Source organism: Magnolia sinica, chromosome 19 (assembly GCF_029962835.1).
Source record: "Magnolia sinica isolate HGM2019 chromosome 19, MsV1, whole genome shotgun sequence".
NCBI classification, from domain to species: Eukaryota; Viridiplantae; Streptophyta; class Magnoliopsida; order Magnoliales; family Magnoliaceae; genus Magnolia; species Magnolia sinica.
This window is the reverse complement of record NC_080591.1, coordinates 33,553,039-33,625,127: the sequence shown is the minus strand read 5'-3', so window position 1 is coordinate 33,625,127 and position 72,089 is coordinate 33,553,039. Positions and strand designations below refer to the sequence as shown.

The 72,089-nt window shown below is 37.9% G+C and overlaps 4 protein-coding genes and 1 long non-coding RNA gene across 7 annotated transcripts; all 5 read right to left on the bottom strand.

Annotated features, from left to right (window-relative positions):
* Positions 1 to 911: 911 nt before the first annotated feature.
* On the bottom strand, positions 912 to 23,272 carry LOC131235701 (uncharacterized). Of its 3 annotated transcripts, none has more exons than XR_009166249.1 (3): positions 22,390 to 23,272; positions 2,151 to 3,178; positions 912 to 1,312 (listed from the first exon to the last, which is right to left on the bottom strand). XR_009166249.1 is itself a non-coding variant. In XM_058233001.1 (2 exons), the coding sequence occupies exons 1-2, from the start codon at positions 23,009 to 23,011 to the stop codon at positions 2,307 to 2,309; spliced, it is 1,497 nt and encodes a 498-aa protein (XP_058088984.1). In that variant the 5' UTR covers positions 23,012 to 23,271; the 3' UTR covers positions 1,696 to 2,306. The 3 variants fall into 3 exon arrangements, 1 of the variants encoding a protein (XP_058088984.1); XR_009166248.1 differs by having other exon boundaries at positions 2,151 to 3,181; positions 22,390 to 23,271; XM_058233001.1 differs by lacking the exon at positions 912 to 1,312 and having other exon boundaries at positions 1,696 to 3,181; positions 22,390 to 23,271.
* Positions 23,273 to 54,438: 31,166 nt separating this feature from the next.
* Positions 54,439 to 65,114, bottom strand: LOC131234587 (UDP-glucosyltransferase 29-like). The gene is given in 3 exon segments (XM_058231520.1): positions 54,439 to 54,960; positions 64,552 to 64,679; positions 64,682 to 65,114. Coding segments are annotated over 3 exon segments (1,083 nt in total).
* LOC131235404 (uncharacterized) lies at positions 56,639 to 58,308 on the bottom strand. The gene is made up of 4 exons (XM_058232582.1): positions 58,264 to 58,308; positions 57,602 to 57,769; positions 56,838 to 57,073; positions 56,639 to 56,750 (listed from the first exon to the last, which is right to left on the bottom strand). Exons 1-3 carry the CDS (start codon positions 58,291 to 58,293, stop codon positions 56,849 to 56,851), a joined length of 423 nt encoding a protein of 140 aa, XP_058088565.1. The 5' UTR covers positions 58,294 to 58,308; the 3' UTR covers positions 56,639 to 56,750; positions 56,838 to 56,848.
* On the bottom strand, positions 59,127 to 61,981 carry LOC131235405 (uncharacterized). Its single transcript, XR_009166102.1, has 3 exons — positions 61,705 to 61,981; positions 60,893 to 61,216; positions 59,127 to 59,348 (listed from the first exon to the last, which is right to left on the bottom strand). It is a non-coding gene; the product is annotated as an uncharacterized LOC131235405 (long non-coding RNA).
* A 2,597-nt stretch (positions 65,115 to 67,711) lies between the features above and the next one.
* LOC131234586 (UDP-glucosyltransferase 29-like) lies at positions 67,712 to 69,076 on the bottom strand. The gene has a single exon (XM_058231519.1). The coding sequence runs from the start codon at positions 69,074 to 69,076 to the stop codon at positions 67,712 to 67,714; it is 1,365 nt and encodes a 454-aa protein (XP_058087502.1).
* Positions 69,077 to 72,089: the final 3,013 nt, after the last annotated feature.

The window sequence follows — 72,089 nt, the reverse complement described above, 5'->3', positions numbered from 1 at the left end:
GCGTGCGGTACAATCGCCAATTAGGAGTGACCTAGTACAAATTGAAGCTCTGAAAGAACAAGGGGAAAGTTCAAAAGGATGTGGATGGAGATAGTGCAAAAAAAAAAAAAAAAAGGGCTTGATGATGAGCATGATTCATGTAGCCAACCCTGATTAATTGGTATAGGCTTACATGATGATAATGATGGATGAAATTGTCTATGGTGTGAATGATTTCAGTTACGATATCATCGTCACACTTCCAGAGTACAAAGTATCAAATAACTCCCTAATGTATGAACAACTACTCACTAACTCGACCCAAAACTCAACCGTGCCAACTCAACCCAATGAGATTATGAGCCAAGTCTCTGAGAAACTCATTTGGGAGATTGACTCAGTCTGAACTCGAAAAGACTTGTTGAGTCAGCTCAACAATTCAGCCAACTCAATCCGACTCAGCGTGACTCCAACTGAGTCAGCACTCAACAAGACTCCTTGAGTTGGCTCGTCGATACTTTTTCTGTAATAAAAAGATGTAATGCAGTTGAAAGCGCAACACTATTACAAATGTTCCAAAAGCAGAAATTGTGCTTTTTTGCGGGTAAATTTTTATATGTAACTAAGTTTAAATATTTATTCACACTGCCTATATTCTTAAATTATATATTATAATATCGAGTTGAGTCAATTTAAAACTCATTCAAGTCTTCAGGTTGGCCCAACCCAAATGGAGAACGAGTCAAGTCCAGTTTTCAGGTTTTTGAAATAAGATTCTAACCATCAATATCCATTAGCACATCACTTTTCCTCTTCTCACTTGGACTGATTTCAAAAAATAATAACAATAAAAGCTATGAAATGAAAACCATTTTCTACATTGGTTGCCTTGCTGGAAAATGTAGTCACATGCATGGATTCTCTTTTCAACATTAACCGAAACTAGAATCGTCCACGTTCATTCTTACGCTAATCCAAAATATAATAACATGGATTCTTCCCAACATTAAAAAGTTGTGTTTGATTGCACAAATTACTAGGACAAATCAATCTAATTTGGTGCAAATTATCATGAATTTTTATGATATTTGGTGCAACCAAACGCAGCCTAAGCTAAAATGTAATTGCTCGAGTCTTTCTACCAATTACGGAAGGGAAAAACAAAGTTTTCTCCAGCCATCCAAAAATAGACAAGACTAATGGTGGTGGTGGTGGTGGTGGCGGCAGCGGCAATGACATTAGGTTTTCTAATGATCCCTTGGATAACTCATTCTAATATAAAGATCTATGAAACTCTACAGTATTCTTTGGATTTCTAGCTCCCATCATACATCTGTGAAACAAACAAAAGGATTGTCATTGGGAAAAGATCAAATGCAACAAATTCATTTCAATTACGGTGACTTGAACTGTTGGGGAAGTTGAGAATATTCCTAAAAAATCCTACTTAAATCACACACACACACACACACACATAGACACACAAGTAGAGAGAGAGATAGAGATATAGATGGAGGGAGGGAGAGCAATGTTTTAAAACCAAGGACTGAACCAGGCCAGTTTGGGCTGGGACCAGCTACCAAAACAGGTTGTGTCACGCCAGAAACCAGAAAACTGGTTCTTGTGGAGCTTGAACCCATAGGGAGGGAGGAAGAGTTGAGAAAGTAGGAATCAAACTCATTTCGGGATAAGACCAAAGGGTCATTGAACAGATAATGTTAGTTTTTTAAGGAAAAAAAAAAATTTACCATACAAAGGGTAATGCAGGAAATACAGAAGCACGCATACAAGACATGCTTCTTGGGAAATAAGTAATGCAAATGAGGAATGCAACCTGCAGACACATCTGCAGCTGCCAAACCCAGATTCCACATAAGTGCCACCATGGCGGTGTCTGTGAGATAAGGGCTGCACCCCACGGCTATTGTGAAATGACCCCAGCAAGCTAGTCCACTCATAGGTGAGCCCGCACACAAATGCAAAAGAGGGCAGTTAAAGACATTGACTGCTCCACACTGTTTTTCCAACTCACATACTGAAAAGCGTCCCACCCGATGAACAGCCGAGGTTCAGCACAACTCCTGGGGGAGGGTGGGGGGCATCTGGATTTGGTGATTGCAAAAGCATGCCCGCAGGCAGCATTCCTAAATACAAATGATTAAGAAACTTACGTAAAAGGAATGCATTGTGCTCAAAATTCTTCTCAGGCTTGGAATCTTGAGATGTTGACTAGCTTTGCACATCAGGTCTTCTCGTCTACCTCCACTCAGAGTCACAATCCAGGAATGCATTGTGATCAAAATTCTACTCAGGCTTGGAATCTTGCATCAAGAGATGTTGACTAGCTTTGCACGTTGGGTCTTCTGGTCTACCTCCACTCGTAATCCCAATCCAGATATTTCAGGGGTGCCAACGGACCCTTGAAGCTCCATTTCAGCTACTTGTCGCTGGTTGTCTATATTTCCCTCGAGTAGATTCCTCACTGCCCATATGCCCCATTCTCTCAGAAATGGATTATCCATGTCGACGACGCACTGTTGCATTAGCAACAGAATCCTGTTCTGCTGTCTAATTTCATCTTGCACTAGCTTCCTTCTGAAAGTGCAATTCCCAATGACAGCAACTATATCTCTACGGTAGCCTATGTAAGGGCAGACCTTTCCTTGATTCTCTTCCTGTGCCCTGGATTTTCTAATGATTTCTGGGGGCTCCAGCTCATGAAGCAAACATAATAACAAAGTAAGTAGGCCTGAATGTAACAGTGAATCAACAACAAGCATTGAACCTTCTGTCTCAGAGCCTCCTGTAGAGAGCATTGATGACGACTCATTTGGATCCTCACGGGCACATAGATCTCTCAAAATGCTAAGAGAGTATCCGAGGACATTGATTGTAGGAGAACCTGTTGGCAGAGCTGACTGGCCTCTGGAGATAGAATCAACAACTGTAGAAGCATTCTTGAGAATTTCAAGAACCAACAGAGCAAAATCATTGGAAACATTAATTCTGTCTATTTGCTGATTTATGGTCTCCGAAAGCAAATTCAGCAGAAATGCTTGTTCCACCGTAAATGGGGCTTCCAGACACTTCAGGCTGCTGCTGTTTTTGGTGGAGCTTAACTCCAAAAACAAATGACGTAAGTACGATTCTTTGAAGCAAATTCTTGTTGCAAGAGCTGGCAACCAATCTTCTCGAAACCCTACTGGTAAAACCAAATTATAACCACTCATGAATATAAGGCAAAAAAAGTATGTGATGACAAAAAATTCCATCAAAAAATTCCCACTGGTCAAATGCCTAACAAAAGAATAGAACAAACAGCAAGTCTATAATGAAAGAGGTCTCTTCTTTAAACACATGATATAGGATTTTATCCCCAAGGAGAGGGCTGGATGCCCAAGGTATTTCAGGTTGATTGGCTTGATTGAAGTCCATATAAGGTCCTGGAAAGGTTCTTGCCACCAGATTTTGTAAAGTTATGGGGAGGTGTCATTTCTAAGATGGAAGGGGTTTTCATCCATGTCAAGCAGATCCTGCACTAGTAGGAGGGCCATTGGTGTCATATGCAAGATTGACATTGAGAAGGTTCATGACCACGTCGTCTGGAAGTATCTAGATTATATGCTTTATCATTTTCTGTGGTGATAAATGGAGGTGGATTCAAGAATGTGCTAAGGGTAGTAGTAGTAGTAATAGTAGTCAGTAGCAATTTTTTAAATAGCTTCTCTATGTAGCATGAAGCTCACGCTTAACATTATGTAGCTAATGAAAATAGCTTAAGTCAGGTGTAGCCTACATTACATGCTAATTTGCATATTCTACATAGCATATGGTACATTTTATGTAGCTTACACCACAAATGATTTTTCTTTAAAACATTAAAATCAATTAATGTTTTCAATGCTTTGTTACATTTTTCAATTTTCAATATAAGTTAGTTAATCTTTTCAATGATTTTAGTAACATAATATAAGAAACAGTATTAAATCAGTTATGTTACTCTTTCCTTACATTTATACTTGATCTTAGCCTATTTTTCCTATTATTTTAGGCTGTTTGGTTGCACCAAATATCATTAAATTTCATTATTTAATCAGACTAATTTGGCTAAAACTTTCTTGAAATTTCATGATATTTGGAACAACCAAGCACAACCTTAATTAAAAATCTAGAAGTAGCGTGTAGCTTATCCCTTACGCTTCATAGGAGTGAACGCTTATAGGAAAAGTGAAAAGTGGAGTATGTGTCTCTTTTTATTTACAATACAATAAAAGGTGTGTTAGGTCGTTAAGTGCCCTAACACATGAGGATTCTCTCCCAAACTCCTCTCTCCCCTCTCTTCTGTTCTCTCTTTCTTTTATTTTCTTCTCCAAATCTACCCAACTCAACTACACTATTCGCTCCTTAAAACACTGGTTAGTGGCAGCAGCAGTAGTCGTAAAAGTGAAATCTTGGTTATCAGATTGGCTCCCAAGTTAAAGGCCTCCCAGGGTATTTGGGAGCAGGCACCTCCCGTCCTTTTTATCTGGAGCACCTATTGTATACGAGGAAGCCTACTAAAATCTATGGGAAAAGGTGAGAGAATCGAGAGGAAGCACGTTAGTCGGAAGGGCACCTTGTCGCCTAGAGGAAGAATCACATGTTATCATGGACGTTTCCAATATACCTTTGTCCCTTTCATGTGCCTTTCATATATATATATATATATATATATATATATATATATATATATATATATATATATATATATATATATATATATATATATATATAAATTCACTTGGCTATAGTTTTAGGTTTAGGTTATTATAATTATTAATAATAGGTTTAAAGGAACCTATAACCTATATTGTTTAGGTTTTAGGTTTAGGTTTTAGGTTTTAGGTTTAGGTTATAGGCAAGGTATCCCGTATTGATATCGGTTGGTGTAATGGTACCCTCCGATACCGATACCGATACCGATACAGGGGCATAACAGCGATACGGGGGCGTAACAACCCGTAACGGTGCCACAAAAAAAAAAATGCCAAAAAAATATGAAAAATATGGATTAAATCCGGAATATTCTAAGCATTCCAAATATGCATTCATTTATAAATTGGAACATGTTTACAGTGGTGTAACAATCCACTCTTTGGTGATAAGTTGTATCAGACTGTCTGATGAATTTATGAACCAGACAACCTAGATTTGACTGCAAAACTCATATATTTAATTTTCTAACTATCTACTATCAATGATAGATATATTAGAATGAATGTAATATGAAAATATCTTACATGTATAGGTGTTTGCAAATATTTTTCATAATTCATAAAAAAATATAAAATGACAATAACAATCTGTAAAATAAACATTAACATGTTCTACTATGATAAACACATCATATTCTACCATTAAAACATCAAAATATTCAATAAGAAATAATTTTTCGAATAAAAAAAAAAAAGGGGCCGAAAATAGTGCGTAAATAGAAAAAAATTATAAAAAAATATAAAATGATAACAACAATCTGTAAAATGGACATTAATATCTTATATTATGATTAACACATCATATTCTACTATTAAAACAGCAAAACATTGACTAAAAAGTATAAATACCTTTTTTTGAGGAATTTCTAGAAAATGGCCGACAGAGCTTCGAATCAAGAAAATCCTTAATATAAGTTGTTTTTATTTGTAATATCAAGTTAAGAGTGGTCGAAAATAGCAATAGAATGATTTAAGAAGAGTTTAGAAGAAAGAAGTTTCAAAAAAAGTGAAAAGACAGACCTTAAAAAGCAAAAACAAAAAAAGGGCCATTTTTTTACCGTTATGCCCCGTAACGGTCGTTACAGGACAATAACGGCCGTTACGCCTTGTAACGGCCGTTACGACTACAGAATCGGGGGGGTGAACGTTACAGCCCCGTATCACGTAACAGCCATGGCCGTTACCGATACGTATCGGCCGATACGCCCGTATCGTAACAGATACGGGACACCCTGGTTATAGGTTATAGGTTATAGGTTCCTTTACACCTTATAGGTTAGGTCATTATAGGTTTAGTGATAAGTTTAGGTTATATGTTGGGATTATTATAGGTATAGGTTATATTTTAGGTTTAGGTTATAGGTTATAAATTATTAAAATAACTTATATAATATTAACCTAAACCTAAACCTAAACCTATAAACCTAAACCTATAACCTATAACCTAAATTATAGGTATAGGTTATGTTATGAATTTAGGTTATAGGTTTATGTAATATTTTTACTGACCATCTCATAGGTTTAGGTTTAGGTGTAGGTTATAAGTTACAGGTTACAGGTTTAGGTTACAGGTTATATGTTTAGGTTACAGGTTTAGGTTTAGTTATAGGTTTAGGTTTGGGTTTAGGTTATAGGTTTAGGTTATACTTTTCTCGATTATAGGTTTAGGTTATTATGAGTAGGTTATAGGTTTAGGTTATAGGTTATAGGTTTAGGTGTAGGTTATAGGTTTAGGTTGTGTTATGATAACAGATTAAGTAAATATGTTTAGGTTATAGGTTATAGGTTTAGGAGGCTATAGGTTTAGGTTTAGGTTATAGGTTATAGGTTTAGGACCTCCACCTATAACCTAAACCTATAATTTAGGTTTAGGTTATAGGTTTAGGTTTAGGTTTAGGTTATATGTTATAGGTTTAGGTTATAGGTTAAAGTAAATAATATGAATTATTTCAAACAATAATGTATATAGGTTTATTTTATAGTGAATATAAACCTATAAACTATACTATTATATTGGCTAATCACACATTTCTTTTTTGTGATATGGTATAAACCTTCCAATTGTAACCTATAACCTAAACCTATAACTAAACCTAAACCTAAATATGTTATAGGTTATATATATATATATATATATATATATATATATATATATAATAGGTTATACATAAAATTTGTTCATCAAATATATATACAAATTAGCTATAAACCTAAACCTAAAGTTATATAACCTATAACCTAAACCTAAACCTATAATATTTATGTAAACCTATAACCTAAATCTAAAACTATAATCTATGACCTAAACCTAAACCTATAACCTCATAAAAAATAACCTATATTTTATATAGGTTTAAAAGTTATAATTATAGGTTATAATTCATAACCTATAACCTACACCAGGTTTAGGTTATCAGATCAAACTACTAAATATAGGTTATAGGTTTAGGTTATAGGTTATAGGTTATTAATGAAATTATCTTAAAACCTAACCAATTATTATATAACCTAAACCTATAACCTACAACAATGATCATTATCATTTATACTTATTATTTAGGTCATAACTTAAACTGGTTTATGTTTAGGTTGGGTTTATTATAAGTTATAGGTTTAGTTATACAAAAGGTTGAGTTAATGACTATAACTTATAACCTAAACCTATAACGTACACCTAAATGTTTTTATAGGTTGTGATCAAATTATACCATTAGTATAATGAATATTTTCTGGAAAGTTACATATAGGTTATAAGTATGAGCATCACTTATTAACTCTATAACCTAATTTGGTGAGGTCATAAGGTAGTTTAGGTTTAGGTTTAGGTTTAGGTTTAGGTTATAGGATATAGGTGTATTATAGGTTATAGGTTTAGGTTATAAACCCATAACCTAAACCTATAACGTATTAACAATTTAAATATGTGATAGGTTAATACGTTATATTAACCTTATAGTTATTATAAGGTTAATATAACGTATGTCATCTTAATGTTATAGGTTTAGGTTATAGGTCTAGGTTTAGGTCATATCTGTAACCTATAACATATAACCTAAACCTAAACCTAAACCTATAACCTTTCCAGTAGTTTCCTACCTATAACGATAACAACCTATAACCTATAACCCATAACCTACATCTAAACCTAAACCTATAACCTAGACCTAAACTTATAACTAACCTATAATATTTAAACCTAAACCTAAACCTATATGTTATAACCTAAATATAAACCTATAATCTATACCTAAACCTATAACCTAAACCTAAACCTATAACCTAATAACCCATTGCTATCATTAAATCAAACCTATAACATTCAAAAATATAAGGGCACATTATAGGTTAAATAACAGTTATAGGTTTAGGTTATAGATTATATAACCTAAACCTATATGTTTAGGTTATACATTATTTAGGTGATACACTCCATTTTAGGTTTAGGTTTATAGTTTTTAGGTTATAGGTTTATTTAAATACTATAATTTTAATATGGTAATTATAGGTTTATAACTAATAGGTTTAGGTTATAATATATGGTTATAGGTGTATGCTTAGGTTTAGTGATAGGTTATAGGTTATACTTTAGGTTGGAGGTTAGATAATATAAAACTATAATATAGGTTTAGGTTTAAATTTTAATAGATTTAGGTGTAGGTTATAGGTTTAGGTTTAGGTTCAGGTTATAGGTTTAGGTTATAGGTTATAGGTTATATTACCTAAACCTATAATTAGGTTATAGGTTAAGGTAATTTAGGTTTAGATCTTTTATTGTTAATCTATAATAAAAGATCTAAACCTAAACCTATAATCATATAACTATAGGTTTAGGTTATAGGTTATACTTATAACCTAAACCTAAACCTATAGCCTATAACCTAAATCTATAACCTAAACCTAAACCTATAACCTAAACCTAAACCTAAACCTAATAATATATAACCTAAACCGATAACCTATAACCTAAACCTAAACCTATAACCTATACCTATAACCTACACCTAAACCTAAACCTAAACCTCAACCTATAACCTACACCTAAACTTATAACCTAAACCTATAACCTAAACCTATAACCTAACCTAAACCTAAACCTAAACCTAAACCTATAACCTACACCTAAACCTATATAATTTACCTATAACCTAAACCTAAACATATAACCTATATGGTGTAACACAAATTATTTATATATAAACCTAAACCTAAACCTAAAATAATAAATAATCGGTTGTATATCTTGGATTGTCATTATTTTATTATGATATTTAGTTATAGGTTTAAGTTTAGGCTATTATAATTTTAAGTTCGGTTTAGGTTATAGGTTTAGGTTTAGGTTATAGGTTATAGGTTTAGGTTTAGGTATAGGTTATATGTTTAGGTTTAGGTTATAGGTTATAGTATTATAGGTTAAGGTTATAGGTTATAGGTTTAGGTTATAAGTTATAGGTTATATGTTTAGGTTAGGTTATTTAATATATTTTATTATCATTATAGGTTATATGTGACCTATAATGATAATAAAATATATTAAATAACCTAACCTAAACATATAACCTATAACCTATAACCTAAACCTAAACCTATAACCTATAACCTATAACCTAAACCTAAACCTATAACCTACACCTAAACTTAAACCTATAACCTAATAATAACCTAAACCTATAACATATAACTTAAACCTATTAAACCTATAACCTAAACCTGTCCTAAACCCTACACCTAAACTTAAACCTATAACCTAATAATAACCTAAACCTATAACCTATAACCTAAACTTATTAAACCTATAACCTATAGTAACTAAACTATAATATTGTGATTTTTATGTTATAGGTTTAGGTTTAAATATATAATAATATAATCAGATAGTTTTATTATATAACTATATAATATAACCTATAACCTACACCTAAACCTATAACTAATTACCATATCAAAATGGGTTATAGGGTTATGTTATATCAATTCTTTAAATTGGCTATAAATTGATTCAGTGTATAACCTAAACCTATACCTATAACCTATAGTGAATTAGGTTATACGTTTAGTATATCCATCATCAGTTATAAATTATAGGTTATAGGTTCGTAATGACTCTTATAGGTTATAGGATGGGATTTATATAACCTAAACCTATACCTAACCTATAACCTAAACCTAAACCTATACCTAAACCTAACCTCAACCTATAATATCAACATACTCTCACCCCTAAACCTATAACCTACACCTAAAACCTATAATAGGTTATAATTTAGTTATAGGTTGAGGTTAGGTTTAGGTATAGGTTATAGGTTTAGGTATAGGTTTAGGTTATAGGTTATAGGTTTAGGTTTAGGTATAGGTTTAGGTTATAGGTTATAGGTTTAGGTTAGGGTTTAGGTAACCTATTAACAAATTTAGGTTATAACCTATATTTAAAACTAGATTATCTTATTAATAATCTAAACCAATTATTAATAACCTAAACCTATAACCCTAACCTTATAACCTAAATTAGGTTATAGGTTTACGTTTGCTTTTATAACCTAAACCTATAACACAATATGTTGATAGGTATATACTCATTAGTTATCTATAACCTATAACATCCAATCATTTAGGTTATAGGTTGTGATATCATAAATTTTATAATAGCCATAACCAAAACCTATAACCTATGATATAATATATACTATCGATAATAACCTAAACCTAAACCTATAACCTACACCTATAACCGATAGGTTTAGGTTATAGGTCATAGGTTTAGGTTTAGGTGTAGGTTTAGGTTTAGGTTATAGGTTTAGGTTACCTATAACCTAAACCTACAACCTATAACCTATAACCTATAACCTAATAACCCATCGCTATCATTAAATCAAACCTATAACATTCAAAAATATAAGGGCCACATTATAGGTTAAATAACAGTTATAGGTTTAGGTTATAGATTATATAACCTAAACCTATATGGTATAAACCTATATGTTTAAGTTATACATTATTTAGGTGATACACTCCATTTTAGGTATAGGCTAATAGTTTATAGGTTATAGGTTTAGGTTATAGGTTTATTTAAATACTATAATTTTAATATGGTAATTATAGGTTTATAACTAATAGGTTTAGGTTATAATATATGGTTATAGGTGTATGTTTAGGTTTAGTGACAGGTTATAGGTTATACTTTAGGTTGGAGGTTAGACAATATAACACTATAATATAGGTTTAGGTTTAAATTTTAATAGGTTTAGGTGTAGGTTATAGGTTTAGGTTTAAGTTCAGGTAATAGGTTTAGGTTTAAATTTTAATAGGTTTAGGTGTAGGTTATAGGTTTAGGTTTAAGTTCAGGTAATAGGTTTAGGTATAGGTTATAGGTTTAGGTTATAGGTTATATTACCTAAACCTATAATTAGGTTATAGGTTAAGGTAATTTAGATTTAGATCTTTTATTGTTAATCTATAATAAAAGATCTAAACCTAAACCTATAATCATATAACTATAGGTTTAGGTTATAGGTTATACTTATAACCTAAACCTAAACCTATAACCTATAACCTAAACCTATAACCTAAACCTAAACCTATTACCCATAACCTAAACTTAAACCTATAACCTATACGTACACCTAAACCTAAACCTAAACCTAAACCTATAACCTATAACCTAAACCTATAACCTACACCTAAACCTATATAATTTACCTATAACCTAAACCTAAACATATAACTTATATGGTGTAACACAAATTATTTATATATAAACCTAAACCTACACCTAAAATAATAAATAATCGGTTGTATATCTTGGATTGTCATTATTTTATTATGATATTCAGATATAGGTTTAAGTTTAGGTTATTATAATTTAAGTTTAGGTTATAGGTTAAGGTTTAGGTTTAGGTTATAGGTTTACGTTTATAGGTTATAGGTTTAGGTTTAGGTTATATGCTTAGGTTTAGGTTATAAGTTATAGTATTATAGGTTAAGGTTATAGGTTATAGGTTATACGTTTAGGTTATAAGTTATATGTTTAGGTTAGATTATTTAATATATTTTATTATTATTATAGGTTATATGTGACCTATAATGATAATAAAATATATTAAATAACCTAACCTAAACATATAACCTATAACTTAAACTTAACCTAAACCTATAACCTATAACCTAAACCTAAACCTAAACCTAAACCTATAACCTATAACCTATAACCTAACCTAAACCTATAACCTATAACCTACACCTAAACTTAAACCTATAACCTAATAATAACCTAAACCTATAACATATAACTTAAACCTATTAAACCTATAACCTAAACCTATCCTAAACCTATAACCTACACCTAAACTTAAACTTATAACCTAATAATAACCTAAACCTATAACCTATAACCTAAACCTATTAAACCTATAACCTATAGTAACTAAACTATAATATTGTGATTTTATGTTATAGGTTTAGGTTTAAATATATAATAATATAATCATATAGTTATATTATATAACTATATAATATAACCTATAACCTACACCTAAACCCATATCTAATTACCATATCAAAATAGGTTATAGGGTTATGTTATATCAATTCTTTAAATTGGCTATAAATTGATTCGGTGTATAACCTAAACCTATACCTATAACCTATAGTGAATTAGGTTATACGTTTAGTATATCCATCATCAGTTATAAATTATAGGTTATAGGTTCGTAATGACTCTTATAGGTTATAGGATGGGATTTATATAACCTAAACCTATATGATCATAACCTAAACCTATAATCTAAACTTACACCTAACCTATAACCTAAACCTATAACCTACACCTAACCTCAACCTATAATATCAACATACTCTCACCCCTAAACCTATAACCTACACCTAAAACCTATAATAGGTTATAACTTAGTTATAGGTTGAGGTTAGGTTTAGGTATAGGTTATAGGTTTAGGTTTAGGTTTAGGTTAGGGTTTAGGTAACCTATTAACAAATTTAGGTTATAACCTATATTTAATACTAGATTATCTTATTAATAATCTAAACCAATTATTAATAACCTAAACCTATAACCCTAACCTTATAACCTAAATTAGGATTTAGGTTATAGGTTTACGTTTACTTTTATAACCTAAACCTATAACACAATATGTTGATAGGTATATACTCATTAGTTATCTATAACCTATAACATCCAATCATATAGGTTATAGGTTGTGATATCTTAAATTTTATAATAGCCATAACCTAAACCTATAACCTATGATATAGTATATACTATCGATAATAACCTAAACCTAAACCTATAATCTACACCTATAACCGATAGGTTTAGGTTATAGGTCATAGGTTTAGATATAGGTCATAGGTTTAGGTTATAGGTTATAGGTTTAGGTTACCTAACATAAACCTATAACCTATAACCTATAACCTAAACCTAAACCTATAACCTACACCTAAACCTAACCTAGGTTATAGGTTATAGGTCATAGGTTTAGGTTACCTAACCTAAACCTATAACCTATAACCTAAACCTAAACCTAAACCTACAGCTAAACCTATTATAACCTAAACCTATAACCTATAACCTAAACCTAAACCTATAACTATAACCTACACCTGATAACTATAAATATAACCTATACACCTAAAACTAAACCTATTCACATATTCTGGTTATAAAATGAAATCTAATAGCATATGTAGATTCGTCCTAATATAATTATTAATGATGGAAGGTTGAGTTGATTGGGTTGACGGATATTATAGGTTTAGGTTTAGGTTATAGGTTATAGTTTAGGTGTAGATTATAGGTTAGGTTTAGTTTTATATAACTGTTAATAAACCTAATAGTTATATAGGTTATATATTCTACTCAATGTTATGATTTATAACTAAACCTATAACCTAAACCTAATCTAAACCTAAACTTATATAGCCTAAATATTAATATAACCTAAACATCAATTATATAGGTTTAGGTTTAGGTTTAAGTTTAGGTTTAGATTAGGTTATAGGTTTAGTTATAAATCATAACATTGAGTAGTATATATAACCTATATAACTATTAGGTTTATTAACAATAGTATAGGTTATATAACCTAAACCTTGTGATATGAGATGGTCAAATTTAGGTTATATTAACTTCTCAAAAAAAAAGTTTAGGTTATATTATAGGTTAGGTTATAGGTTTAGAATGATTGAGAATATATATTACCTAAACCTATATGTTAGGTTATAGGTTTAGAGTGATTGAGAATATATATATATATATGCTCACCGGTGCATGTGTCATGGGCATCTAATCCGAACGGTCCATGTGATGCGGCATCCCATGAAACCCCAAGGGACCAATCTTCACCCTGATCTAAAACTCTGGTGGGCCTTAGCAAAGAGAGATGCAAATCAAGGGAGGAAACTGTTTTCTTTTTTCATGGCCCACCAAAGTTTTGGATCAAAGTAAAAGTTGGGCCCTGGGGGTTTGGTTTCATGGTTTCATGGGCCCACCAAGACTATTAGAAAGAAGGCATTGGTATTAGGGATTGGGGAGACAGCTATGGAGACTTGGGGAGGATTTATGGAAATAGGTGATAGCTAACAAACATTGGGTGGGGTGGGGTTGGTTCACCAAGTCCTTCTGTGTATAGAGCATCAAGGGCAAAGGCCATCTTCAAAATAGTCAACCACTTCAAGATGAAAGACATTTTCACAGTTGGCAATGGGACTCGTTCAGTTTTGGGAGGAAATTTGGTATGCTGATACTCCTCTTTATTATGGCCTTCCCCTGCCTGCACAGCATTGCATCAGAGAAGGAGATGCACATTTCCTGTTGCTTCTTAATTCTAAGAGGTTAAGTGGTTTCGGCTGCTCTGTGCCACAGAAACCCACGGGATGTTGAATTGGAGGATATGGTGAGACTTCTGGACCTGTTGGGGAATTAGGCCCCATCAATGTTTGACAAAGACAGGTTGGTTTGGAGACTGTAGATGATGGGTACCATCTCTGTTAGATACTTCTATGCAGTGTCCCACCCTCCTTTTTCCCAGGCTTCTCACACTGTGTTAGAGCAGATTTGGTCATACCAAGGCCTACCTAGAGTCATTGCCTTTTCTCTGTTAGTGGGCAAAAACAAAGTGCTAGCAGTTGATAATTTCTGAAAGAAGGAAATGATTATTGCCAATGTGCCTTCAAGATGCCAATTTCTGAAAGAGGCAAATGATTATCACCAATGTGCCTTCAAGATGCCAAATCCATGGACGATTTTTCTTACCGCAAGCGCAATGTGGGACAAATTCTTTGATCTTTTCTAGTGCTGCTAGGTGATACCAGCATTGACTGTTAATTCTTATTTTTGTGGCAAGGGGACGATGTTGGCCATAAAAGGAAAATTTTGTGTGGGCTCTCTCTTTCTAGCGGGTATTTGGTCGATTTGTGTGGAGCACAATAATAGAAGCTTTTGTAATCATTCAGTAGTCCTTGAGAGGTGTTCAGGAGGGCTAACCTAGATGTGATTTCTCAGGCTTAGATCCTCTAGCCATTTTTAAACCAGTCTTTTGATTCTGTCTACCCTTTTTATCTTCATGAGTTGATCTCTCTCATCCTCGCCTTGCTCTTTTCTTCTTTTAATAAATTATCATGAATTCATAAAAAGAAAAAGAAAAAGAAAACAACCGACCAATCATATAGGAAATTTGGAAGTGGTGATCTCTAGAACTTGGATCTTAAAAACCATATTAAAAAGCAAGTTTTGTTTCCTTCTGCCACCTTTAATAGCAAATACTTTATCATCAAAGATCCAATTATGTCTTTCCTTCCACACCTCCCAACAGAGTCCAAGGAGGCATTTGCCAAAGAGTCCTTCCTCTAACTCTAAATGAGCCCCCCATCCCAACTTCACATAACATTACCTAACTTGAACTGGAAAATGAAATTCACATGACAAGATTTACAAAATACCCTGAATTTTCCAGGTCGCTTGTCGATTAAATAAATGATGAGTGCTACTACCCAACTGGATTATCATTTCCATGGTTCTGCCTTTTACCAAAAGTCCAAGAGATAGCATCCCTTGAGCCTCCCTCTACTACTGCACAGTGAGAAAATGACACTTAAATAATTTGACTCCAGTTAGAAAAGGCCGAACTTCCACTTCATTTGAGTACTCTTCAACTCATGTCCAGAAAAAGCCAACTTAATATTGCCTCATTGTCTCATTCATCAAAAGAAAGGAAAAGGGGAGGGCGGAAAAAAACCTTGCTGTCATTAATAACCCTGAAAATCAAGGACTAACCAAATTTCCTCTCAAATTATCCATGCACATTGAGGTCCTGTAGTGCAAGATCCAGTTGTTTCCACTGCACATATTTTGGGAGGATCACTACTCGACTATATTCTAGTAATCCATTATCTTTCCAGGTCGAGCACTTAGGGACAACAAACTCATTCAACTAGATACAACAACTAGAAAGCAGTTGCAGATCAAATACAATATGGCACAAAAGAACATAGCTCCATGATTTTGAGAAGCCATAATATATGGCTATTTCTCTCCTCCAATGGATCCCATAATGGCGAAAGTAAACCAAATTAGTTGAGCAAGGCAACAACCTTGCAATGCCAAAACACTTCCAAAAGAAAGATTAAACAATGCTTGTAAACTCGTCAGTAAGGAGTGAAGCACATTGAGGTCCTGTAGTGCAAGATCCGGTTGTTTCCACTGCACATATTTTGGGAGGATCACTACTCGACTATATTCTAGTAATCCATTATCTTTCCAGGTCGAGCACTTTGGGACAACAAACTCATTCAACTAGATACAACAACTAGAAAGCAGTTGCAGATCAAATACAATATGGCACAAAAGAACATAGCTCCATGATTTTGAGAAGCCATAATATATGGCTATTTCTCTCCTCCAATGGATCCCATAATGGCGAAAGTAAACCAAATTAGTTGAGCAAGGCAACAACCTTGCAATGCCAAAACACTTCCAAAAGAAAGATTAAACAATGCTTGTAAACTCATCAGTAAGGAGTGAAGATGCGATCATCCAGTACCTCCTTCCGACACATGCAAGAAATGTTTGGAATTAAGAAGTTATTTAAGGTGGTTTGGTCATCAACAATTAATTACGTTGGTTGTGGCCATCCCACAAATTGCGACTTGAGATGGAATTGATGATTTCCAAACTTTGGCACTGCCCCTCTCAACAAAAATAAAGCCTCGAAGAAGGATCTTGTGAAGAACACATCATTAACTAAAGGAGCCCAATCCTTTCGCCTAATCTTTACCAAGGAACTTTGCCTTCCCTAATTTTTAAGAGCTCCGATATTGGCATTTGAAAGTCCTAAAGGCCTCTGAAAAGTCTGTTCGAGTCTACTCTTTCCTCCTAACATTTCAGAGCAATCATTGACTAAAATATCCTTCATCAGAACTAGGCAATCCAGCCAGAAAGAAGGGAGAAGCTAAAGTAAAGTCCCCATTCCATAATTCCTCCCAAAGGCAAACGTTTTCATGAACATTGATTTTAAAATATGCAGCGCTAGAGAAAGTAACTACACTACATTTGAAGCAACTCTGGCCTTACTAATGGTTATCCATTCATGGGACCCAAATGCAATTATCCACACACCACCCAATATCTAGCCTCTGAACTAGAGGTAGCAAGGGACAGGTGAAGATCAGCCCAAGCGCAGCCCAATTATTAATCAGGCCAAAAAATTAAGCTCAAGACTGTCCGTTTTAGTAGTTGGCCTATGATTTCAGGTTCAAACCCCACCCTTCGGCATCACAACCATCCTTGTCCTCGGTAACAGGTCAGGCCATAACAGAATATTTTGTAAAACCTAGGCTCAGGCCAGGCCCATTTGTTAATAGGGCTTTAAAATCTAGCCGATAATACTGACAAGCTAATGGTGACGAAGAGGAAGGGGAATGGAGAACGGCGGGAAAGGGGATGAAATAAGGATCACCGCATGAGATGGATGGGTAACATTGTGTCTAATCTTCCTTCAAATCCAACCCTGGAAAAATTGGAGGATATTTTCGAAATGGTGGGTTCGGGGGGGTTGTCATTCATCCCAAAGGAGAAAGAATTTGGTAGAAGCGCATGCCCACGGAGGAGGATGCCACTAGAGCTTTTGGGCATGTTTGATATTCCATGATACAGGTAAATCATGGTAAATAAGTAATTATTACTTTTTCACTTGGTTTGAAAATGTGAGAGTAATTTCACCTCGAAAATCGATACAAAAATGTTGACTTAAATCTGTGGACCCCACCGTAATGTATATGATACATCTGCACTATCCATCTAATTTATTAGAACAATTTGGGGCATGAACTGAAAAATGAGGTAGATTCAACATCAAATGGCCCACAGGAAAGGAAACAGTGGTCTTCATTCGTCCACCATTGAAAGTTGCTTCTTTCATGGGGCCCATATTGAGGTTTTTTCATCATCTAACCCATTCATACGGTCACGCAAACATGGATAAGGGAAAACCACAAATATCAGCTTGATCAAAAACTTTTAAGGGCCCCAAGAAGTTTTTAATGGTATGTGTTCGATTTCCACAATTTCCTGTGGTGTGGTCCACTCGAGCTTTGGATATTCCTCTCTTTTTTGCTCATGCTCAAAATTCAGCTAGAATAACAAATGAGCGGTGTGGATAAGTCATATACCACACAATGGGCCTCACATTGATTTTGTAAATTTCTCGATTTAAGTGTTAAAAAGTAAGTTGTCACATCTGCATTGGAAAGATATGGTAATTACCTAGGTAAATAATTATTACCCATTTACATGGTAATTACAGTTGAGCTGAAAAATCAAACAGGCCCTTAGATGAAATCAATGGAGTCAAAGCAAAGAATATGAAGCCAAGGAGGAAAGCCTTCTTCTTCTTCTTTCTTTTTTTCTTTTTTTCTTTCTTTTTTTTTTTTTTTTGCAAGGGGGGGACGCCCCAGTGCGAAGTCTTGTAAGGTGGTAAGATTCGATGAAAGGAGGGTAAATGGGTAATAATCTATAACCTTCCGCTGATTACTAGCTCTATGGACTATGTGACATAGGACAACTAACCACTTGCTCTAAAAGCTCGAACTGATACAGCGTGGCGAATTAATCCCTTCATCTAATAGCCCAGGCCCCGCTTCACATAGGTTAGGTCCTCAGTCGAACCCCCCTTGTGGGCCCCACTTCATAAAGGCCCACATCACATGGGGGGTCTCACCTCACACGGGCCGCCCACCTCGAGCATGCCCCCCGCATCCCATAGGCCACCCCACTTGATCCTGGTGTGAAAATGCCCATACATTAATTACCCCCGATGAGGAGTCTCAAATACGGAACCTCCCACTCTGATCCCACTTTTGACGTAGGACAACTAACCACTTGCTCTAAAAGCTCAAACTGATAGAGCATGGCAAATCAATTTATCTCATAGCCCAAGAAAATGCCCTTTTATTACTCTATACCCACCATAGAAGAATGCGTGAGGTGAGTGCTAGGGGTAGATTGACGGTCCGTCTCGATGGAGTGCGTTGAATTCTCCAAGGTAAAAATTAAGGAATCACAAGGCTGGGAAGGTAGAAAGCAGGTGAAGTATGGATGGAGAATGTTTCTGTAACGGTGGACGTGTAGCATTTTGCAGGTTGGAACAAGAAGCTATGGCATCTGACAAGGTAGAAGCTAGTCCCCAGTGGATGTTGGTCAGAAATGGTGGTGATGACAAGTTGTCGGAAGATAGGGGGCAAAGTCAATCCCAATCGGTAGTACAGAGTTGCCCGATGAATGTTGGCATGAGGGAGCAAGGTGCGAAGGAGGATGGGGCATAAAATCTAGTGGTCCATAGTTAGACAAGTAGCAAAATCTGAATGGTGAGAAGGACGATGATTATTTGAATGGCGAGAAGGATGATGATTGGTGGAATGAGTTTGATTTAACATCTGAATGGTATTTATGTCCAGGAGAAGCTGGGGTTACATTTGAAGAAAGCACAACATGTATCCTATTTGATATAGATAGTGAGACAAGGTGGGCTAGTAGGGCGGAGCCACGTTAGGCATCGGGTGGACCATCTAGCCCCCCGACAAACTCTAATCACCCACATGCAAAGAAGCATGATACATGAAAGGTCCTTCTAAAAGCAAAGAATAAAGGAGATTCGAAGAGGTGGAGGAGAGGGCATGGGCCTTGGTGAGTTGTATTGGGTCTGCCTTTGTTGACAGATTGAATGCCTAGTGTTCAGTTGGATTTTGTCACATGACTTATCCGCATTGGATATGTACCTGAAAAATTTTCTAGCATTCCTTTCTAGCCATATTCATCAGCAAACCACATGAGTAGGAGACTTCCAAAGCAAGAGAATGGGTGACATGAAGCATGTCCTCCAAGAGGAAAATATATCCCTTAACAACCCAAGAATTACCCACTAAACCCCAAAAGGATCTAGGATGCCCAAGTCTAGCATTCTTTCATGGAAAGTCCAGGGATTGATCCAATAAGTGGACATTGATCACGTAGAAACCACAAATTAAGGCATTTCATGAGACAATTGAACATGAAGAGAAGGGGAGGGAAAAAGAGAAGAAGAAGAAAGAAAGAAAGGAGACAAAGCTTCAAGTGTTGAATGTGCCATTTCTTCAATCTATATGTGGCAGTAGAGGATTGGGTTTGGCCATGCTGAACTAAATAAGTATATTTAGTGGTATTGTTGCGGTATTCAAAGTATCAATATCGCTACAAGTTCCGTTGGCTAGGGATACGTAAACAATATCGATATCACCGATAATATCATTGGTAATCGGAAATGCAGGGAAACAATGGAGTTTTTCAATGAAACTTCAAGAGATGCTAAAATACACATATTTGCATATTTAGGAATTAAAAAATTGCAAAAAAGAATGCATACATAATAAGTTTCCATTTAATGGGGGCCTAAGTATGTGTTGTCATAAGAAACCAGTCCAACAATCCCATCCATCCAACCATCCCATCCATACAACCTTCCATCCAAATATCTATCGATATTTGATAATATCAACAACACATGATATTTCATTGAGAAATCATTGATAATTGGAAAGGAAATGAAAGATTGTGGTCTTGATGTCGACCGTGCTTCGATAATGATGAGATTGTGATATGATCGATATTAATATCGACAATTTAAACACCGTATATAACCATTCGCCCATTATAAAAAATAAAAAATAAAAATTGAAATGGGAAATTTTTTAATAAACAGATTTTTGGCAATATCAATACATTGGCAATATTATCGAAACATCACTGATACATTGGCAATACAAGCGACAACTAGAATTTACACAGTATAAAATATTTGCAATACATTGGTGATACTTAGCAATACATCGCCAATCCTTGGAATTTCTAAGACTACCAGTGTTATCATTATCACTACCAGTGTTATCAGTATCGTCGAGCTGAAGATAGGGATAAAATCGGGGATATTTTGATAATATCAAGGAGAATCTGAACGACGGGTGGAAGATGGACATCCTTAAGAAAATGGACATGGTGGTTAGGACATTCTCAGAGTCCATTCTCCTTAAGGAGATTCCTGCCTTCATGGTCATTTCCCATGGGTGCTAATTGCAGTTTAAAGGTCGTGCTTACGTCTCTTAAGGGTAGGGTTTTGGGAGGAGCCGATCAGCGCCAAAAACAGATGGAACCTTCCTAGGTGCATTTATGTGAATTTCAGCATTATCTGGTTGTGGTTCTCACACGAAAGGAAAGGTGGTAGTAGGATCACCTGTCGTATGCGAGATTTTTTCAAATTTGTTGGATGGCAAGGAATTGTTTGACTTGCCTTTAGCAGGCTACTGATTCGCTTGGACAAACATCCCATCTATTTCTAAATTGGATAGATTTTTAGTATTTGGGGATTCAAAAAGACATTACCCAAGTGTGCACCAATATGGTATTCCGGACCCCACATTTTTACCATTTTTAATACTTCCTTTTTACAAACAAACACCTTGCAAGGTTTGTCTCCTGTAGGAAACTGCAGCTGGTTATGACACTTACTCTAGCCAGGAACATCCCGAGTTCAAGTTTTAGCAGCTTTCAATGAGGTCAGACCTAGATTGCACTCTCTTTTTTCTTTTATTTTTTATTTTCTTTTTCTTTTTCTTTTTCTTTTAACCAGTAACCACTAGAGCAGGCGTACCATTGTTGATATATCTAAAGGTTGGAAACAAGTTGCAAAGCATCTTTTGTACTTATTGTAGTATTCTATGACTTTACCACGATACTTTCTCGATATGATGTGATACCTTCCAATCTTATCGACATTGGTATGATATCGAATTCCATTGAAATATTATGGTGAGGAATGTAACAGCAACATATTACACTTGTATACATTTTTATCAGGATGCATCGATGATGAAAATCGATACAAATGCCATTTTTCAATACATAATGGTAATGCGATATGGGCATTTCTATTGTATCACAGGAATTCATTGTGTTACATTCCTAATGCGATGTGATATATTCTGGTTAGGAGAACTTCCAACCTGACTCAGGAATCAGCTGAGTCAACTCAAATTCTCCAATTTCTCTTTAGCACAATTTTCAATCTGAGTCTTTAAAAGATAACAATAAGAGCAAAGAAAGGAAGGTGTTACAATAAAATACCTGCTGATGCTGTTGTGAGAATCTCTGCAACAATCCTCAGCCCTCGATCTCCATGAATCTCTTCTGATCTTCGACTGCTGCCTTCACAGCATGTGCAAAGAACCATACATAGCGGATCCACAACATCAGATATCCGGACCTGCGCAATCTCCTCGAACCCTTCTGGAAAGAACCGATCCCAAACTGCAGACCTGTGCATTTCTCCTGCTAATGAAACATTCCCCAGGAGCTGCAGACCAAACCGAGCCACATCGAGATCCAGAGGCTGAGATTTTAAAGCGGCTGCAACAACATCGATGCCATCCGATTCAATGAATGACGTCTGGTTCAAGATCTCTCCAGCACAGAGGTTCCGTAGTATTTTAAGAGGGAGAGATATTGGATACAGGGAGTGAGAGAGGAGAGAGAGAAGGGATGGAAGGAGGGATTTTATAGAGGCGAGATGGGAGCGGCCTTCAGAGGTTCTAGAAGCTTCTGAAAGGGATTGGAGAGCTTCGTCTAGGGTTTTCGAATTAGTGGAGGAGAGAAATGTTTGGAGGAGATTTGAAGGGATTAGCGGAATCTGACACGAGGTGGCTGGGATCTGACTGGCTGGTAGCTCAGGTGATGGCGTTGCTTCCATGCTTTAGGGCCTGTTTGGATGCCTGTAAGTCGGGTAAGTGGGAAGTGACTTACAGGGAAATCACTTCCAGTTGGTGTTTGGGGGAGAAAATTCACCTGTAAGTCACTTACAGGCAAATCTACCAAAAAACTGCAGGGCGGTGGGGTTGAGAAATCACTTCCCTGTAAGCCACTTACAGGCTCAACGGTCGGATTTTTAAAAAGAGGGGAAGAGGGAGAAACGCACTCTCTCTCTCTCTCTCTCTCTCTCTCTCTCTCTCTCTCTCTCTCTCTCTGCAATCTCTCTCTCTCCCTCTCTAATCTCTCTCTCTCTCTCTCTCCCTCTCTGCAATCTCTGTGTCTGCAACGACCGCCCTCCCTCTCTGCAATCTTCTCTGTCTAACGACCGCCCTCCCTCTCTACTCCTCCCAGAACGGTAGGGTTTGATCGCAATGTTCCATTTTTTCGGAAACGGATTGGCTACTCCCCTTGCCACCAGCCCGGTGACCGGTGGTCGGTGATCTGTGAGACCCACCACGTGGACCACACCACAGGAAAACAGTAAGGATTGGATATCCACTGTTAGAATCCTCCTAAGGCACACTGTACTGTTTATTTGACATCCGATCGGTTAATTAGGTCACACAGACCTTGACGAAGGTAGAAACAAAGAGAAGCTTGATGCAAAACTCTCGTGGCCCCCAAAAAGTTTTTAATGGTCGACATTCATTCAACACTGCTTCATGTAATGTGGTCCACTGGAGATTGGGATATAGTTAATTTTTAGTCTCATACCCTAAAATGATCTTAAAAATAGATGGAAGGCATGGATGAAACACATACTTCATAGTAGGGCCCACGGAGCACTGACCATCAGCCATTGGCGGGTGGCAGGGGAGTATCCAATCCGTTTCCCATTTTTTTTTTAGAGAAATTCAGGGCTATGGACCCCACCTTTCATCCAGTGGTTTTTATGAAGCAAACCAAACTTAGTATACCAACTTAGACCTGCACATGTGAAACCCAATTTGAAGATGAAAATACCCCTCGTTTTTCACTGCGTTGCTTTCACTGCACTTTTCACCACTGCCTTCACTGCCATTTCTTTCACCCCATTTTCTCACTCCGTTTCCAATAAGAAACAGAAATAACTCATTTTCTGGGGCCCCCTTCCTTATCAACATTGGTGCGCATCCTCCCTGTACATCAACATTTTGTCTTCTTCTTAAAATAGTCGATCTAGTAAAGAAAACACGCACCACAGGTATGTTTTAAACTCGGTTGAGCCCACATTGAATGTATGTAGTATATCCACGCCGTTCATTCATTTTCCGATCTAATTTAAGGGGTTGAGCCCCAAATTGAAGCATATCTAAAGATCAAGTGGATCATACCACAGGAAATTATTTATTAAGTTTGCCCCACTGATTATCTATTTTGTCTCGCTCAATTTCGTGTTTCCCTTATTGATTTTCTAGTTTGCCCCGCTGAATTTTATGTTTCCTTGCTGATTTTCTAGTTTGCCCCGTTCAATTTCATGTTTGCCCCGTTGATTTTTTAGTTTGCCCCGCTGAATTTCATGTTTGCCCCGCTGAATTCCTAGTTTACCCCGCTGAATTCCTCGTTTGCTCAACTGAATTTCATGTTTGCCCCGCTGATTTTCTAGTTTGCCCCGTTGAATTCCTAGTTTGTCCCATTGAATTTCATGTTTCCCCCGTTGAATTTCATCTTTGCCCCACTCAATTTTCAGTTTTTCCCGCTAAATTCATATTTCCCCTGCTGAATTTCATGTTTGACCCGCTCAATTTTCAGTTTTTCCCGCTGAATTTCATGCCTCCCCCGTTGAATTTCATGATTTGCCCTGCTGAATTTCATGTTTCCCCCCGCTGAAAATCAAGTATATTTTAAGCTTTCATATAGGCTTTTGATGTATACATAATCCGATGAAAATGGAGAGGTATTATATAATACGATGAACACGATGTATTACAAATAAAACATCATTGTGGGGCGTAGCAAGTGTAATCGAATTGCGTACTGAGTTAGTCAGTACGCTCTCATCGTACTAAGTAAACTCAGTTGGGCCCACATTGAATGTATGTCGTATATCCACGCCGTCCATCCATTTTTCCATCCAATTTAAGGGGTTTAGCCCCAAATTGAAGCATATCTAAAGATCAAGTGGATTATACCACAGGAAATTATTTATTAAGTTTGTCCCACTGATTATCTATTTTGCCTCGCGCAATTTCGTGTTTCCCTTATTGATTTTCTAGTTTGCCCCGCTCAATTTCATGTTTGCCCCGTTGATTTTCTAGTTTGCCCCGCTCAATTTCATGTTTGCCCCGCTGATTTTCTAGTTTGCCCCGCTGAATTCCTAGTTTGCCCCACTGAATTTCATGTTTGCCCCGCTGATTTTCTAGTTTGCCCCGTTGAATTCCTAGTTTGCCCCATTGACTTTCATGTTTCCCCCGTTGAATTTCATCTTTGCCCCACTCAATTTTCAGTTTTTCCCGCTGAATTTCATATTTCCCCTGCTGAATTTCATGTTTGACCAGCTCAATTTTCAGTTTTTCCCACTGAATTTCATGTCTCCCCCGTTGAATTTCATGATTTGCCCTGCTGAATTTCATGTTTCCCCCCGCTGAAAATCAAGTATATTTTAAGCTTTCATATAGGCTTTTGATGTATACATAATCTGATGAAAATGGAGGGGTATTATATAATACGATGAACATGATGTATTACAAATAAAACATCATTGTGGGGCGTAGCAAGTGTAATCGAATTGCGTATTGAGTTAGTCAGTACGCTCTCATCGTACTAAGTAAACTCAGTTGGGCCCACATTGAATGTATGTCGTATATCCAGGCCGTCCATCCGTTTTTCCATCCAATTTAAGGGGTTTAGCCCCAAATTGAAGCATATCAAAAGATCAAGTGGATCATACCACGAGAAACAGTGAGCATAATGATTTCCACCGTTGAATCCATTGTGGGCCCAATAGTGATGTTTGTTTGTTATCAAACTTATTCATAACATCATACAGACATGGATTAATAGAAAACACAATTATAAGCTTGATCAAAAACTTCTGTGGCCCCTTATGATCAACAGTAGAAGTTTAATTCAAAATTTTCATGTGGTGTGGTCCATTTGAACATTAGATACGTTTAGATTTTTGGGCTCAAGCCGTGAAATTATTTATTAAGTTTGCTCCGCTGATTTTCTATTTTGCCCCGCTGAATTTCATGTTTCCCCGCTAATTTTCTAGTTTGCCCCGCTGAATTTCATGTTTCCTCGCTAATTTTCTAGTTTGTCCTGGTCAATTTCATGTTTGCCCTACTGATTTTCTAGTTTGCCCCACTCAATTACTAGTTTGCCCTGTTGATTTTCTAGTTTGCCTCACTGAATTTCTAGTTTGCCCCGCTCAATTTCATGTTTGTCTCACACAAATTTCGGTATTTCCTCATTCAATTTCTATCTCTATTTCATATGAAGCTTGTTCAAATTAATGAAATACTACATTGTTTTCAACTATGTCTGGCTTTGTACACTATGTTTATGTTATGAATTTTATGTTTGATATGTTTTTCAATTCATCTTTGCAGGTAATGAATATTCTGTCATAATCTCCAACCCAACATCTATGTGTACACTGACATGGAGGTTTAACAAAGTGAAGGGTAGAGTGGAGAAGCACAATAGTCGGCTAAATTTGTTTAGCCAATTCCCTTTTTCGTTTCTATTGCATGTTACATCCTTTAGATTTATAGGGGCTCTATTTCACCTTCTTTTTCTAAGATATAAAGGTGATCTAATATTTGAGATCAGGGGGAGATGATTGCAGTTTACTGAGATGGACTTCGCCCTCATTACGAGTCTGAAGACTGGAGATCTTACTGTACCGAAAACTCGTTGCACTACGAGTACATTAAGAGACAAATATTTTAAAGAATATCTAGTATTAAAGAAGCACCTAATAGATGTGTTTGAAAGATTAGTTAACACCAATAAGCATGAGGATGTCGTGAAGGTTGCCCTACTTCTAGTTGTGGAGTGCTTTCTTAGGGGAACTGAACCGAAAACCATATGCAACATGGATTATATTCACTTGATGGACTTACTATATGATTTATATAGTTATCCCTGGGGTAGTTTGGGATACTATACAATGTCGCAAGGAATCGAATATGTCATTGCCACATCAAGTTCCCCTCGGTACAATATATGTGGTTGCGTCCTTCCTCTACAAGTAAGAACACCTTTTATTTTCTATATATTTTCCCTCCATAGTCAAATTTGAATTTTTGACCTAATGCAATTTCATTATAACAGGTATGGGCAGTAGAGATATTACCGACCCTACAAGAGTGTATTGTTTCATATGTTCCCCATCAAATTCCTTACTTCATTCAATATCAAGGCTGGAAGGGTTGGAGGTACAACAAATACGTGCTATTTTCAAGAGTAAAGATGTAAGTTTTATATATATATAGATATATATATCTGACATTTACTTTGCTTAACTTGACGTATACGCTTTTTTAATTAACATTACTCTTTGTTCTTTTACAGACATCAATAGTAATGAAATTAGAACCGACGCTATGAGAATGGGAAACGGATGTCATTCGCTCGATGCGTGATAGTTTCCAGGTGAGATGTTATGAAAAATGAACTATATTTTTTCTGTCATTATAAAGGTATTTGTCCTCTTACATATCCATCTTTACATTTTGTAGTTCACTGAGACCCATAAAGATGATGAGGAGGGTAATGAGATTGATCATGAGGAGGATGACAAGTCAAATGATAACGATGAGGAAGGCATTGGGGAGAGGGAACGAGGGGGGTATTACGAAGAATGTTATTTTTATGGAGGAATTTCCAATTGAGAGGGAAGAGTTGAATAAGGAGAGAGAGGAATTGAAGAAGGAGAGGGACGAATTGAGAAAAGAGAGGGAAGAGTTGAGAGGGAAAGAAGCAAGGTTCGATGAGAGGGAGATGTTACTGAAAGAGAAAGAAGTATTGAAGAAGGAGAGAGGAGTTGAATGAGAGAGCACAATTGAAGAGGGAGAAGGATTTGTTTTTTAAGAACAAGGAAAAGTTAGCGAAGGAGGGGAAAGAGTTTAATAAGGAGAAGGAAGATAGTCGTACACAGAGGGGACATTTTGTGATGGAGGAGGAGGGTGAGGAGTTGAGGATGGGAGGGGAGGTAAATGATATCGAAGAAAAAAAACTTAGACATGGGGATTTGGATGTGTAATCGTATAGTATTGCTGAAGGTAATGTATTGGATGCATCCACTTCTCATTCCGTTTATCAGAGGATAACCAAAAGGCTATTAAAGCCATCATATTATAGGGTTTCTCCGTACTTGTCCCTATCTGCATTCAATACAACCCCTAGGGCGGTTCCCGAACTCGAGTAAGTAACAACTTTTGCTACTTCTCTGATACCATTTTCTCTACAAATGGATCCATTCAGGATACTATCCGAGCATGATGTGAAAGAGGCAGAGGACTGGTGTGAAGCAAACAAGGACATGACAGCAGAAAAATAGTTCAGTATGATATGGAGGAAGGATGAGTGAGTTGATAGCGAGGTAAGCATTACTAATTTATTCTCTATATGCATTGATTGACATATAATAAATTGTTGTGTTGATCTATGGCTAAATCGTACTATCCTATTGATTAGGCTATCGATATATACATCAATTTCCTTAAGAAATAGCATAATGACCTTTCAATAGCATATCCTCAGGATTGCAAGTTCTGTCCCACGTATTTTATGGTATTTATTTAATTCGGCAATCTTTAGTCTGTTTTTCTTTTTTATTTTCTTACATGTATTAAACTTTGATCATGTTTGTAATAGCAAAGCCTTGAGAGGTGTTTGCCGATTTTGATCACATATCGGGCCTCCAAATCAGCGTCAGAACAAGCCTCGCTAATAGGTGAGTTGATCACAGCCTACGCAATTGCCAAGCAACAAGATAAACCATATGCCAAAACGATTTGGTGTTATAAACGAATAATGCACTCGTCACAGAACATCATCTCTAAATTGTTATGTGTTCTATCATGTTTTGACTAATATATATATATATATATTCATGGACAGGTGTATGCGCCCATAGATCATGAAAATTCACATTGGTTTTTGCTGGTCATTTATCCTAGAGTAAGAGAAATAGTTATTATGGATAGCTTATGCACAAATCCATTACTAAAGTACAAGCAGAAGATGAAGAAGATGACTGATGCACTCTGTATTCTCTTCCATGCCACTAGAGACAGCGCTGCGCTTAAAGGGAAGAAGTGGACCGTTAGAGTCAATGAATCTGTGCTGAAGCAGGACAATGGTTATGACTGCGGCATATTCGTAATGAAATTCATCAACATTTTGTGTAGCGGTCTCACCTTGGCGGGAACAAACATGCAAAAATTCACCGCCGATTAGAGGAAGTCAATAACATATGATTGCTTGTCTCAAGTCTGTAGATGATATTTGTCCATGGCATGGGAGGAATTTTGGAGAGATGTTGTATTATATACGTTGTATTAATTTCATTGTTGAATATACATTGTATATTATTGTCCCACTCATGTACCATTTCATGTAATATACATTGTTGAATATACATTGTACGAGGTTTACAGTAATCTTGTATTCTCAGAAAATTTTCAAGTATGTGCATTTCAGTCAGAGTTATTTCTATTATCACAATAGCCTTGAGAGGGTCGATCCGAGTGGGATGGGTTGATTGCAAAAGGGCTAATTAAAATTATATTGGGTTATCTTGCTGGCATTATGATTTCAGGACCAACAAGATAATCGAATATAATTTTAATAAGCCCTTTTACAATCAACCCATCCTACTCGGATTAACCCTCTCAAGGCTATCATGATAACAGAAATAACTCAGACTGAAATGCACATACTGGAAAATTTTCTGATAATACAAGATTACTATAAACCTCATACAATTTACTTGGAAATTTTCTTCAGTTGTAGGTCATCTGGTATAAAGAGCTTGTCCTTCTCTACTAATTAAACATAAAACACGAACTCAATGCTTGTTTTTCAGCTTATAAATCTTGTGTATATGCAGAAAAGCAACAAAAGTGGTTAATGCTTTTAATCATTTAATGTCCAACTACTATACATTTTTAAGCCTCATTTGCTACCATATGTCAGAACTAAGGTCATTAATGGCAATTTCCTATAACTACCCCGCTCAATTCCATGCTTGCCCTGTTGAATTCTATGTTTGCGCCGCTCAATTCCATGTTTGCCCCTCTCAATTCATGTTTGTTCTACTGAATTTCATATTTGCCCCGCTCAATTTCATGTTTACCCCGCTCAATTCCATGTTTGCCCCGCTCAATTTCATGTGCTTGTGGCATATCCAAGACCTGAAATTTCTTCATTTTGAGGTAAAATATATATTTTCATGGGTTTAGTATAAACATTATGTCAAACTTTACATATATATCCTAATTAAAGATTTTAGAATTGATTTAATACTTAAACTCAAAGCCTCGTAAATATACTATGCAGAGCTACATTTCGGGTGCCAAATACAATGGAAAGAATCCAAATGCGGGGTGTTCCGAATCCAACGGATTTGAAATCTAACAGGGTCGCCCCAACAACAAAAAATGGGCCCCAAAAGGCCGTTTGAAGAATTTAATGAAATCCAGGGCCAACTAGTTAAATTTATAGGTATATAAGCTCTTAAGCCTTTCTCTTTTCTGAAATTTCAGCAACTGGGAGAGAGAGAGAGAGAGAGAGAGAGAGAGAGAGAGAGGTTCCCTGCACCCACACCCCTCTATTGCCGGAAGCTTTGACCCGATCGCCGTAGGAACAAGCTACGTTCGATCCAAGGTAAGATTCGGACTCCGATCCATCTCTCTCTAGCAACAAGCCACATGCATGCACCTTACCACGAGGTACATGTGACATGGGTCCCTGACACATCGAGTTTGCGGACCCGACGACGTTCGAGCGACCGCAAAAGCTTCTGGTCGACAATAGGTGCGGACCATTGTTGAATGAAGTTGAATGCCGATTATTATTATTATTAGGGTTTAGAAATCTATCTTTTACATGAAGTTGAATGCCAATTATTATTATTATCAGGGTTTAGAAATCTATCTTTTACATGAAGTTGAATGTCGATTATTATTATTAGTAGGGTTTAGAAATCTATCTTTTACTTATTAGGGCTGAAACAACTGGTAAATACATTCCGGCAGGTCCTTACAAAATGGTGTGAGGACCCATCCATCATATTTGAAAAGGCAAGAAGAACCCACGACATTAATCTGTCATCCTAGACTACCTGATGTTGCCTAGCTGGTACTATTGAAAAATAAAATCCCAATGCCTTGAGAGTCAGAAGGTGAAAGGGCCTAGAGTCCTGGAGGGAGACATGGGTTAATGATCTTGAGCCATTTCAGGATTCGAGAGATGGTTTTTGATGTAAAGTGGGTCACAAACACTTTCATGGCAAATATGGACCAAATAAAGCCCGATTGGATGCGACAATGATCTAGACTGTCAGAACCTTAAATCAATTGTATCTCCTATATGATATTGGGGTAGAAAAACCTACTTAAGCCCGAGAGATCCCCATCATTGCCACGGAAATGATCCTTGGGCCATAATGAGCGGACTCGATGATCGGGGGGATTCAACAAACACATAGGAGGGGACCTCAGCGGCCCCACATACATCAAAAGGGAACCGAGGATGGCGGGCCACCTCCGATTTGGCGGCGCGCTGCCCACACCTCCAGAGGGTGGCGACGCCACTGCTAGGCTAGTGGCGCACCACCAGCATCTCCAAAGGGTGGCGATGCCACCATTAGATCGGCGGCGCGCCGCTGACATATCCAGATGACGGCGGCGCGCCGCCAATGCGTGGGACTTTTTGGGGTTCCTCCCACATGTGGGGGCCCCTCTATCCGTGTTTGCCCTCTTTTAAGGCTTGGGGACCCTTCTCCAAGCCATTTCCTACATCCTAAACACCTCCAAACCCACTTCTCTCTTACAAATCCTCATTTCCTACTTCCTAAACCCATCTCCCTCCATGCATTAACCACCGTTAGCCTCTTCTAACTCCTAATCATCCCAAAACATCCTTGCACGTACTCAATCTTAACCATTTGAGCACAAAAATATAGAATTAGGGGACCCACAACCCACATTCACTCAAATCCATCACCTAGCAATCACCTTCTCCAACAACTTCCATTCCATGGCTTTCTTTGAAGTTGTGACATCCATCTTCTCCATCATCATGCTTTTACCACTCATGGGGAAGAAGCGAGCGGCCCCCGATGAAGTCGGGCCGAGCCGAGTGACAAGAACTAAGAAGAAGGTAGATGCCGGTGCGGGCCCAAGCGCTGAATGATGGTCAAAACGGAATCTCGATCCCCTAACCCCGCCGGCAAGAGCACTACCGCCGGGCATCGAGTATGGTAAGTTTAGAACCCGTAAGATCGTGTTCGAGGCGCAGGTGAATGAGAAGTTGTTCGGTGAGCATCAACTACTCGACCAACTTCTCGAGAATGGTTGGGGTCCGATGTTCGAGGGGAAGTATCGGACCAGTGAGGGCCTACTACAGACCTTCTATACGCACATACGGAAGTCATCTCTTGATCCGCTTTGATTCTCCATTCCTCTAGGCGGACAGGAGGCTCGAATCAACGTGGACATGATCGCATGCATCCTCGGGTAGAGCGAGGAGTCGTTCATGCCAGTGAGGCGAATGTAGTGGAAAGGTGGGCTCAGGACAGCCACACACGCCACTTGTCCAGTAGAGGCGCAAAAACAGTGTTAAGTCGACGTACCTGACCCCTGACTATCTCATACGCCACCACATTTGCACATATAATGTGTATTTGAGGTGGAGTAACTGCAAGGAATGCACCTGGTTCATGATTGACTTCCTCTACCGAGTGGGGCAGGGAGAGAAGGTTTGCCAGCCTACGCTCGTGCTAATTGAAATCGTGACGGCCGCACAATCCAATCGAGAGAATCAATCACTCCAATTTGGCTGACTGATCTGTAAGATTGCCCATAACTTTGGGTATAAGCACCATGGAAAGAAGCCCGTGCGGATCAAGATGATCGACGACAACACCCTCAACAACATGAAAATGGGCACTAAACAGCATAGGGCCCAACTAGAAGAGTTTGGGGATGAAGTGGAAGAGGATATTGAGGAGGAAGAAGAGAGTGAAGTTGAAGAAGAGGAGGAAGAAGATGAAGGAGGTGAGGCACAGGACACTGACTAGGAGCCTCCTGCCACTCGTTGCGAGCGTCTGAATCAGGATGCGCTCGACGCCCGCCTGTCCAGGATTGAGGAGAACCAAAAAAAGCAGGGGAGTAGATTGAAGAAGATGTCCCGCACACTAAAGGCACTCCAGTGCTGCATGTAGGATAAGGGAGCACCTCCACCTTCGCCGGAGTCGGAGGAATAGGGGTGTGACAATGTAGTCCCTTTCTTGAGCAATAGCTTCGGATAGGTTTAGTTTGCTTGTCTTAGGTTGTAGGTCTTTGGAGCTTTGCTAGTTGATTGGCAACCTTGCAGTTTCTGTCTTTGTACAGTAATGCCCTAGCATATGTAACATTGACAATTTTGCTTAATGAAATGCTTGAAGTTGCCTAAATTTGAGAAATGTGTTAGAATGTTATGGTAACTAATACATATAAAGAAATTATCCTCAAAATTGTTTATGGATTGAATACTGAAACCCATTTGCTGCATTTTTTGAGATATGGACCATCCATAAGTGGGCTATGAATTGGTCAGTCCTACAGTCCACAATTTAATTTACATGTGTCTCCATTTTGAGGAGTGTGTGATCCTGAATTTGGATAAGATTTTAGATGCATCTTTGGCTGAGGTTTGACCTTTTTGGACTGTTCTAAGCTTTAAGATAATAGTCAATATGCCACATGGCATTTTGCAATTCATAGCATGCTTGGAATACTGTTATTTTGGTAATTTTTTAAGGCTATTACAGTCTAATCGAATGGGTTTCCTAGGTTGTGCCAATTTGAACCTAACATTTTGTTGGAAGGCTGGACAAGGTACTATAGCCTGGACAAGGTTGTGCGAAATTTGAATCTAACATTTTCTTTTCTTTTCTTTTTCTGTTTTTGAATATTTGTTCATTTTTCCTTTGTTCTATTCTAATCTTTGTATCATCATGTAATTCTCCAAGAACGGGTTTTATTTTTAGGTGCTTTTGGGGACTTGGTTTTTCACAGTTGATTTTGAACAGGGCTCCTTATACTTGGCTCCTTATACTTGGGTCGAAGACTCAGACTATCACTCAGACTATCTAGAACATGAGATTTGAATAAGATGGATATAACATTAGCTATTTAGACTCAGATCATTATTTCCTTTTTCGGCTTATGTGATTTCAATTTATTGATTGCGTAACTAATATTTGGAATACTGCAACAGTTCTCCTCGGAGTAGTTGTCACTCTTTATTCCTCACATTATATCAGTCTGTATTGAAGTATTAAACTTAAATGTCGGTACTCAATTTTGTGTTTGATATGTGTGGCCAAACTTGACTTTCAAGAGATGTAGAGGGTCTAATGATTGCTTCCTACTTTAGCATCTCCGTCTCATAACTGAAAATGAGTAGGACAAACATGAAAATGAGAGGGGCAAACATGAAATTCAACAGGGCAAACATGAAAATGAGCAGGGCAAACTAGGAAATCAGCGGGGCAAATAAGAAAATGAGCAGGGCAAACTAGAAATTCGACGGGGCATACTGAAATTTGAGCAGGGCAAATATTAAATTCAGCGGGGCAACTAAAATTTGAGAGGGGCAAATATGAAATTGAGTGGGGCAAACATGAAATTGAGCAGGGCAAATTAGGAAATTAGCGTGGTAAACATAAAAATGAGCGGGGCAAACTAGAAATTCAATGGGACAAAGTAAAAAGTTCATTTAATCATTTACCAAAATTACAAAGTATGCTATACATCAAAACACTAAATAAATTATAAAGTATGCTATTTTTCAGGTATAGGAAACTTGCACTTCCGACGATTATACCTTGTTTGTTTGCATCACCCACACTTTGCTGTTTTTGGTTCCTCTCAAAGTGATGGAATTCTAAGCTTTTTGGGTCTTGCAGCTGACCTCTTCTATCCTGGAGGTTTAATCTGTACACAATACTTCTTGAAGCCCACTGAAATTTCTTCCCACTCGCTCTTGTCATGTACTGGGTACACCGATTCACTATACGTGGCCATGTAATTTTGCGCCGTGTAGAATGGGGAGCAGTATGAGTAATGAGGAAGATTGTAGTTTATACATGCTGACAGGACATGTATACAAGGGTACCCCTTTCACACCAAACTTGTGACATGTACACAAAAACTCACTGAGCTTGAATGTATCATTATAATCTCCCACAACATAGTACTCATCTCGAGAAATAGGATGATAGCGAACATCTCGCGCCTTTTGCACAAGATCATTTAACTGTTAATCCGCCCATGGTGTCAACGGACCTACAAATGATGCCGCAGATTCTCTTCTCTTGTAAAACAATTCCTGTATCTTAAATCTAACCTCTTCTATCAATTTCCTAATGGGGTATTCGTGTACTTCTTTGAAGAAGGTATTAACACACTCAGAAATGTTTGTAGTAACCAAGTTGAATCTTTTTCCTGGAAAGTACGAAGATGCCCATCTCTCATAGCCGATTTCTGTCGGCCACGCATGTACTGCGGGGTTGGCCATTTCGAAATCATGCATTAATTTTTCGAATTCAGCCTTCCTATATGTCTTTACTGCCCCCAAGAAGTATATCTCCAATGACTTGTCTTTAAAAGTATCCACCAAGTTTTATAGATATGGTACGCGCAGTAGCCATGAATAGCATGTGGGAAGACTTGGGGAACCTCTTTCAGTAAACCTTTATGTCGATTAGATATAATCACAAGACCCTCCAGAGACCCTAACACATCGTTAAGGTAGGTAAGGAACCAATTTCAACTACTACTATTCTCCAATTCCCCGATGTTAAACGCAATTGGAAATATATGATTGTCCCCATTTAAGGTCGTGGCGATGAATAAAGCACCCTTGTATTTGCCCTTTAAGTGTGTACGTCAATGGCCAATATCCTCCGCAATAATTTTTGAAAACTTCTAACGCATTGTCCAAGCACAACAAAACATCTCTCGAACTTGAAAGTCTCTTTATTAACAAGTATGACAATCACTGTCCCTATGTTGACCGTCCTCAACTCATACAAATACAAGGGGAGTTAATTGTAGGAGTCTTCATAAGACCCCATCACCTGATTAATTGCAAGCTCTCTGGCTGCCCATGCCTTCCTATAACTGATAACAATATTATACTTCTCTTCCATGATGAAGATAATATCACGTGGCCTTAACCCTAGGCGTTGCTCAATGCAGCTAACAACCAGATCACACGTTAACTTACTGCTTACTTGCCGGTGATTGCTCTTCATCCATGACATGCCGCACGTGTGTTGTGATGTATAAGTCTGTATCTTGAATATCCCCGCATCATTCACGCGAGATGCATGAACCCTCCATCGCTTCTATCTTTGAAGCACACCACTATAAATCTCCTAGAATTTAAGTATAGTATCCTATACTGGAATTTATTAAGAATTGCAAATTGACTCAAAACATACTGGCACCTACTCTTGTCCTTAAACGTTTTCCCAATGGCTATATCGTTAGGTTCACACTACTAATATGTATATTCCAGCATTGCTGCATTGGTGAATGCAACATCATCAAACGGTGTGAGAACTTGACGAGTGATGAAGTTTGATGTTTCGAGAAGGTCTGGATGCGAAATCTCTCTTTCAGGTTTGATGTATCTTCAGGTCATTGATGATGACGGCAGATTTGCTGTTGTTATTAAAGGCAATGCCGTGTAATCATAAATGAGGTTAAGTGCACCGCTGACTTGGCAACTCACAAGCTCAGGTAGTTGATCATTTAATCCTCCTACTTGTAATGGACTTGGCTTATATTCAAATTCCACGCCATGCTCCTTAACGACACTGTCCACGTGTGTTGTCATATTAATGTGTTGGATTGTCTCGATGACTAAAGGGATGAATTTTTTCGAATGATCCAACTGTGTTCCCAGGAACTCTCTCACGTCATCGTCGTCTTCGATTTCGGTTGGAGGGATTGATTTATTGGCGCAAGGATACAATACTTTCATCCTAATATGACAAACTGTTGGGCTACTCTTCATAATCCTGTACATTCTGGATAGAAGCTCCTTGTACGTAGTATCAACATGTAGCGAAATAGTTTTCGTACTTCCACTTGTGTACGTCCATTGCTTGTTTTCACATTCTAACTCCCCGCCATAATAACAGATGATTCTCGTAACCATTATTTGAAAACCAATACAATTACAAATTGTCAATGAATCGTTAAATAACGGAAGCTTTTCATAAGACAAAACTCAATTAAATAATAGAAGACCGAAAACTCGCTTTCCCTTATCGATGAGAATGATACAAAGCTTAAAGAAATAAAGGGTAAGCAACGCATTAAAATTTCAAGTAAACAACCAGAGCTTATATGGATTAGGCTTTCAAAGGTATGAATGATTTCATGTCGTATTTTATTAACTTAAGCGAGGCTATCTATCATAACATTGAGTGGGGCAACTTGGAAAAATGAGCAAGACAACATTGAAATTGAGCAGGGCAAATTAAGCAGGGTAAACATGAAATTCAGCGAGCCTAGCATGAGATCGAGTGAGCCCTAACATGGAATTGAGTGAGCTTTAAATGGAATTGAGCGAGTTTCACACAGATTTGACCGATCAACGCATAAAGTTAACGAAGCTTAACACATGAAATTGACTTAGCCTAACACATGTGCATCAACTTGCATTAAATTGACCTTAGCTAGCATCAAATCGAGCAAGCGAACTGATAATTCAGCGGAGCAAATTGATAATTTCGCAGGGCAAACTAGTAATTGAGAGGGGCAAATTAGAAAATTGAGCAGGGCAAAGTAGAAATTCAGCGAGGCAAACAAGAAATTGAGCAGGGCAAACATGAAATTCAGCAGGCCAAACTGAAAATTGAGTGGGGCAAATATGAAATTCAGTGGGGCAAACTAGAAAATCAGTGGGGGTAACATGAAATTGAGCGGGACAAACTAGAAAAATAGTGGGGGAAACATACAATTCAGCAGGGCAAACTAGAAAATCAGCGGGGCAAATCATAAAATTTAGTGAGGGAAACATGAAATTCAGCGAGAAAAACTGAAAATTGAGCGGGCCAAACGTGAAATTTAGGGGGGAAACATGAAATTAGCGGGAAAAACTGAAAATTGAGCGGGGTAAACATGAAATTCAGTGGGGGAAACATGAAATTCAATGGGGCAAATTAGAAATTGAATGGGCCAAACTAATAATTGAGCGGGACAAACTATAAATTTAGCTATGCAAGTAAACATTAAATTAAGCGAGCATGGCATGATATTGAACTGGGCAAATGATAAATTGAGCGAGCATAGCATGATATTGAGCTAGGCAAATGATATTTCGAGCGAGCATAACATGATATTGAGCTAGGCAAACATTAAATCGAGCTAGCATAGCATGATATTGAGCGGGGCAAACATTAAATCGAGCGAGCCTTGCATGATATTGAGCCTAGCAAACATTAAATCGAGCGAGCATAGCATGACATTAAGCGAGGCAAACATTAAATCAAACGAGCCTTATATGATATTGAGCTGGGCAAACATTAAATCGAGCGAGCATAACATGATATTAAGCGGTGCAAACATTAAATCGAGTGAGCCTTGTATGATATTGAGCTGGGCAAACATTAAATCGAGCGAGCATAACATGATATTGAGTGGTGCAAACATTAAATCGAGCGAGCCTTGCATGATATTGAGCTGAGCAAACATTAAATCAACCGAGCATAACATGATATTGAGTTGGGCAAACATTTAATTGAGCGAGCTTTGCATGAAATTTATCGAGGCAAACATTAAATTGACCTTATCTACCATGAAATTATGCTGGGCAAACATTAAATTGAACGATCTTAGTAGGGTTGAAAGTCGGGCGGGTTAGGTCAGGTTAGTGCTCAACCCTAACCCAACTCAAGGTTCTTGTACCTTAACCCTAACCCAACCCAACCCAATCTCGGGTTGGGAATTCTCAACCCAAGCCCAACCGAAGAGGGTTCGGTTGGGTTAGTCGGGTGGATACATGCTAATTTTTTTATGATTGCATTAGTTTATTATATTTTAATACACATCTTATTTTTTATATTTATGATTTTATTAATTATATATGTAATTATTTATCGTAAAGAACTTCATTTATTCTAAACAAACAAGCTAAAATATAAGACAACTACTCATCTAAAAGTCGTGTTGTGTAGCACACAATCTATTTAGGAGAGAGAAATCCAACATTTCTTTTAGTGAGACCCGATAACACCAGAATTTCCTATCTCTTCAACACATACGATCCACACTCAATTATAATTTTTAAGTTACTTATATATTGATCGGGATCGGGTTGGGTCGGGCAACCCAAGACCTCAACCTGAGCCCGATCCAAGATTTATCGGTTGGTGTTTGTATAACCCAAGCCTGAGATCGGACTCGATACATCTTGCCCAAGCCCAACCCAATGTCGGGTTGGTCGGGTTCAACTCGCCCAACTTTTAGCCCTAGATCCTAACATGAAATTTATCAAGGCAAACATTAACTTGACCTTATCTACCATGAAATTAAGCAGGGCAAATATTAAATTGAGCAATCCTATCATGAAATTGAGCAAGGTAAACATGAAATTCATGAGCCTAGCATGAGATCGAGTGAGCCCTAACATAGATTTGAGTGAGCTTCAAATGGAATTGAGCGAGTTTCACATGGATTTGACCGATCAACGCATAAAATTAACTAAGCCTAACACATGAAATTGACTAAGCCCAACACATGGAATTGACCGAACTTCGCATGCAATGCAATTGTACGATCCTAGCATTTTTTTTAAAGATTTGTACCTCCGACTACCGTAATACCGGTCAAATACAGGTTGAAGAGAGCTGCTTTGGAGTGAGGGAATATGTTGAACCTTTTCAAGGATTGCAGATGCAACCAGTTCCTGGGATTTCACATAACCCTATCCAAGATGGAAAATGATAGATGTAGAATGATGATATCAAGATGATTCACGAAGATTTCGGTCAGACAAATGAGAAGAAAAACCTCCGTACGTCCGTTTTCCGTTGCAAGGGAGTGAATAACAGTTATTTTGAGAAGGAAGCACCTATTTTTTCGTTAAGGGGAGTGAAAGCAACTCAGTGAAAATAGCAGTGTGGAAAGAGGGAAGCGGATTGGCTACTCCCCCTGACACCAGCCCGATGGCTGATGGTCAGTGCTCTGTGGGTCCCACCACGATGTATGTGTTTCATCCATTCCATTCATCCATTTTTACAGATTATTTTAGGGCTTTATCCCAAAAATGAGAGGGATATAAATCTTAGGTGGACCACACCACAAGAAAATAATGGTGATTGGATATCCACCATTAAAATCCTCCTAAGGCCCACTGTACTGTTTATTTAACATCCAATTTGTTGATTAGGTCATACAGACTTAGATGAAGGGAAGAAAAACAAAATTCAGCTTGATACAAAAGTTTTATGGCCCCTAAAAAGTTTTTAATGGTCGACGCTCATTCAAAAATGTTTCTTATAACGTGGTCCACTTGAGATTGGGATATACCTCATTTTTGGTGTAATACCATAAAATGATCTATAAAAATATATGGACGGCATGGATGAAATATATACATCATGGTGGGGCACACAGAGCACCAATGACCAGCCATTGGCTGGTGACAATGGGGAGTAGCCAGTCCGTTTCATGAAAAGAGGGGTATTTTCATCCTCAATTTTGGTGTCCGTACCAGCAGGTCTAAATGCGTATGCTAAGTGTGTTTTTCTTCATAAAAACCACTAGATAAAAGGTGGGGCCCACAGTCGTAAATTTCTCCTTTTTCTGCTTTGAAAACGGGAGTGGTTCAAGTGTTACTCGTATGTAGGCATGCTCACCTGTGCACATGCGCACATACGCACCTTTTCACACATGTCATGGGCCTTTAATCCAAACGGTCCATGTGATGAAACATCCCATTAAACCCTTTGGAACTAATTTTCACCCTAATCTAAAACTCTGGTGGGCCATAGAAAAGCGAGATGAAAATCAAGAGAGGAAACTGCTTTTTTTTTCTTACATGGCCCACTAAAATTTTGGATCAATGTAAAAGTTAGGCCCTTAGGGTTTCATGGGATGCTTCATCACGTGCACCATTCAAAAAGTTATCACAAGAACTTGTGCCAACTAGTGCACAGCTGAGCATTTGAACGGAAGGTGGAGTAGGATTGCATGTTGCATAAATTCTATCAGATCTGTTTATTTTAGGGCCTATTTGATTTTCCATTGCACATGTAAATGTAAATCTTGTAAATAAGTAATTATTACTTTTTCACCTCGTTTGAAAGGGTGAGAGTAATTCCACCTCGAAAATAGATACAAAAGTGTTGACCTAAATATGTGGACCCCATTGTAATGTATATAATATATCCACATCATCCATCTATTTTATTAGAACATTTTGGGGCATGAGACGAAAAACGAGGATCCAACACCTAAATGGCCCACACGAATGGAAACAATGGCCTTAATTCAGATAACGTTGAAAGTTATTTTCTTCACCAGGCCCACATTGAGGTTTTTTCATCATCTAATTCATTCATAGGGTCACACAGACATGGATAAGTGGAAAACACATATATCAGCTTTATCTAAAACTTTTAAGGGCCCCATAAAGTTTTTAATGGTAGATGTTTGATTCCCATTGTTTCTATGGTGTGGTCCACTTAAGCTTTAGATCTGCCTCATTTTTCTGCTCATGCCCTAAATTCAACTAACATAACAAATGAGTGGTGTGAATACATCACATACAACACAGTAGGCCCCATGTTGATTTTGTAAATTTCTTAATTTAAGTGTAAAAAAAGTAAGTTTTCATATCTGCAGTGGCAAAGATGTGGTAGTTACCTAGGTAAATAATTATTACCCATTTACATGGTAACCACGGTTGAGCCCAAAAATCAAACGAACTCTGTGGATGGTTTAAAGTAAGACATGTCCAGTCGTATATATACAAGTTACAATGTACACTCATCGATAGCTGGTTTGTTTGATGGAGGTAACCTTTATTCATGATCCATTCATAGCCGGTTGCACCATAAATATGACCTGGATCATTGGAAGGTGGGTGCAACTACATCGTATGCTACTTACATATTGTGTTGTTGCTGTCGTTTAAGAACAAACTATTGATTTACCTTAAAAAATTCATATGTTTTTTTTTTCAAGTAATAGACACTACACAACGAGTGTATACTCATTTTAGGACGTGGTCCCAAAAATTAAGTTGATCCAAATCTCATGTGGACCCCACCACAGAAACAGTTGTGACTAGTTTAATGAACCCATGGGCTGTTTGCCTATTTATAATGGTGTGGTCCACCTAAGATGGATTCCTTTTATACATTTATTTATTAAAATATTAAGGTGGGCCGCATATGGATTCTTTTTATGCATTTATTTATTAATATATTGAGGTGGGCCGCTCAGATCTTATCCTAATATGCTCCCTTGGATTCTTTTAATGCATTTATTTTTTAATTTTTATTTAATTATTTTCATGAATTTAGATTCTAAAAATTGGACGGTAATGATAATTCTGATTTTGTTATATATGGACCATTTATGCTTAATGGTATGTATTTCTTAACTTAATAATTCCTTAATTTTTAGATTTATTTACGAAATCAATTCGGATTTCAAGATGGATTAATGTTTCTTGACTTATTAATGTTTTTAAGTTTCTTATCAATGCTTAAATTAAGTTATTGCTCCATATTATAGATAGTTTGAATTCATGGACCCACTTTTATGGGTCACTTGATAATTAGTTTGGCCTAAGAATTAGCTTAAATATTCATCTTGATGGGCTTAATAAAATTACATATTTGATCCCATGTATTTTTATATGATCATAACATTTTGAAACAATTCCCTAATCCAAGTTATGCTTGATGTGAACATACAATTTTTTTATCTGTTAGTAACTTACAGGTTAACTAAACAGAAAAACTAACTTACCTGTAAGTGACTTACAACTTACATCCAAACAGATTACCTGTAAGTAAAACTTTCACTTGTACTTACAACTTGAAAGAACTTACAGGCATCCAAACAGGCACATGAGACAGCGTCACGACTTGTCGCACCATAACATCATTCCCACTAGCACTTTGCCTTTATGGGGCATCTATGCCATGAAAACAGTAGACCCCACCATGAAGATCACCGTTTTCAAAATTAGGCCAATCCACTAACGCCTCACCATGTGGGCCACGCTTGTATGTTGAGTCTCAGACGGTCCGTTGTCTATTCATGCCAAAGGTGTGGCCCTTTCGGTGAAGAGAGTGAGGAGTGCAGCCATGGTTGATGGATTGACATAGGGAGAAAGATATGAGAGAGAAGGGTTGACTAGCTTCGGGTGCACGTTGCCCTTTTGGCCGAAGAAGAATGGTGGTGTTGGGTCTAGCGAATTAGAGGAGGAGACCTGAATCATCAACAACACCTGTTTTACACACTTGAGGGTATCACCCCCGACATTGATGTATAGGAGGGGAGCGGATTAGGTGTGACGCCAGGCAGCAGAGATGTCTGTGACAAATTCACTCCATCCAATTTTTTTTTTTAAAAGGCCAAAATAGGACTGAAATCTAAAAATCAAGCAGATGTAAAACTCGGGTGGGCAATACCGCATGAAACAATGAGGATCGAATGTATGGAGGTGGCAGAAGTTTTATATGAGGACTATATTTGTGCCAACAGTTTGTATGAGTGGTAATAACCCCGTGAATGGTTTGGATGGCATATAAACATTATGGTTAGGTCCAGAAAGGCTTCAAAGGTGGACATTTGTGTTCCCTCTTTAATGTGGTGTGGCCCAATTTTCAACGGACTCTTATGGTGGGGTCCACTTGAGCTTTGGATCTACTTAGTTTTTTTACTCATGTGTATGGAAAAATAGATGGATAGCGTGGATAAAACACATATATCATGATAAGGCTTACAGAACTTTTCCACGTAACTTTAGGGGGCATGTTGGAATTATTCCTAGAATTTGGTAAAGTCAAGACTAAAAGTGGACCACAACGCATGAAACAGCAGAGATGGGAGACCCATCATTGAAACCATCCATGGGCTGATCTTTGTCTTTTCTGTTATGGGTTGAATGACATATATAGGTTTAGGCCAAGAAGTTTTCAATAGTGGTTATCCCATCCTACGGATGTTTCATATTTCAGCGGTGGATGTTCAAACCTCACTTGTTCCCGTTATCCCTTGAGTTTTCGATATGCCTTATTTTTGGGCTCATGTACTAATATGATATAGAGAAATGGATGAACATGGTTGATTTCTCACATATATCACAATCCTCCGTCGGAAGCTTCTCGGACCGCATGGATAAGGCACATAGAACATGGTGGTGGGCCCTATAGAGTTTATTGGTGTATTAATTAAACTCTATGGGGCCCACTGTGTTGTACATGCCTTCTCTGCACCGTCCATCCTTTTTTCAGCTAATTTTAGGAGATGGGCCCAAAATTGAAGCATATCTAAATATCTAGTGTAACAACACACCACGTGAAATAGTGGGGGATAAAGATGTCCACCGTTGAACCCTTCTTCTTAAGTCTATGGCGATATTTATTTGTCATCCAAACTATTTATAAGATTGTTTACACCCGATATGACATGTCAAATTCGATGGTTAGTAAGCCAACACATGGTGGCACTAAAGATTAAGACGAGATCCTCACAATTGATATGATCGACAGAAGGAGATTGTGAAGTAAAGGCAATTTGTCGCCACAAGACATGTCAATCGTCTGAGTAAAAGCTGTTACAAGACATGTGACACAAGCAGAAAGGTCATGGGCTCCTTGATGGTCTAAAGAGAACACTCATAGCTGTTGTTTTAACTGGCGGTGACTCTTCTCATGACAAATGGTAGCATACAAGTGGCTACATATACGTGGAGCTATAAGCAGAATGCTCTAAAATGCACTTTAGCTAAGGTGGTGATCAACAAAGACACATAGCAAGACATGATTGGTCATGGAATTGGAGTTATAAGTGGAATGCTCTAAAATGCACTTTTTGACATGTTTTACTCGGGACTAGTAAAATGCTGATTGGGGGTGTGATAACATTTAAATATTTCATATTTGTCATCTCAATTGTATTAGTTTTTATGCATTCAAAGTTCTTAATTGATTAAGTAACATATATTTTTTACATGCGAGGTACTCCGAGAGACAGAGACAAAATAATGTTTAAAAAATGAGGATTAAAGCTCAAAAGAATAATTAAAGAAGACTTGGATATTTGGAAGACATTATCAAGATTTCATATGCTAAAGATCCAAGAAAACTAAGTACAAAAGATGAAGGAACAACTGAAAAATCACACAATTCAATAACAAAAATAACACTGTTCGGTCCCTCATGAAGATTGTTTGGTCCAACCAAATTATACAGAACAATCCAGTAAAAAACTGTGATTTTCAAAGATAATTTGGCTCGACACTTAAGTCCAACTGAAACCTGGTTCGGTTCTACCGAAGGAGAGTTCGGTGCAACTTAAGGGGGATAGAGACTTCAGATAGATTTTTATGAAATTTCATTGCAGCCGAGGGGATCTTCGGTTGGTCTTGGTGCGAGTGAAGCGTAACGAAAGTGTATAAATTTGAAGTCGATTACTAGTATAAACCCTATTTTTTCTATTTAAAGGGGTGTTTTAAGATGATATAAGTGCGAATTAGGGCTTAGGAGAGAGACATAGGAGTTGTGAAGCTTCTTTGGAATCATCCTTCCTTCTTAATCTATTGGTCCTAGTTTGTTTTCTAGTTTTTCTTTATGTTTTGTTTAAGATGTTAGTCATACTTGGCTAATCTCTTAGGTAAGGCTAAGGAATAAACCTTTTAATAGATATTTGATAGTTAATTCATTTCTCCAATGAAAGTTAAGGTTTTTATGTTAAATTTTGATTGGATGTGATTGAAAAATATTGGGTAAGGAATCAATATATAAAGTTATTTTATCTATTGTCGTCTCTGGGTAACATTAAATGCTTTCAATTACCTGCGATGTGATTATCTAGATTTTCATGAAAAATCAAACCTATCATGATTCTAATCTATATTGGATATTTTTTTATATATTAATATTACTATGTTATCTTCCAATTAGAACGGATTGGAATCCAGCTCTATTTAAGTTATCAACTTATGAAGAAGAATTAAATTCAAAAGTCCATTGATTGGAGATTCTTGGATCCTTAGTCTTTTTTTATAATTGTTTTTATAACTCTTCTATTCCATTGGATTAAAAACTTAGACCAACCGTTTTCTTAAATTAAGTTCCTAATATATTCTTACCAAATTCCATGTGGATTGACCTTGGTCTTACCGATTTATTACTACATCGCAACCTTACACTTAGGGTTGTTAACCCTTGGGTTTGATAACTTCACTTTTGTTGGCCAAATTTTGTTTTGACTACCTTCAGTCGACTTTGATATCTTCAACAACTCGACCGCGCTTCTTGTATATCAACAATAATATTCTGTCAACCATCCATCGACGTGTAAAAATGTACTTACGCCAGTTGTACACCCAAAAAAAGTGCTCTAAATCACTGAAGATCTTTTTAATCCACTTCATATTTCTTATACAATGCCAACAATATGGTATAATAATTACATATATTTTGAAGGCGTGGTGTGTTTGGGGGGGGGGGGGGGGGTTTGTTATCATCCTAGCAGGGTCCCTCACTTGGATGGTTCATAAGGCATTTAAACATCATGGTGGGCCCATAAAAGGCATGTAAGAAGCTGATATTTATGTGGTCGTTACATCAGGTCTGTGAGAGTTTATGAACTGGTTGGATGGCTAAAAAACATCATAGTGGGGCCCACGATCAACAACTGATTTTTGTATCTTCCCTTCATTCATGTACATACGGCCCTATTGAAGGGTTGGATTTCATTCAAACACTATGGTGGGGCCCACCATCAATGGGTCCTGCGTCATCATCACCATCACCACATTAATGTCATGATTATCACTATCCACATCATTAAAATAAGAAAGGAAAGATGGAAGGGGTTTTACTCACCTTAATATATGGGTTTGGATATCCATAATGGATGGTCCACCACCACTCACACTCTCTAAGGTTGAAATTTATGTACCCAGATTTAGGTTAAGAAAACTTTATTTATAGACAAGAGGGTGATTAAGAGGAATTTTCTAGATTAAGGTATATGTGTGATTACCACCTTGTTTCAAGGATCATTTATCCTAACTAACTATGGTTTAATAGGCTTAACTACTCCTTAATCAAGCACAAGATTCTTTTTCTATAAAAGTAGAGGATAAAACACTTGGATCCACTTGATTTAAGGAAAGAATTTTGACTTTGGTGTATGCACTTTATTAATCTTTAATGCAACCATTGTTTTATGCAAATTAAGCAGGTTTATAAGGCCTTAATTGTTCTTAAATTAGGCTTAATTATTTCTAAAAAAAGATGTGTCGGCAAATTCTCTTTATTTTAAAGGATTTTGTTGACTTTTGGTCAATACTACTTTATTAAGGCAAATCAAACCATATTTACATAATTTTTTAGAACATGTGAGGTGTCTCTTTCTACTCAATTCAAAGAAATATATTGACTTTTATGAAAAAATATTTCATACCTTTATTAAAAACAAAGAATGATAGCTTAATCTAATTTATTGCCATATTATGGCACCATTGAAGCCTGATTAAGGGGCTTAGTATGCTCATGGATTTTTTTAGAAAAAAATGTGAAGAGGTAACTCAGGTGCGAGAGGTAACGTTGGATTCATAGCGATAGTGGGGTTGCATTGATGCAGGTTTTGGTTTCTCGAAGTGTCGTTCACTTGAATGTGTACTTGCGTGCTTGATTTAAGTCTCATCGGAAACATCGGGTGACCTGTGTAATGTAAGGCCCATATCATAGTTCATACCATTCCTTAGGATCCCGCGGTCCTCCCGGTCGAATTCGGCGACTCACGACGTGTAAATAACATTTACGCGCAACCCAGAGTCGTACCCTGTCAACCCGAATCGACTCAACTCGAAACTTATACTCTAGTTCCAACGTCGTGTCTTGCACACCGATGCGATACCCAGGCCAGGAGTTGTGGGCCCGTCTTTATTTCAAGGAAAACACCGCGCGTTGCGAATTCTGAGAGAATCTCTATAACCCATCACATTAATAATCAATCACAAGTCAAGTACACAACTCATCGCTCTCTTACATAAGCCTTACCCAAAGTCATCTCTCTCTCTCTCTCTCTCTCTCTCTCTCTCTCTCTCTCTCTTTCTCTCCACCCATCTCTCTTTCATCCAAAATTCAACCAAGCCCATAGCCTCCATGTCATTTTCTTACAACATCCATTCCTTTCATCATTTTCATCCTATCACCTTCTCTCTCCATCTCATTCCATCCCAAGCTTCCATAAGAGAAAAATTCTAAGGAGAGAAGAACTCAAGAGAAGGCCCACCTCCCTACCACCTAATCTCATCATCCAACCCTTTAAAATCAATTCCAACCATTGAATCTCATCCCTTGGAGCTCTAGAACTCATTGGTGGAAGAAGAAGTCCAAGATCTAAGGTGGGTGATTGTAGGAATCCACCGTTGATTTTCATTTGAAGGCCCACTTATGATGGGACGCATTTTGATGTATGTGTTGTAAACAAAGAGGGCCCATAGTGGTTGGGTCCCTCCACTACACCGATCTCTCACTCTCTATCTCTCTCTCCCCTGATTGTATGGCCCACCTATGATGTAAGTACCTTATCCACGCCATACATTTAGTGGACCTCACCGCTGTCCAAATGGGGCTCACTTCGCTACCATGTCCGGGGCCCACTTGTTGTCCATTTGGACCGGCCCGGATGGAGAAAAAGCACAAATATTAGTCTACTCCAAGGCTGGTGGGCCACGGTGACGTGGACCCCACCAGATGTATGTGTTTCATTTATGTTGTCCACTGTCTAGGGGCCAGGACGGTGGGGCCTAGCTCCACACGTGTGGCATTGCTGGACAGTGGGATCCACCGTGATGTAAGTGTTTTATCTATGCTGCCCAGTAGCTGTGGGACCCATCGTGATATATGTATTTTATCCATGTTGTCCAACAGCGTGGGCCCCACACGTGGAAAACACATGAGGTATGTACTTTATTTATGACTGTCCATCTCTACAGGACCAGCAGAATAGCTGTTGTACTGTCGTCAGCGAGGTCTGTGGGCCTGATCATTAGGTATAAGTTATATCTCAATCGTCCATTAAGTAGCTGTACGTCAGCAAGCTGTGGGTCCTGCGTGATGTGTGTGTTACATCCAAACCGTCCATTTATGGACCCCACCAGCCATACATCTGCTGTGTTGACGTCAGCACCTATCTGGGTCTGATCTTGAAGTATGTATTATATCTAACCGTTCATTTGGACGATGGGCAAGCAGGCCACACTAGATATATAGCTGTTGTTTGATGTTAGCAGTCCTGCGGCCTGATCATGAGTTATGTGTTAGATCCAAACCGTCCATCCACCTGTGAGCTCGTCTTAAGGCTTGAGACTAAAGATAAGATAGATCTACCTATCAAGTGGACCACACTACAATAATCAGTGGAGGATTAAACGTCTACCATTGAAACCCGTTTGGGGTCAGAAGTTTTGGATCGATATGGAATTTGTTTTTCCTCTTAATTTAGGTCTTTGTGGCGATATGAACAGCTTGGATGGAAAATAAACATTAAGGTGGCCCCTGTGAATTTTTAACGGTGAAAATCATTACCTCCACTGCTATTTGTGGTATGGTCCAGATGATCTTTTGATATAATTCATTTTTGGGCAATGCTCTATTATAATCTCTAAAAATAGATGTATGGTGTAGATATAATAAAATGAAAATACAGTGCGTGGGCCCCACCTTGATGTGATGTATATTTGAGGCCTAGATATGAGGCCCATTTTGATATGTTAGAGGCTCATGGGTTGTGGCCCATTGTGATGTATTCGAGGCCTGTGGGACATGGCCCATTGTGATGTATTTGGGGCCCATGGGATGGGGCCCAATGCGATGTATATGAAGCCCTTGTGTGAGGCCCAACGTGATGCATGTGAGGTCCAATAGTGAGGCCCGATATGATGTATATTAACCCATATGATAAGGCCCAATATGATGTATTAACCCATATGATGAAGCTCAATATGATGTATATGAGGCTCATATGATGAGGCCCGATGTGATGCATACAAAGCCCGTATGTTAAAGCCCATTGAAAAGTATATTAGGCCCTTGTGTGAGGCCATGGGCCCCACTATATTTTAGGCTTTATGTGGGCCACTCCTTAGGAGCATGTTAGTTAAATGTCCACATTGATGGGCAATGATGGTTAAATGTCCACATTGTGACCTTCCCTCAGGCCTTGTTAGGCTCACTCATCATTCTTTAAATGGGTTAACCAAAATCATTGGGCCCCATTGATGTTGTATGATCCATCATCGTCGTAGACGAATGGCTCCGTGCTACCGGATTTGGCATATCCACGGCCGAGGGCCAATCTTTATATTATGGTTTAGAACAGTTGTTCATCTATTGTCCTCACCTTGTATATAGGCCGATTATCGATCAATGCCGATCATCGATACTGGTTATCAATACCGATTACGAGTATGCTTAGCATATCATCATGATACATCCCATACGCATCATCTATATGCTTGATATGAGATGTGGTTGACCATTGCATGTGCCATTGGATAGGTTGTTATGGGACTCCCTGATAGGCGAAAATTATCTTACATGAGAGCACGGTATGCGCAGGATTGATGCATGACTGGATTGTATAACTCATGCATCTTGCATTGTGTGTTGTGATTACTGTATGCCCTAGCGACATCAGGGCCGTGGCCTCCACAGACACATTGTAGAGAGCCGGATTAGATACCAAAAATACTGTTATTAGCATCGGGGCTTTATAGATGTCCCTATGTGAAAATCTTTAAACCCGATGGTACCAGAGGATGACTCCAATGTCGAGACCGAGTGGATACATGAGTACACGAGGGCCGTATACCAGTAAGCCGCGTCTCCAACTGTGTTGTAGTCGATTGAAAAGGGGTGTGACCTTATCCGCCTGAGTGAGGGGGTAATATCTAGGTTGAGTTTGACCAGTTTGAGGAATGGGTCTGCTATCGATGAGCCGGGCCCGATATTGACAGGCAGATAGTGAGATCTCTCCACTTACCCAGTTGTGCGCTCGGATGCAAGCTGGTGTAGAGTGTACTAGACCCCAGTGATTGTCTAGAGTGAGAACTATATTGATATTTGATGTTATAGTGATGAGTTACATTAATATGTAAATTTGAATGAGGATTGGTATGCTTGAGTTGCATCTCGCATCGCATGGCCTTGGTATGGCCGACATCATTCACGCCTTACATCGCATGACCTTGATATGGTCGATAGCATTCATGTCTTACATTACATAGTCTTGGTACGACTGATAGTATTCATCGATTCGCAGCATATTCTGCATTACTCTAATATTGCATTCTTAGCACGCTTATATTGCGCACACACTCTCACCACCCTCTAAGCTTTCTATAAGCTTATGCACGATTATTGCATGTAGGTGACACCAGGGCGCAACCATAGCTTAGTAGGAGCAGGAGCGTGCAGTCGAGCTTCAAGACTTTCCATATTATTATCATTATATTTCCCTTTATGCGCATTGTACCTTAAAGTTTTTTATCATAGTGAATTTTGTGATGGTGTCTTGGTTATTATTCATGGGTTATGCTTATGGTTATGCTTATCAAATTCATGTTAAAAATCCTCCTTGTAAGATCCCAAGATCGGAACCTGGTATATGGGTGTCGGAGCCTAAAATGGGGTACTACGGAGGCTGTCGTGCTGGATTTGGCGATCGAAAATTTCGTAAGCCCAGTTTCTGAGTTTGGGGCATGACATAGAAAGTCTTAGAGATGCATGGTTCAGGTAGGCTAAGTTATGAGTCTTTCATTGGACATTGTACATACGCGCTCGAGAGAGTACTCGAAGAGACGTGGCATTACATTTAAGGTGTAAAGTATTTACAACTTAAAACTTTACAAGCATCCAACAACCCCGGACATAGTCCCTACTATGTTAATTTAGAAGTTTTAAGAATAATTTTACTCGAATTCCTTTAGTTTAGCTTACCTGTTTTCCATCGTTCATATGGTATGATGCACGTTGAAGGATGGGTTGGATTTCATGCACATAAATAATTCTCCCTTCATCAGAAGTATGCACACACTCATATGACTATTCTACAGTTTGAATGTGGACCCTTGGTTGTGGGGCCCACTGCAATTAGCATTGTACACGAGCAGAGCTAGCTCGGTAGCTCACTCAACTCGACTCGAAAAAGCTTGATTCAACTCAGTTTAAAATTGAGTTCAAGCCGAGTCGAGCTGATTTTTCGAGCTTGAAAAAATTTAGAACCAAGTTCGAGCTTGCCCAAGCTCGACTCAGCTCGATTGAACCAAACTCGAATTGAACTCAGATCGGTTCAGTTTAGTGACTCAGTTACTTTAATATTGCCGTTGCTCACCAAATGTTTGATGAAATGACTCAATGAAGTGTGGTTGGTGGCAAGGAAGGTGCGTATATTCTTGATTTTTATGTTGCTTACAAGGTGTTTGATAAAATACATGTAAAACCATTGTTGTTATTTTATATATAGTAAGATTTTGAAGGTGTAGACCATGTGTTTGTGAAAATGCCGCACCGGCGAACTCGGCTCGATCTTGACTCAAACTCGGCTCGAATTGGCCTGAGCTGCTGACCAAACCGAGCTAAGCTGACTAGTCAGGCTCAAGGACCGAGCTGAGCCGAGTTCGAGCTAGGGTCAATAAGTGGCCAAGTCAAGTTGTTCTAAGCTCGACTCGGTTCAACTCATGTACAACTCTAACCTCAATCTATGTGCTTACATCCATGTCATCCATCCGTGTTGACAACTCATTTTAGGGCACGATCAAAAAATGAAGTAGATCCAAATCTTAGGTGGACCACACCACAACAAACAGTGGTGATTAAATGCCCACCATTAAAAGCTTCTTGGGATCACTGGAATGTTGATTTGCCATCCGACAATTTGGTAAGGTTGTAAAGACCAGGATATGGGGACTACAAAATATTTACTTGATTCAAAACTTTTGTGGCCCACAAGAAGTTTTAATTTTAATGATCGATCACCATTGTTTCCAATGGTGTAGTCCACTGTCCAAATGGATGGAAGCACGAACATAAGGCGCGTATGCATCATGGTGGGCCCCACAATAAGGGATCCACTCACCTCAGTAGGTCCGGGATCCATCCAAGCAGTGCCCCAGTTTGACAAGGAATACAACAGCCGGGTCGAATCTTAGCACAGATCAAGAAATGGATTCTTAACTTTCAACTAGAAATAAAACTGAGTGGAGTTATGACATCTCTACATAACAAATTAAGAAACGGATTTCCTTTGTGTACAAAATAATTGATATTGATAAAATTTATTATTCTCTCATGGTTGTATGAGAATTCAGATGGTTCCAATCACCATGAATGGCTTTACACTATAAACGCACGATTATATATACCTAGTCGGATCCTCTTCTTGCCACAAGCAGAGATTTCCTACTTGTTAGAATATGATTGGGCCACATCATTACTAATGACATCTAATACATCAGTGCTAACAACGTCAATAATGACATGGACTAATCACATTGCAACAAACCGAGAATCCCTGCTTGGGGAAGGAGATGATCTGGATTCATAGGCAAGCAATGACACTGCCAAACACTGCAAATTCTCTGTCATCATGACTTGTAGTTCTTAAAAAAATTCATATCCATGCAACGCAACTCTACAACATTATACCAAATGAAATCAAAGTGACATGGGTTCCAACCCATGACTCAATGGTAAATAGAGTACAATCATCCCTTGTAATGTGTAAAAAAAAAACAAAAAGGAAGTTACATTAGCACTTGAAACCATGATATTTGGGTTTAAATGTACTCTATTTACTATTTACTATTGAGTAATGAGTTAGAATATTAAAAATATATATTTTTTGCATTTATATAAACATACCTTCAATTTTATTACATTAATTATATAGTTATTAATTATTGCAAAAAGCTGCCTAAGCTCTTACTATAATTCTTACATAGGCCCGTTAACTTCTCCATCACCAGATCAATCTCTTCATTGTCTCGTTTCTTCCTCATCATCTCGCCCATCTCCTTTGCATTCCTTTTAACCCCCTCTCCTTCCTTTCCCACAACCACCTCTATAATACTCCTTGCTACTTCCTCCCTCTCAAACACCCCATCCCCACCCCGCTCAACTTCCACTGCAACTCCAATCTCCACCACTAATCTTGCATTCAACGGCTGATCAAGGTGCGATGGCATAGCTATTAGTGGGACACCAAACCACATCCCCTCCATCACAGAACTCCACCCACAATGTGTCACAAACCCACCAATACTAGTATGCTCCAGTATCCTCCCTTGTGGGGCCCACCCCTCTATGACCATTCCCCTAGATCCAACCCTCTCTAGGAAGCCACGTGGCAATGCTTCCTCAACACCCATTTTCTCTCCTTCATAGAACCTAAGCACCCAGATGAAGTTCACTTTGCTAAGCTCCAGCCATTACAACAAATGACACTTTTAGAAGCGCCGCAAATTCCTATAAGCGTAGGGTATTCTATACTGGCAAAGTTATGCCGGCGCTGGGAAACATCCCGGCGCTTATCTGAGCGCCGCCAATTATCGCCAATAAGCGCCGCCAAAAGTCACTGAAAAGCGCTGTGAGATTACTATGCAAGCGTCGGGAAAATCCTTTGTATGAATTTTGAGAGCCCTAGTATGCCAGTAAATTTTTTTATTATATATAATTCAATCGAAACCTGTATTTTTTTAATATTTGAAACATAAAAATGATGCATTACAAATAAATCTAAATAGTAAATAAAATTTATATTACTACATAATATATATATATATATATATTAAATAAATTGAAAATGGTCTTGAATATAAATAAATAAATAAAAATAAATCCTCTATATGGTCTACTCCTAACACGAGTGGCGTCAAAAGGCTGAAGTGCTTGTAGGCCTAAATTTAGGCATAATTGATTAAAAATCCTGCACACAAAGGGGAAAAAAAAAAGAGAGTCACTAAATGGCTTGCATGTCAAAAAAAAACATACCCTTGGCTCAGTAACCCAGCAAATTCCCTTATAAGAACTCATGTTAAAATAGTAAATTCCAACAAAAATAAAAAGAATTCAACCAGGCCAGCTCTCAATTATCTTACACTCATCATATAATAATCAAGAAATTGCATTGGGGGGGGGGGGGGTCCAGGGCTCAATTATCTTACACACCCTTAGCTCAGTAACCTAACCATTGTAACTAAGTTGAACAATGACGACTAGCATGCCAACTAGTTTATAGATAAACATTCAATAGATATTAAACTACACTGGAGAAGGAAAAAGAATATCCATGTTTTTTTCTTTTCTTTTTTTGGATACTGGTGATGCAACTTGTTTTCATGTTTTATACTAATAACATACTATTTTACAATTCCTAATAACTATTGAGCAGAGTCGAGTCGGGTGGAGTCTTCGAGTGGATCTGACCTACAGGAGCATTGAGTCTAGTCTTCGGGTTTTTAAACTAAGGTTTAAATAACAATGAGCATTGTATTGTTACATAAGGGCCATCATGTTGATATTGCCATCATGTTGAAAATATCGGGTATAATCTAACAGGTGTTTTCCATTAAATAGCACAACATAAGAGTGACCATGCTCATTACAAATGGGCTTAATTGCTATAAATTTCCTGGAAATGATTAGGCAAAGCAAGATTAGATAAACACACATTTATTAATTTAGTGCAGAGTAAAATCCCATTTAAAGTTCACCTTCTTTGATCAAGACAATTGACTAATCTATCCTTGTAAGAGTCTCTAAATGATTATAGTCTCTTACACTTACTAGATATGAAGTTCGCCAAAATGCTCTTTGCCTGAGCACAGGCATGTTCGAACCCAAATGACGGCTAGCCACCTGCGCAAGGACACGACCATAACACTCCCCTTGGAATCAGGAATTTCAATGATTAGATCATCTGTAAGACTATCTGGAAAGCTGTATTGAACATAGGAAACTATGTCAATATGTTTCTTTAATAAAAGTAGATGAAAAGAGGAAAAATATGGAGAAAGATCAGGATTTTCATGAATGAGACTACAATGCACAAGAAGAAAATGGCACAAGAATACATACAAGATGTGTGTTTCAAAATCTTGCTTCACCAATCGAGATTCAAAATGGGAATTCTCATGATTACTTGGCACAAGTCCAAAAATAAGCTGCTATTTAACATCAACCTCCCTCCTTTACCCAAGTTGGGGACAAGCTGGCACATCAATACCAGGAGAAGTTTCATATGAAAATCAGACCATTTGAAGGAAAAAAAAAGAGGGAGTTTGAGAGTCCTACTAACCTATATGGCACTCATAATGGTAAACGAAATCCTGATTTCTCATATAATGTTGCATAAGCTGTCAGATCATCATCCGTGAACCAAGGCGGTAAAGGAGTGGTTGGATCAACCAGGTCCATGATCTCCTGATCTTCCCTAGCTATCGGGATTTCACTTTTGGAGAAGAGAATGTAAATGTTACGCACTACAGTCTTGACATCGAACCGTCTGAAATCCACTTCAGCTCTTCCAGGCTCCTGTAAAAATAAGCGGATCAGCAATATTGAAATGAGTGGATGGATTTTTCAAGGTTGAAAATGAAGCAAGATCTTAAATAGTACATATTCCTTCTCCAGCTGAATTACCAAAGTGCCCATGGAGCATGGAGAGTTACGATCCTTGCTAATTGTTCATGAAAGGTTGCCATTTTACTTAACTGTAGAAAGGGTACTTTGAAAGATTACAACCCTAAATTTTAAGGTGTAAAAAGTTGAAACCCATGGAATTTCTAATAGCTACATTACAGAGAAATTCCGATTTGCTTCTGTTGGAAGCAATCAATGCGTTAAAGGTGACAAGCATCATTTGCCTTAGTTTGGTGAAATCTGCACAAGTGCTTCCACTTTTTTTTTCTTTTTTTTTTTTCAAATTCAATTTCAGTATGGCTGATGTTGTGTGCAACTTTAATGTTCTCTAGCATATTTCAGATCCAACAATTAGCATAGCATATTTCATTCAACACCAATTCCTCCCAAGACGACACAATAAAAGGGAAACTACATTACCTGCCACCTCGATATGTAGAAGCCTTTGAGGAGATCTTTACTGACGGTTTTGGAACCAGGAAGGATAAATGGCACACCTAATGTTATGAATCCCAGCAACCTCTTTGGATGAAGGACAGCGAATAGCGAAGCGGTAAAGACTCCAAAATCCTTTGAGACAAGGAAAGTCTTCCACACCATCATCACCAAGAAATCAACATGTTAATGATTCTTGAGTAAGAAAAGAAAGAAAGGAAGTAAATAATTATAGCATAAGCAATTAACTTTGGAGTTGAGTAACATAGTTTAAAATGCAAAACTCATATCGAATGTATTTTTCTTTCTAGATTCTTCATTTCTTTTGACATGTACTTATCTTTCTTTGATATTCCATTATATTAAAGTGGCATATGTAGAAGGACAGAGAAGTTTACAATTTCTACAGTCATCTTTTCCTTTCTCTGATATTCCATTATATTAAAGACGTTCTGTACTAAGATTTGATTCAAAACTCAAAAAATCACAAAGCAACCATATTTTTCTGAATTAAAATTCCTCATGTTTAAAGTAACCTTGGATTCGAGCCTGTCTTTTTAATGAAATTCCTTCAATGCATTAAAAATAAAACAAAAAAGAAAGAAAGAAAGAAAGAAAGAAACGTAATTTCTGTAGCTATCAGACACCTTTTGGATGCCAAAGGAATGAGAGTGCATGTAAGTATCCTTGCTAACAAAGGAATGAGAATGCCCATTCCACCATGTATTTATATGATATCTTTCTTGTGTGTGTGTGTGTGTGTGTTTATCGAAATGAAAAAGTGCCAGAAATCTCATCATTCTGCTTAAATATTTGAGAAACAGGATCTAAGCCTCTAGTTATTCTACAAAATAACCTATACATCCTTGAGAGATCATCCACTTAACACAGTGAAGACAACAAGAATATTTTTTGCTCACTAAACTGAAAGACAACGCATAATCTTCACACAGCAGCAACAACATAACCAACAACAAAATTGTCCAAACGTGGGACAATTTGAGAATTTTTATGCCTCCAAAAGCACACTATATCTATGCTTGGCTACATAAAAATTCTCAAATGGGCAACTAATTGTCCTATACTTAAACAATTACATAATCAATTACAATTGGCATTCATCATCTAGCTAAATAATAACAAAATGAATTTTAAACTAAAGAAATAAATTTTATTTTGATAAATTAACCTACTAATATCTACTACATACTAATAACATACGAGCAATATTGGGGCACCATACTATAGGCTGCAAGAATATCATGTCCTCTTAAAAAATAAATCCTCCAAGGATAATATATATATATATATATATATATATATATATATATATATATATATATATATATATATATATATATATATATAAAATAAGTTGTTTATTGTCATTCACAATCACAAGTATCATTCATTATCCAACTAACTATTAACACCATTTACAAAAATAGAAGATATCCAACCAACTCTATCTAATAACTTGCAATTAACCTATTAGGAACCGTCATATACCATAATATCTTATGGCAGAGCGGGTTCTGAGGAGTTACAAGTTGGGCCTCTAGGAAAGCATATAAATTAAGTGAAAAAAATATAAATTAAGCAAGATCAATTATTTATGGAAGAGATTGATGAATAATACCTGGCAATTTTCTTGATTTTCTTTAGGGAACAAACTTTGCACCAATCACTAACACAATTGGAGGGCCAAATAAAAAGCCCCTAGCCTCAACTCCTATAAGCATACCAAATTCAATATCAAATCCATTAAATTAAGTGCCTTCATAAGTATAAGAGCTTACGCAGAGAAAACATATGGTATGGTGGTTGCACAAAATCTATATTAACTAGGGAATTAGAAATTACAAAGGCCTGACTGAGGCCAACATGACTCAGCTCATTTCAACTGAACTTGACCAGATATTAATGGCTTGGGCTGGGTATGGGCTGAAATAAACCTGATCATTAATTATCGGAAAAGTAACTTTCCTAGAGAAGAGAAAAAAACCCCACAAATGTTCATTGGCATTCAACATGCAATCAATCTCAAATTTTCAAAGAAGAATCACCCCTCAACAAACTCATAATGAAAATTCAAAATAACACTAAACACTGAGAATTAATAAAATATCCACAAAGGATTCATGATCATCAAAATCTACAGCCGATATCTTCATGGTTAATGAATTAGAATTCGTATTGATTTACCGTTTAATCTAAATTACTTGTATGACACATATTTTAAATTTTTAAGTGCATGTGTATCATCCATTGCACATTGCTAGAGTATTAAAATGCTTCGCAGATGCCAAATATCATTAACCAATATGGGTCTATGCATGTCCAAAAATAGTATGCATGTTTTAAAATAGTGAATGATCTTGACAAGATACAAATGTACGGAACCTTAAGAAATTTAATCAAGGACAGGAATGATCATGTATGACCAGCTTTACCTGGGATTGTACTTTTTTAATGCTTTTATAATTTTAATTAAAATTCATATATTTTGAAGGAAAATGCTTGTAAATTAATCCACAACAGATTGTATTCAGGCAATTTATTCCAAAGAAGAAATACCCATTTGGATATCTTATCATCATATGTATATGCAGTTTTTATGAATTTTCACATAACATGCGTTGAACATTTCATACGTTTGGGCCATATCATGATCATCATCGGTGTACTATTGTGACCCACCCAATGAGTGGATAAGTCTGATTTTTATCTATGATGATCACTATGGTCCATCAAACCTTTTGAACAGATCAGATGTTATACACGTATGACACTTAGGTAGAAAAGGATTGGCTATATGTAGAAGTTTGTGTACAGTCATTGCATGAGTAGTGGATATTTTTAAGGATAAAATGACTGTAAGTTCCAGAAAAGGATTGGCTATATGTAGAAGTTTGTGACAACATTCAGGTGTGGTGACCAATGACTTGGTACATAAACAAACTTTAATATGCAGTTCTAGCCATGGATTTGTGGCCTCTAAAGGAACGGTGAAGATTAAAAGATAGAGATATCATAGAATGCTCAGTACGAGAGTTGGCCCACTAAGCTCAGTTTTCAATTTGTACTTGGCATTAGTCTGGGTGGCCCATGTAACGACTCAGATTTGAAGACCTTGTTGTGGTTTATTTGTTTGGCCCTGTTGAGTGGTTAAAGATCTTTCTAATAACTGACAACTTCAAAATCTAAAATTGTAGTTCTTTCCATAGAGATTGACACAATTCAACATTCCTAAATGAAAATAGAGAAAAGAGAAACCTCAGAAACTGACTCCCTTCCGGATCACTGCCACCTTCCATGGCAAAATCCAAAGCATAAAGTTCATTCCCTTTGGTTCACAAACATCTCCCTCAAAAGATCTGAATGACAAACAGTTACAAATAAGGCTTGACAATTGATAACCAGATTCGTTTGTGATGCCAAGGCAGATAAAACTCACCAAAGCCTCTCTTCCTTTTAATGCTCCATATCTGGAAGATTTCTTCCCGAACAGAATAGTCTTGATCCATTTTCCTGGAGATTTCCCCATGCCACAGCTGCTAAGCAAATACCCTAAAACCACCAAAACCCAGAATTCAAGCCCTGCATAAGATCCAGACACCAGAAGCAGCTCAAACTCCATTTGAATACAAGCACAAATGTCACCAAACCATTCCAACACTATTTACCACTTTACCGTCACATGAGAATAAAATCAGAGGATCCAAAACCCTAACTAGAAAAAAACAAAAAAAAAAAGCAAAAAAAAAAAAAAAACACAAATCCCACCGAAAATATATAATTTAAAAAAACCCTAACCTTATGATGGTTCAGTGGCATTTTGTTCAGAACAATTTCGATCCACCAGATCTCGCTAAAATCCCCTAATCAGAGAGAAAAAAACCACCAAAATTCACCTCTCCAGCGCAGTATCAGAGAATCAAGGAAGAGAGAGAGAGTGATGAACGCCGTAATCAAACCATAAACACTAGAAAGAAAGACAGCAAACAAAACCGAAAACCCTGCCACGATCTTCTGAAAATAAGAGAGAGAGAGAGAGAGAGAGAGATCCTCGGAGATCTGAAGCTTACCACAAGAATGTAGCTCTTCAAAACCCTAATTTGACCATTCCTTGACTCCAAAAACCAGAAAATCCCTAATTAGGGTTTCAACATAGTAAATCCCTAATTAGGGTTTCAACATAGTAAATACCTAATTAGGGTTTCAACATTGTAAATCCCTAATTAGGAAATCACTAAGGTTAAAATTGATGAAATCTAGACTCTTACCTGTTTCAGATCTTCAACTAAGCCCTAAAATTAATGGCAGCTCGCGCACGAGAGAGAGAGAGTCGGGGGTAGGAAGAAGCTGAGAGTCACGCGCAAGAGAGAGAGAGTTAGGAGAGAGAGAGAGAGAGAGAGAGAGAGTTGTCGGGAGAGAGAGAGAGAGAGAGACACTACAACAAACTAGAGCTTAACCGGCACTTTGCATGGACCTTGCACCGGTGCTAAGTAAAAGAGGGCACCGACTAACCTGTCTATATATATATATATATATATATATATATATATAAACCCTACACCCCCTCATTTCAATCCCAGCCCCGACTCTCTCCTTCTACCTGCCCCTGACTCTCTCTCTCTCTATGCCTCTCTCTCTCTCTCCTCTTGATCTACTACTCCCTCTCCCTCCATCTCTCCTTCTCTCTCTGTGCCTCTCCCTCTCTCTCTCTCTCTACGCCTCTCCCTCTCCCTCTCCCTCTCCCTCTATGGTCGATCTACCTCTACCTCTCTCTCTCTCTCTCCCTCTCCACTCTCGAACCCTCCCCTCTCCCTATCCGCTCAATCTACCGCTCCCTCACTCTCTCTGTCTCTCTCTCTCTCTCTCTCTCCCTCTTTTATTTTCTTATTTTCTTTGGTTCAGCACATCAAGGAGCATTCTGCAACATCAGGTATCTCCCTTCCTCTCTCTCTCTCTCTCTCTCTCCCAACTCTCTCTCTCATACAAAACTGTAGATCTACACCTCTCTCATTATACATGATATATGCATATGAGATGTTGATATTACAACATTTTTCCTCTGTGGTTCCTCCAAAAGTGTTTTCTCTTTCGCACTTGCTAATGTAGTTCTTTGGGTTTAGCTGCAGCCCTTGTAATTTTTCTGCTTCCTCTTTCTTTCTTCAATGCATATGATGTAGGGGAACTGATAATAAATGTGAGTCACATTGTAGCTGAAATTCAACCAGCTTCTTAACAGACTGCGAATGGGACACTACGCTTTTCTATTGTAATCAGTTGAAGCTATAGGTAGAATTTGTATGTTAGAATCCATGCAAATAGGGGAATTGTTAGGGCAAAATTCAAGTATAACTTGCCACCCAAATCAATGGTACTTGTGTAATTTTTCTTACATATTAATTCAATTTTTCACTTCTTCATTGGTTTGTCTGGAGATTCAGTTTTTGAACCTTGTTTCTTTGTCTATGTAGAGAAATAAGGCATGGATTTTCATTTACCCCAACAATATATGAGGTTCAATCTTTTGGAATGGTTTTCTTTGATTTTTTTTTTTTAATATTAGAGTGTAATTAAATTGAGAGTTGTTGTAGATGCTAATAGATTCTCAACTTTCTAAATATGTTCCTTTTCTACTATTATTGTGATCATTATGTAGATACTTCCTATTAGTCTATTTGTGATGGGTGAACCGCTAAACTTTAATTTTATGGAATTAACACTGTTATCGCATAATAATTACATGTCTGGAAATATTATGGCATTTTGACCATCCAATCTTTATGCAAATCATATTCTTCCTATGAAAAAATATTGAATAAAGTAAAACTGGTATTTGGCATATCATAGAATTGTAATTAATGAACCAGATTCACCACTGATATTGGTCACATGTACACTTGAATGTCATGTGTGAAGGGTGCATATGGATGCACGGGCGTGGATAAAACACATGCATCAATGTAGGGCTAATAAACGTAATGGAATTCAAGTTATAACATTTGTTGCCTTGATAGTTTTTGACTTTTTAAGGATAGGATCAAATGATTGATTATTTTCCATGCATCAATTTGTTGAATGCTACTTTTTAACTCTCCTTTTTTTTTTTCTTTTTTTCTTTTTTTTTTTTTGTGCAGGATTTTAATTAATTGTGCCTAAATTTAAGCCTACAAGCACTTCAGCATTTTGATGCCACTCGTGCTACGAGTAGACCATATAGAGGATTTGTTTTTATTTATTTTTTTATTCGAGACCATTTTTAATTTATTGTAATAAATATTATATATTTTTATTATGAAGTAATATAAATTTTATTTAATATTCAATTTTAATTGTATTGCATCATTTTTTATGTTTCAAATATTAAAAAAATGCAGGTTTTTCAATTGAATTATATATAATCATAAAAAATTATTGGCCTACTGGGGCCTTTTAAATCTATACAAGGACTTTTACCAGTGCTTGTGTAGACTTTTATCGGCGCTTTTCTATGAAAAAGTGTTCAAAAACAATGTTTTTACCGGCGCTTGGACAGACTTTTGGCGGCGCCTTTTAAACTTATGCCTATGCTTCTGTTAGAAATACCAGCGCCCACCAAAAGTGTCGGTAAAGGCAGAATGAGCGCCAATAAAAGGGTATACAATTACCAGTGCTCAGACAAGCGTCGGAAAAAGTGTACTAGCGCCGGTAAAGCTTTTACCGACACCCCCATTTACCGACGAATAGCGCCGGGAAAAGAAAACGCCGGTGCTTTTAGGGCTTTTACCGGTGCTTAAAAGCGCCAGCAGCAGTCCTTCTTCTTGTAGTGAGAGTTGCGAGTGAAATGGAAATCGCGGTTTGTTTTTATTTTTATATAGAAACATCCATGGGCCCGCTTTTAAATTGCGCCGGTGCATGATGCACCCAAAGTGCCGATTTTACACATTTTTATTGTAGTGCAGCCCATGTGCTACATCATTTCTCTCCTTTTTCGACATGAAATACTCACTTCCAAAGGAAACAAATACAATTGAGGATATCTCCTTGTTTTCAAGCCATTCCATGAATTTAAACGGCTAGGTGTGGTCCACTACACAAGGGGCCCAACAAGCACGATCTCCTTCTGTGCTAAAATAGAGAGATAATCTATGTATTTCGATTCGATCTTTCCGAACGTCTTAATCAAAATGAAGTCCGAAGATCGATCCATGCACCAATCAAGCCGTTCTTTGTTGCTAACACTGTTGGCTACAGATTTCAACATGTGGGCCATACGTTGCTCTTCATGATCACTTATGTGGACTATAGGGAATGAAAATTCATCGTCATCGTTCAGTGTCATGAACGAAATTGCGACAGCGCTAGTACTGAAGAACAAGACGGCGGGGATGTTCAAGTGGGAGGCGGCTTCCGGGTCCCACGGTTGGATAAAATCATAAATGATCAGATTGGGATTAATGGTGGAGATGATTCGAGAGAGAGATGGTTTGGAGAGATCAAAGGCCATCTTGAGGGTGGGCATGAGGTGGGGTGGGAGTGATTTGGTCGAGTGGCATTGAGGGGGGAGTTTGGAAGGGTTGGGTGATGGAGTTGCACTAGTTGTATGGAAGGGAAGGTCTTTTCATTGAGGTGTTCTTTGATGGAAGAAAGGTTTGTAGAGGTGGAACATAGGTGTATGAGGAAGTTTCTACGTGAGAGTCGTTTGGCTAGCTCTAAGAAGAGTGATATGTGCCCATGGGCTAGCCATGGGAGCATTAGGACATGAAGGGTCGTTTGTAAGATCTCAGGATCGGAACCTAGTATATTGGCGCTGGGAGCCGAGAATGGGGTATTACGGAGGCTGTCGCGTTGGATTCAGCAATCGGGAATTTCGTGAGCCCGGTTTTCGAGTTTGGGGCGTGACATGAAAAGTATTGGAGATGCATGGTTCAGGTAGGCTAAGTTATGAGTCTTTCATTGGACATCGTACATACGCGCTTGGGAGAGCACTCGAAGAGACGTGGCATTACATTTACGGTGTAAAGTATTTATAACTTAAAACTTTACAAGCATCCAACAACCCTGAACATAGTCCCTACTATGTTAATTTAGAAGTTTTAAGAATAATTTTACTCGAATTCCTTTAGTTTAGCTTACCTGTTTTCCATCATTCATATGGTATGATGCATGTTGAAGGATGGGTTGGATTTCATGCACATAAATCATTCTCCCTTCATCAGAAGTATGCACACACTCATGTGACTATTCTAAAGTTTGAATGTGGACCCCTAGTTGTGGGGCCCACCACAATTAGCATTGTACACGAGCAGAGTTAGCTCGGTAGCTCGCTCGACTCGACTCGAAAAAGCTTGATTCGACTCAATTCGAAATTGAGTTCAAGCCAAGTCGAGCTGATTTTTCGAGCTCAAAAAAATTTAGAACCAAGTTCGAGCTTACCCGAGCTCGACTCAGCTTGATTGAACCCAACTCGAATCGAACTCAGATCGGTTCAGTTTAGTGACTCGGTTACTTTGATATTGTTGTTGCTCACCAAATGTTTGATGAAATGACTCAATGAAGTGTGGCCGGTGGCAAGGAAGGTATGTATATGAAACAAATACCCTTTTTTCTTGATTTTTATGTTTCTTACAAGGAGTTTGATAAAATACCTGTAAAACCATTATTGTTGTTTTATATACAGTGAGATTTTGAAGGTGCAGACCATGTGTTTGTGAAAATGCCGCACAGGCGAACTCGGCTCGATCTTGACTCAAACTCGGCTCGAATTAGCCCGAGCTGCTGACCGAACCAACCTAAGCTGACCAGCCAGGCTCGAGGACCGAGCTGAGCCAAGTTCGAGCTGGGGTCAGTAAGTGGCCGAGCCGAGTTGAGTTGTTCTAAGCTCGACTCGGTTCAACTCGTGTACAACTCTAATCGCAATGTATGTGCTTACATCCATGTCATCCATCCGTGTTGACAGCTCATTTTAGTGCACGATCAAAAAATGAAGTAGATCCAAATCTTAGGTGGACCACACCCCAACAAACAGTGGTGATTGAATACCCACCATTAAAAGCTTCTTGGGGTCACTGGAATGTTGATTTGCCATTCGACATTTTGGTAAGGCCGTAAAGACTAGGATATGGGGACTACAAAATATTTACTTGATTCAAAACTTTTGTGGCCCACAAGAAGTTTTAATTTTAATGATCGATCACCATTGTTTCCAATGGTTTAGTCCACTGTCCAAATGGATGGAAGCATGAACATAAGGCACGCATACATCATGGTGGGCCCCACAATAAGGGATCCACTCACCTCAGTAGGTCTGGGATCCACCCAAGCAGTGCCTAATACAACAGCCGGGTGGAATCTTAGCACAGATCAATAAACGGATTCTTAACTTCCAACTAGAAATAAAACTGAGTGGAGCTAAGAAATCTCTACGTAACAAATTAAGAAACGGATTTCCTTTGTGTACAAAATAATCGATATTGATAAAATTTATTATTCTCTCATGGTTGTATGAGAATTCAGACGGTTCAAATCACCATGAATGGCTTTACACTATCCACGCACAATTATATACCTTGTCGGATCCTCTTCTTGCCACAAGCAGAGATTTCCTACTTGTTAGAATATGATTGGGCCACATCATTACCAACAACATCTAATACATCAGTGCTAACAAGGTCAATAATGACATGGACTAATCACATTGCAACAAACCGAGAATCCCTGCTTGGGGAAGGAGACGATCTGGATTCATAGGCAAGCAATGACACTGCCAAACACTGCAAATTCTCTGTCATCATGACTTGTAGTTCTTAAAAAAATTCATATCCATGCAACGCAACTCTAAAACATTATACCAAATGAAATCAAAGTGACATGGGTTCCAACCCATGACTTAATGGTAAATAGAGTACAATCATCCCTTGTAATGTGTTCAAAAAAAAAACAAAAAGGAAGTTACATTAGCACTTGAAACCATGATATTTGGGTTTAAATGTACTCTATTTACTATTTACTATTGAGTAATGAGTTAGAATATTAAAAATATATATATTTTGCATTTATATAAACATACCTTCAATTTTATTACATTAATTATATAGTTATTAATTATTGCAAAAAACTGCCTAAGCTCTTACTATCATTCCTACATAGGCCCATAAACTTCTCCATCACCAGATCAATCTCTTCATCGTCTCGTTTCTTCCTCATCATCTCGCCCATCTCCTTTGCATTCCTTTTAACCCCCTCTCCTTCCTTTCCCACAACCACCTCTATAATACTCCTTGCTACTTCCTCCCTCTCAAACACCCCATCCCCACCCCTCTCAACTTCCACTGCAACTCCAATCTCCACCACTAATCTTGCATTCAACGGTTGATCAAGGTGCAATGGCATAGCTATTAGTGGGACACCAAACCACATCCCCTCCATCACAGTACTCCACCCACAATGTGTCACAAACCCACCAATACTAGTATGCTCAAGTATCCTCCCTTGTGGGGCCCACCTCTCTACGACCATTCCCCTAGATCCAACCCTCTCTAGGAAGCCACGTGGCAATGCTTCCTCAACACCCATTTTCTCTCCTTCATAGAACCTAAGCACCCAGATGAAGTTCACTTTGCTAAGCTCCAGCCCATGTGCTACCTCATCTCTCTCCTTTTTCGACATGAAATACTCACTTCCAAAGGAAACAAATACAATTGAGGATATCTCCTTGTTTCCAAGCCATTCCTTGAATTTACACTGGTGGGCCAGGTGTGGGGTCCACTGCACACGGGGCCCAACAGGCACGATCTCTTTCCGTGCTAAAAGAGAGAGATAATCTATGTACTTCGATTCGATCTTTCCGAACGTCTTAATCAAAATGAAGTCCGAAGATCGATCCATGCACCAATCAAGTCGTTCTTTGTTGCTAACACCGTTGGCTACAGATTTCAACATGTGGGCCATACCTTGCTCTTCATGATCACTCATGTGGATTGCAGGGAATGGGAATTCATCGTCATCGTTCAGTGTCATGATGAAGGAAATTGCGGCAGCGCTAGTACTGAAGAACAAGACGACGGGAATGTTCAAGTGGGAGGCGGCTTCCGGGTCCCACGGTTGGATAAAATCATAAATGATCAGATCGGGATTGATGGTGGAGATGATTTGAGAGAGAGATGGCTTGCAGTGATCAAAGGCCATCTTGAGAGTGCGCATGAGGTGGGGTGGGAGTGATTTGGTTGAGTGGCATTGAGGGGGGAGGTTTGGAAGGGTTGGGAGATGGAGTTGCACTAGTTGTATGGAAGGGACGGTCTTTTCATTGAGGTGTTCTTTGATGGAAGAAAGGTTTGTAGAGGTGGAACATAGGTGTATGAGGAAGTTTCTACGTGAGAGTCGTTTGGCTAGCTCTAAGAAGGGTGATATGTGCCCATGCGCTAGGCATGGGAGCATTAGGACATGAAGGGTCTTGCCTTTAGGCTCCATGACTTTCAGCTCTCTCTCTCAAAATGTCAGCTCTCCCTCTCTAGGGTTATTCTCTCCTTCTAGGATGTGGGGTTTATAAAGGACATGGAGATGGTCCAGGCGTCGATATAAGGTAGAGCTGTATCTGCAGACAACATGTGGCAGGATTAGATGTCATCATGTCAATGGGAACAGCTATATGTGGGCCCAATTATGGATAACCCATTCTCTTTGGGGAGCGGATTAGGTGCTGTTCTAAAATGGGGCCTACTTTGATGTATCTATTTTATATCTATGCCGTCAATCCATTTTATAAGCTCATTTTAAGTCATGATCCCTGAAATAAAGAAGATTCAAATCTCAGTGGTCACATCACCTGAAACAGTATTGATTCACCATTGAAAACTTCCTGTAGGCCTTATATTTATTTATTTATTTATATCTTTATTTACATCTATGTGACGTTATTAACAGGTTGGATCGAAACTAAACATTACAGTGGGCATTAAAGTGGGCCTTAGGAAGTTTAATGGTGAGCATTCAATCACCATTGTTTCCTATGGTGTGGTCAATTCGAGATTTTGATATATTTCATTTTTTGGGCTTATGCCCTAAAATGAACAGGAAAATGGATGGACCGTGGGGATATATAATACATGCACGAAGGTGGGCTCCACTGACAGAGTGGCAGCGTTTGGAAGGCGTACTGAGTAAACTCTGTGGGGCACCGTCATTTATGCATTTTTTCCACTCTGTCCATCCATTTTACTTGTTAATTTTAGGTGGTATGACCAGAAACAAAGCATAATAAAAAATCAAGTGGACTACACCACTAGAAACAGTGTGAATTTAACGTTTACCGTTGAAAAGTTCTTGGGAGCCACATAAGTTTTAGATCAAGCTGATGTTTGTTTTTTCAATTAATCCATGTCTTTTTTATCTTACTAAAAGGTTGGATGACAAATAAACATTATTGGAGGCCTTGGAAAGGTTTCACTAGTGGAAATCAATAGTATGAGCCATTTGAGCTTTGGATATGCTTCAATTTTGGGCTCAACTTATACAATGATTTGAAAAAACAAATAGATGGTGTGGATAAATCAAATGCATTCAAGGTGGGCCCAACAAAGTTTACTCAGTACGGTAAGAGCTCACTGAGTAACTTGGTTCCGTCTGATGCCGCAGATTCCCTACCGAGCACTCAGTACACCCTCATCGCAGAGTAAACTCGTTTGGGCCAATCGTGAATGTATGTAGTTTATCCATGCCATCCATCCATTTTCCTGTATCATTGTATCATTTAATGGGTTGATACAAAAATTGAAGCATATCCTAAGCTGAATTCAAGACAATAACACGGGAAACAGTGGGAATAATGATCTCCACGGTTGAAACCTTGCTAGGCCCCACAGGAATATTTATATGTCATCCAACATATTCATGAGATAAAAAACATGGATAACAATATATATATATATATATATATATATATATATATATATATATATATATATATATATATATATATATATATATATATATATATATATAAGAGCTTGATTGAAAACTTCAGTAGATGTTCAATTCACTGTTTCTGTGGTATCATCCATTTGAGCTTTGAATAGTTTTGTACTCATGTGGACTCCACAGAGTTTACTCAGTACGCTTAGCATACTGAGTTACTCAGTAGCCAATCCTCTCTCAAAATAAGTAGAACCATCTTTCCCATCTCTTCGATCTGGAGCACACGGAGTAGGCTAACTTATCCTGGGGACCGTTCGTCTCAAGTAAATATAATTCGCATTACCCTGATCATCTGATAAGTGGCCTGTAGGGAAAAGTAGAGAAATCTGATATATTATATTCTCTAAAGGTGTGATTTTTAAGGTGTAAGCCATCCATGATACGGCCCACTAGATGGACAGATCGGATTGATACGTTGCCGTGCCACATGTACGTGGAGAATGGATGTAGGTTCTTCCGGCCGATGTATCATCCACCATCATACAAGACAAAAAAACGTACATTGAATGTTAAGTGTTGAGAAAGACGAGAGCTGACGGTTCTTAGATACTGGCGGGGAACCATGTCGAGCGGTGCATGTGGCAGGTGTGGCCCACTTAACTTTGGATCAGGTTGATTTTTGGAGTGGACTTGGATTGCGTAGGGTATCAGCACACCTCACTGACGTTAGTGCTGCGTGTGCTCCTCAGAAAGCTCCGTGGCCCACCATGATATATGTATTTTATCCGCACCATTCATCCATCACCGGCTCATTTTAGGGCATGAGCTCAAAAAATAAGGAAAATCAAAATCTCAAGTGGACCATACAGTAAATACTGAATGCCCACTGTTAAAAACTCACCGGGGGCATGAAAGTTTTGGATCAAGCCTTACAACAAGCTTTGGAAAAAAATTTATACTAAAATGCCCTTATTCTTGGATCAGTAGTTATACGATTTAGAGTGTAAAAGAAATTACGTGTTATTTCAATCCTAATAAAGTGACATGGACGAAGCCTTTTTTAGCACAGGAAAGGCCCAACTTGTGGGGCCCACATTGATGTATGTGTCTAATCCATGGCGCCTATCCTTTTCGCCGTGTTATTTTAGGGCTAGGCCCTAATATCAACTGATCCAGAGCTCATGTGGGTCACATAATAGAAAATAATGGTGACAATGACACCCACTATTGAAACTTTTCAGGCTCACCGTGATGTTTGTTATAAGTAGACACTGCCTAAGTTAGGACTTTTTGGGCCTACGGCGACCTGGCCAATAAGGTGGATGGAACGGATCACCCCATTGTGGGCCTTAGGCTATGGTACCAATGACTATCCTTTCATTTAGTAGTAAAGGAAGTGAACATGTAACAACCACGACCCATATAACATGACAACCACGACCCATATAACATGACAATTACGACCCATGACAACCACGACCCATATAATATGATAACTATGACGATGACAACCATGACCCATATAACATGACAACTATAACGATGACAATCACGACCCATATAACATGAC

What these genes read in the sequence shown, in the direction of transcription:
- LOC131235404 (XM_058232582.1), bottom strand. Translation starts at nt 58,293, where the DNA reads ATGCACTCTCATTCCTTTGGCATCCAAAAG. An exon ending in ATTCCTTTGGCATCCAAAAG is followed by an intron (nt 57,770 to 58,263) that starts GTGTCTGATAGC and finishes ATGGTGTGGAAG; the next exon opens with ACTTTCCTTGTCTCAAAGGA. An exon ending in TCTACATATCGAGGTGGCAG is followed by an intron (nt 57,074 to 57,601) that starts GTAATGTAGTTT and finishes TTATTTTTACAG; the next exon opens with GAGCCTGGAAGAGCTGAAGT.
- LOC131234586 (XM_058231519.1), bottom strand. Translation starts at nt 69,076, where the DNA reads ATGGAGCCTAAAGGCAAGACCCTTCATGTCCTAATGCTCCCATGCCTA.
- LOC131235701 (XM_058233001.1), bottom strand. Translation starts at nt 23,011, where the DNA reads ATGGAAGCAACGCCATCACCTGAGCTACCAGCCAGTCAGATCCCAGCC. An exon ending in TCTCACAACAGCATCAGCAG is followed by an intron (nt 3,182 to 22,389) that starts GTATTTTATTGT and finishes TGGTTTTACCAG; the next exon opens with TAGGGTTTCGAGAAGATTGG.